The 67,818-nt window shown below is 54.6% G+C and overlaps 4 protein-coding genes across 7 annotated transcripts in view; 3 read left to right on the plus strand and 1 right to left on the minus strand.

Moving 5' to 3' along the window:
* Nucleotides 1-1,111: 1,111 nt before the first annotated feature.
* On the minus strand, nt 1,112-4,646 carry SRSF1 (serine and arginine rich splicing factor 1). Of its 2 annotated transcripts, none has more exons than XR_003571229.1 (4): nt 4,254-4,646; nt 3,955-4,139; nt 2,544-3,702; nt 1,112-1,631 (listed from the first exon to the last, which is right to left on the minus strand). XR_003571229.1 is itself a non-coding variant. In XM_027883809.1 (4 exons), exons 1-4 carry the CDS (start codon nt 4,445-4,447, stop codon nt 3,078-3,080), a joined length of 747 nt encoding a protein of 248 aa, XP_027739610.1. In that variant the 5' UTR covers nt 4,448-4,606; the 3' UTR covers nt 1,112-3,077. The 2 variants fall into 2 exon arrangements, 1 of the variants encoding a protein (XP_027739610.1); XM_027883809.1 differs by having other exon boundaries at nt 1,112-3,272; nt 3,530-3,702; nt 4,254-4,606.
* A 13,950-nt stretch (nt 4,647-18,596) lies between these two features.
* On the plus strand, nt 18,597-25,533 carry DYNLL2 (dynein light chain LC8-type 2). Of its 2 annotated transcripts, XM_027883766.1 has the most exons (3): nt 18,597-18,736; nt 21,905-22,043; nt 23,673-25,533. In XM_027883766.1, exons 2-3 carry the CDS (start codon nt 21,912-21,914, stop codon nt 23,808-23,810), a joined length of 270 nt encoding a protein of 89 aa, XP_027739567.1. In that variant the 5' UTR covers nt 18,597-18,736; nt 21,905-21,911; the 3' UTR covers nt 23,811-25,533. The 2 variants fall into 2 exon arrangements, with proteins under 2 accessions (XP_027739567.1, XP_027739566.1); XM_027883765.1 differs by lacking the exon at nt 18,597-18,736 and having other exon boundaries at nt 21,891-22,043.
* Nucleotides 25,534-34,241: 8,708 nt separating this feature from the next.
* Nucleotides 34,242-48,727, plus strand: HEATR6 (HEAT repeat containing 6). The gene is made up of 20 exons (XM_027883764.1): nt 34,242-34,354; nt 34,938-35,045; nt 35,452-35,592; nt 36,709-36,824; nt 37,223-37,337; nt 37,571-37,672; nt 38,078-38,215; nt 39,133-39,419; nt 39,707-39,884; nt 40,174-40,380; nt 40,973-41,072; nt 41,291-41,649; nt 42,414-42,536; nt 43,052-43,138; nt 43,537-43,671; nt 44,765-44,887; nt 45,887-46,011; nt 46,654-46,750; nt 47,122-47,326; nt 47,701-48,727. The coding sequence occupies exons 3-20, from the start codon at nt 35,455-35,457 to the stop codon at nt 48,249-48,251; spliced, it is 3,186 nt and encodes a 1,061-aa protein (XP_027739565.1). The 5' UTR covers nt 34,242-34,354; nt 34,938-35,045; nt 35,452-35,454; the 3' UTR covers nt 48,252-48,727.
* Nucleotides 48,728-58,945: 10,218 nt separating this feature from the next.
* HNF1B (HNF1 homeobox B) overlaps nt 58,946-67,818 on the plus strand; it is a 22,637-nt gene continuing 13,764 nt past the window's right edge. Inside the window, exons 1-4 of one of the 2 annotated variants that reach the window (XM_027883825.1) lie at nt 58,946-59,291; nt 63,750-63,949; nt 65,146-65,410; nt 65,890-66,131. In XM_027883825.1, coding sequence (XP_027739626.1) covers nt 58,954-59,291; nt 63,750-63,949; nt 65,146-65,410; nt 65,890-66,131 — 1,045 coding nt within the window. In that variant the 5' untranslated portion in view covers nt 58,946-58,953. The remainder of the gene's footprint in view (nt 59,292-63,749; nt 63,950-65,145; nt 65,411-65,889; nt 66,132-67,818) is intronic. The other variant, XM_027883826.1, reaches the window with a different exon arrangement.

A 67,818-nucleotide genomic window follows, 5' to 3' on the forward strand; every position in this document is an offset into this window, starting at 1 on the left:
CCACGGCAGCCTTCCTGCACCTCCAGCACACCCCTTGCACAGGGAATTCCGTGTTACAGCCTTCCTGCACCTCCAGCACACCCCTTGCACAGGGAATTCCGTGTCTCAAAATCAGTTGAACCACTCCTGAAGTTGGTGCTCCACGTGTGAACAAGCTCCTGCTGAATCTGCTTGGGGGCACAAGCTCTGCTTGGACTTCCTGGGTCAGCCCTGACCCTTGTTATTTCAAAGCAGGGACCGTGACCCTGTTGTCCGTCAGGGTCCTTCACTCCTCCTAACCCAGGGGTCACTTTCTTCCCAAGCTGGAGCAATCTTCCCAAAATCCAGTCCTGGCAAACCGAACTCTTCAGGTTTTCTCTTGTGAAACAAAAGGTTTTTCTTCCTTGAGCACACCCCGAAACTTGGGTTTAAAACCATTTCACTTTTCTTCAACACAGGTGATGGATCAGAGCAATTCTGTTCCCAGAGTTTGGGGGCTTTAGGGCCAAACTTGCTCGTTTCCCCAGCACACACCCCTGCAGCCCACACTGCCCTCTCTACTCCCTGGTTTCCTACATCCTAAGAAACTTCTCTGACAAGTCACCCACCTTCCCACAAAGCCACAGCCTCCTTTGGGCATCCACCTTCCACCTGGGGATGGTGCCATGTCCAGCCTGGCCACATACACCACAGGGGTGCAGTTCCCTGTGCCCACAGCTCCACGATTACACCACTATCCTAGCTCCTACATAACCATCCTTCCTCAGCTCCTGCTCCCTGCCGCATCCATCCACACCAGGAAGGGCCATACAGACCAGTCCTATCCCAATTTATCCTCGGGAGCACAGTGGGAGCAGTGCCAAGCCCACCAATCTCCCATCCTTATTAACATTCACATTAACACCTCCTCCTTAAAGCAGTGGGAATTCCTCCCTTTGCCCTCCCCACACACTGAATTCCACCCATTTCCCAGGGAACTGATCCTTCGCTGAGGAGCAGCTCAAACATGGGCGCTTCCTGTGGAACACTCCGGCTCTGTTGCACACAAAAGCCCTTTGTCTGGGACCTCTGGATTCCCGAAGTGAGGGCGGCAGGCGGGACGAGACTCCGTGACCAACGATGACACCGGGCGTGTTTTTGTAAAAATTTTATTTGTCAAAGAAAAAAAAAAAGCAATGGCCAATTGAAACCTACGTCATCTTTAAACTCCAATTTTGGTCTTTAAATTTAGAGAAATGACTTATTTACGTTTTTTTTTTTTTTTTTTTTAAACAAACCCCCCTTTTTCCCCTTTAAGGTTTACCATCTACTCGTGCTGAATCCTTCCAAGGAGATTGCTCCAGCGTACCTCTCCAGGTCCTCGCTTTGCTCCTTTTACCAAAAAAATGCAAAACTCCATCGTGCATCTTAAGGGCTCCAATCGTCAAAAATAGGAAAAAAAAATATCTTTGGAATAGCCAATTGAGTTGAATAAAAAAAATCCACACGAATGCGGTTTGGTTGGGGCAGGAATCCACTCCTATGTTCCTGGTAATTTGATCCCGCTCCATGAATCCTTGTAATTCAGCCTCCCTATCCTATCCACATTATGATTTGAATCCAATGATCCAGCTCCAAGGATTGGGATCCAGTGAGCCCTCTCCAATCCAAACCTTTATAACCAGCAAAACCAAAAAAGAGGAGGCAAAAAGTTAGATACTGTAATGAAAAAATAGGATTCTGGGGAATGATCAGTTATGTTTGCCATCAATTAATTCAGATGTACAGTAATAACTATCAATTCCCCAAAACAAACTTTCCAATGGTGATGCTCAGATAATTCTTTCAGAAATGTTAATTACTATTTGGAGGAAACATTGTAAATATTTACAATATGTCAACTGGAAATGCCAACATACTCAGCGCATTGGTGGGCTAGGAGGTTTTGTGGTTGTAAAAAATGGTTTTATTAAACTGGAAAAGCTTTAACTGCTCGGTCTATCCACCTACTACAGAATGGCTGGACTACAGCTGCACTCCCAGCTGGAGGGAACGTTAACAATCGGTGTTTTCACACGGATCGTGAGTCAATCGTGAATTAGTCTGAGGGGGCAGGGCTGAGACTTAAATTATTCCCCACTAGGTTTGCTTTTTTTTTTTTTTGCTTTCATTCTGGTACTTATAAAAATGCAACAGCCACGCTGTATCAGTCACACAGAGGACATGCAGATTTTAGCAGTATTGATATTATACTCTGATTGCAAGTTCTACTACAAGTGTACGGATACTACGGACATGGACACTTGTAACCAAACGCTGCGGGACAAATGAACCAATACTCCCCCCCGGCCCCGGTTACTCCTTTAAAAAACTAGAATGGAATAGAGAATTACAAAAGCAGGGATCTGGCCACAATTGCCCCCCCGAGGAGTTTTAAAGGAGAAGAGCAATCGCAGCCTGCGGTCACGGAACATGCCTGAAGCGACACGTGGGGACACGTATGTGCTCGGCCTCAATTCCCCTGTCTCTCAGTATAAGGTCAATACTGCCAAGTTCATCTGTGACAATAGCACTTGGAGTCATACCATTGCCTCCATTATTGATCTGATCCTCCTCAATCCTCCTTTTGACAATCCTAAAATGATTGACATGTGCTCCACAATCCTTTAATCCAAAGCATTCTTAATCCATCTCTTCAGATATGTCTACAGAAAGACACACGAAAAGGCAAGATAAAATGTAAGATCCCCCAGAAGAGACAAGTTAGCCACAAACATCCCAACATCCCCAGCTCGTCTCGACCACAGCGGAACACTGAGACATTTACACAGCAATACCACGGCTCCAAGAATGTTGGTATTGAACTAGAACTAAACCGGAACAATCCTGACTGACAGCAATTAAAATACAATTTACCAAAGACGGGAGGGGAATGTTGGTGTCGAGGAGCAAATACTCACTAGGGATTTTACACAAGAATGCAATTCAACACTTCAGCCAATTCGAGTAAAACAGTTGGAATTTTTAAAAAAAAAAAAAAATAATAATGAAAGACTGTACTAAGTAAAGAAAACTGTGTACAACATGGGGTTCTACAAAAAGATCAGAGCTAGTGATGTTTATGTACGAGATCGGGATCTGCTGTGGCGGGGAGAGTAGCGTGGAGATCCTCTGCTTCTTCTTGGGGAATAACTGCGGCTTCTGCTGTTGCTGCGACTACGGCTCCTGCTACGACTACGGCTGCGGGACCGAGATCTTCCATAGCTTGGGCTTCTTGGGCCATCAACTTTAACACGGATGTAGGCAGTTTCTCCCTATTGGACAGACAGAACTTTCCATTGAAACGTCGAGGCTTCAAGGGCCATGTTTTCAGGCATGCTGACAGACTGCAGACAGTGCTACTACGGCCGGCACAGACAGCACAGCTGACACGTCTGTCTCCAGCCTCACCACACACTTATTTAGCTGCTCTGCCACCAAACAGTGAACACCACGCGTTCCTTACCTTCCAGTCCTACTGTTAAGCCCCTTGTATCCAATTCTGGCCAAAGAAAGTAAGTGTGATACCTACCTCGTGCGATCTAAATTTAGTGTTATCCAGCTTTCGCACAGCGTAGGTCATGTCTTCCTTCCGCACAAACTCCACGACACCAGTGCCATCTCGGAAAACATCAGCATAACATACATCACCTGCTTCACGCATGTGATCCTTTAAATCCTGCCAACTTCCACTTGGAGGCAGCCCTAGGGAGAAAGCACAAAATGACTTTAAAACCAAATCATAGGCCTCAACTCTGGTAGGTACAGCAGGAGCAAGGGGCAGGAAAGGGGAGAGACTGTTCCGGAGGAGCACCATGGGGACACCATTCCCGCCTTCCCAAACTGCACGCGGCGATGCTGTTTAAGGAACAGCTCCCACCAGCATCGCCACGCCTGCAGGACCCCGGGGGAGAGCACTTGGGCTGAGAGAGAGAAAAACAGAGAGCAATGACTCACCCGAGACGATCACTCTGTACTCCGAGCGCCGGGACGGGGGGCCGTACCTGCCCCGGGGGGCTCCTCCCCCTCCTCCTCCGCCGCCGCCTCTGCCGGTGCCGCGGCCGCTCCGGGGGAACTCCACGCGGAGGCGATACCCATCGTAGTCGTAGCCGTCCCGCCCGTAGACGGCGTCCTCCGCGTCCCTGCGGGCGGCACGGGCGGTGAGCGCGGCCAGCGCACCCCGCCTTTGTTCACGCTGCCCGCCCGCCCCTCCCCGCCCGGCCGCGGCCCCGGGACAGCGCCCGCCGCGCCCTCACCTGGGGTCCTCAAACTCCACGAAGGCGAAGGGCGGGCCCCCGCGGCGGTTCTTGAGGTCGATGTCGCGGATAGCGCCGTACTTGTAGAACACGTCCTCGATGTCCTTGGTGCGGATGTCGGGGGGCAGGTTCCCCACATAGATGCGGCAGTCGTTGTTGCCGGCCGGGCCGCGGATGACGCCGCCGCCGGACATGGCGAGGTCGGCAATGTTTGCGGCGGCGCGGGGCGGCGCGGGCGGCGCGGGGCGGCGGTGGCGGGGCCGGGCCGGGCTGTCGGAGCTATCGCCGCCTCCGCGACCGCCGCTCCAAAATGGCGCCCGCGACTCCGCTCGCGCTGCCTCTGCGCGCACCGATCCCAGCCCGGGACGCACCACCGGCCGCAGCACCGCCCGCGCTCACGGCGAGACAGCGGCGGCACGCGTCTTCCGCCGCGCCCTCACCTCCTCTGCACTGCGCATGCGCGGCGCCGTCTCAAAATAGTCCCTCCCGGTTTTTGCCGCTCCTAAGAAGCCCGAGCCCGTGCGGGCGGCGCGGCTCCTGGGCGAGAGGGCGCGGAGAGCTCGGTTCTGCCTCGGGGAGCCTCCGCTGTTGGCGGCGGGGGGAGAGTTCGTCCCTCGGCCTCTGCTTTTGCGGCCGCGGGCCTCGTGACGTCACGTCCGGTGCGGCGCTCGCGCCATCGAGGCCCGGCCAGGCAGGGCGCGTCCCACAATGCCCCGCGCGGGTGGCGGGGGCGCTTGGCGCCAAGCGCGGGGCGTGTCCCATGATGCCGCGCGCGCCGTGGTGCCGTGCGCAGCGCTGAGGGGCGGCGCTCACTGCTTTCCCGCCGTGTTCTCGTTGTGTTCCCGTTCCATTCCCGCTCCATTCCCACTCCATTCCCGTTGTGTTCCCTCTGTGTGCCCGCTGTGGCTGAAGGGCGGCCGTCTGGGCTCTGTCCTGCCGTGCCGTGCCCGGGCACAGCGGGTTAAAAAGCTCTGCTCGCCCCTCGGGGGTAGGAAGGAAGCTGAGGCAAAATGGCCGCCCTGAGGGCACAGGGAGCGGGACTGGCCCCGCTTACACATCTCCTTCAGCGAACTGTTGTTAAAGACCAGTTTTAAATCTACTCGGTTTGGTTCTTCCCCCCTCACGTGGTGCTTTGTCATTGCTGAACCCATATGTTGGTTCTTGGAGGCTCTTGCATCAGGCCAACCTCGTGGTCGACGTGTTTCCTTTGCACCTGAGCAAAATGACTTTGGACAAAACAAACTTTAAGATAGGACTCTGTGCTTACGTAAATCAATAAAAGTGGAGTAACAACACTAGGAATTGAGGCAAAGTCACATGAGTTCATCTTTGAGAGAACATCACCCATGCAGGGCTGTGTCCTTGCACTGTGTCGTGCATCTGCAGAGGTTTAATGAGAACACACGCAGGATCACTCTCGAGGAGAAAAGACAACGCAGAAAGAATCGCGTCTTGTCGATATCACCTGGGGAGTCTTTCTGCTGTACGTTCTGCAACTGGACTTGTCTATCTCGCATTGGCCTTTTCAGCCATCAGCGCGCTTGTAGCAAGTGTGGGTAGAGCCCCTCTCAAATCTTCGTTCGCGAAGCCCAGCCATGAATGTAGAGTTACATGAAAAATACACACAAAAGAGGGCAGAAAAGATTTTCCTGCAGAAGAAGCAAGAAAATAATGTACAACTGTGTTACAGTTACAAGATTATAAATCAAGGCACTTCAAATCACATTGGAGTAGCCTGGGTTGTCACAAAGCCCTCACAGATGCTTTAAAGCAGCAAATGCAGCCTTAGAGTGCAAAAACACTTCTGTGTGCCTCAGTCCACAAGATAAAACAGATGTGGGAGAGATAGTGCTGAAGATTAGAGAAGTAGTTGTCCCTGTGCAGTCCGGGCGTCTCTCCCTGATCCCTGGGTGTCGTTTGTACCGGCACAAGTGACTCCATGTGGTGCTGGAGAGGTTCGGGCACCGAAAACACCACGATGGTGTTAAAGCAGTGTTGCAGTGAGGAGAAAAACCCTTTAGGCTCCTGCATTAATTAAGGGATTGTGAAAAATGCCTCCTACCTCTTCCTTGGAGCCTGTCACCCTGCCCTCATTTTTCATGTGTTAATGTAAAATGCATATTCCTCTGGAAAAACAGCGATCCGGTGGCTGACAGATAGGGAAATATTTGCAGTGTAACGTCATGGCATGTGTGACTGTTACAAATGCTGCTCGTTTTTCTCTCCTTGAGGTTAAAGGGCAGTGATGTGCTGTGCTCCGGGCATTTTTAACTGGGAATGTCAGTGTTGGATTGCTAATGAATTAAATAAAGGCGGCTGCTAATGACAGAGAGGTGGTGTGAGAGAGCCCATCTTCAGGAGTAGTGGTTGGCAAAGGGTAAAGTCCCAACTGCCTGGGGATTTTCTACATCTTTAACAGAGTTTAATGGTTTCACAATCCACTTGGTAGCAGACCACGATGTGTTGAGCCGTGACTGTGGTTCCAGTGCTGATCTAGATGACTTAAGTGGGAGCTTTTGGGTAAATAATGCATTTTTACCATTATTTACCAAGCTATTCACAGTTTAACAAGCTGTTCAGTTATTTGCCAGCTCAGTAGAAGTGCTTGTTGGAGTCCCCCCCCCGGAGGTGTCCAAGGACTGACTGCCCGTGGCACTCGGTGCTCTGGGCTGGGTGACAAGGTGGGGATCGGCACAGGCTGGACCAACCTCAGTGGTTCTGTGATCCCTGGAAGTGTTCAAAGCCAGGTTGGATGAGGCTTAGAGCCACCTGGTCCAGTGGAAGATGTCCCTGACCATGGCAGGGAGTCCCTCCCAAACCAAACCTTTCTGTGACATTAAAAAAACGCAGCAACTCCCCTCCCCACAAGAAACAAACCACAAAGAGCCTGATTATGCTCCTCCCAGGCGTAGGGAAGTTCCATCTTTGCCAAGAAATGAGTTTCATTTTCAAAAAGTTATTAAGCCACTGAAAGTTATTCTTAAAAGCGTCATAAACCAATGGTAACTCTGCCTGGTTGGTGAAAACCCTGTTGCATAATTTCTTTTGTATCTTAATAATCCTCATAGCTGCTTTAAATGACTGTCTTAATTACCTTAATGAAGTGCCTCTTTATAGAAGTATTGGATGTTTCCTTCCTCATTACCTTGCTTAGCTCTGTGTTATCAGTGGAGTGTTTAGCTGGATAAGCTATAGAGTACTTAATTCTCAGAGTAATTTTTGGCTTTCTAGCAAAACATATATGTGGAGAATCATTAAATTATGGAGCAAATAAATTACTGGGAAGGAAAAAGCGAGTAATCTTGCTAAAATGAAAGAAACCAACTGCTGTAAAATGACGAGTTTTTGTTCTCAAAATGGGAGCAATGAAAATCAGGGCTTTCCAAGGGAGAATATTGGTGAATAATGCAAATATTACCCGTGTAACGTCAGTGCTGATTGTAATTCCTGATGAAACATGGGAAGCAGGCGGTTTCCCAAGCAGAGCTGTGGGCTTGGGGCCACGGCCCACGGCCTGTCATCGCCCAGCTCTGGTAGAGAACCTGTTTTTCCTAATCCTTAGTACAGAGTGATCCAGCTGGGATTAGTCCCGACTAATCTTACTTTGTTGCAAAATAACAGTTCATCAAAGCTCAGATTGTTTGGGACAAAAGGGTCGTTTTTAAAGAGGTGTGTGAAGTTGTAACCTTTTTCTGGGAGAACTGAGCTGTGAATTGTCCAAACTTGCCATTTCCCTCCTGTAACAGTAGTTGAGAATCTGCTGCTGAAGGGGTTTCCTTGGCATTTCAGCAACAACAAACCACACAGGCTGTGTCTGAGGAGGTGAAAAAGAAACCTGATTGTGTGTGGAGGGGAGAGTGTTCCATTTTAAATAGTGCCTCAAAGTTATCAAAGTTATTGATTTGCATGTAGGAGAAAGATGCAAGAATACCAGTCTGTGATTTTTTTCAGAGAAACTCTGAGTTTAAGATAAGACAAGGAAGGTATGTGCGAGTTAGGCAGTAATTCCCATAACAGTGGATGGTGACAGAGCTCGTTTTGTTTATGGAGATTTATCTGTAAGCAGAGATTTCCTCTGCACATGCTGGGGCATGTCTGGATGCACAGGAAAGCACAGCACGCTGCCAGTGGGAATTTTTCCTGGAAGCCAGCCCAAAAGGACACACACAGGTGGAGACTTAAAGGAGAAAAGCCTTGCAGATGAGCAGAGGTAACACCAGCAGAATTCAAATCACGCCAGGCAGCCTGGGAAGTGCTCACTGCTAGAAATTCCAAAACACTGCTGTTTTTCCCTGGTGAGAACAGCCCCACCGTGCAGTTGGTCACACGATGTGCTTGGCAGAGCCCTGATCCAGGTCCCTGGAGCAGAGTGCCCAGGTCTTCATGGGCCACCCCGTCACCCCAGGCGGGTGAAGGGGCACAGGGAAGCAGAGAGAGTCTGGTTAAATGGTGTGTGTTAATTCCTCTGGCTGGTACCAATTAAAGGTTGATTTAAAAACAATTTAAAAATAATAAAAATCAGGGGTTTGCTGCGGTTTCTGCTGTCTCATTTTCACACTACTCAGATTTGCAGTGCCCAGTGTCCCCTTCCGTTCCCAGGTGCCAGCACACCACGGCTGGAGGTGGGAGTGGAAGGGGCAGAGGTTGGCACGGACCAGAAAGTTTCAGTGAACGCCCCCAAATCTGTTTTAACAGATTTCTTTCCCTGGGTAAGTATTTCTGTTCACCCAGGGCTCTGCCATTGCTGTCACCGAGTGTTGCAGCAGCCGCTCCCATCGCCCTTCCCTCTCCCTGCCTGCTGGGATGCTCCAAGGCCTGATGTGGAGAGGGAGGGCAATGAATGCAAACTGTTAAAGTAAATAAACCTGCCAAGGTTTGTTCCTGCTAAGGAATAAAGAAGTGGAAAGGGGTGGCTCTCTTTGGGTGGCTCATTCCAGATCTCTGTGGTTCAGCAGGACTGGCCAGCGAGGGTTTCCCCGCGGCCGCTCTGTTTCCTTTTGCTATTTTTATTTCCCTGTGCATTTCCTGGTGTTCTCCTTTCACCTCAGCCCATTCCCACACTCCAGGCTGAGCCATCCAGGCTGGGATCCCCCAAGGAGCCACCGCACTGGCACTGGGAGTTCACCAGCCCCACTTGGCACCTCCTGTCCCACCACCTGTGTTCTGACTTGGACTGAACGGTGCCATCCTGACACAGGGAACTCAAACAGCGCGTGTTTGTCCACGATCTGTTGTGGCTCCTGCCACTGTCCCTGCCAGGACACCACAGGGCCGTGGCACAGCCACGGGCAGCAGGAGCTCTGCCTTTCCACAGCCTGGGGGTGTCTCCGTGGTGGCCGTGCCACCAAGCCGAGCCTTGGGAGCGTGGGTAGAGCTGCATCTCTTTGTTCTCCAAAAATAACCCCGATTTGCCAGGCCTGAGTGGGTTTTAAAAGAGGTTTTCCATTAGCTTTCCGTCTGAGAGCCGCTGGCGGTGCTGCCGACGTCCCCGCTCCCTCCCCGGCCTTTCAGCAGGACGTGGCCCCTGTGGCATCAGTGTGGGTTTGGTGATTTTATTTAGCACAAGGCACTACGAGGAGTCAAAAATGCATTAAAATTGGTTTCGAGCAGAGTATTTCTAAACACAAATAAAGTTTTCAGAACGGTTTCATGTGTAACTTTATGTCAACATTGGAGGGAGGCGAGGGACTGCGACAACCACTTGAAACAAAAAGTCGTGGAGACGAGGGTGGGAGGGACACCAAGCCGTATATTTTTCCTGTCAGAGCTCAATGAAAGGCAAATAAACGAGGAAAAATAAACTCAGCGTTTACAAAAGGCCCAGGGTGGGAGCAGCCGCCGAGGTTCGGAGCAGTTTGCTGATCGCAGTGCCCAGATGCTTCTGAAAGGCTTCTGCTCCCACTGCAAATCCCGTTCCAGGGCATTTTAATTTGCAGATAGTCCTTGTGTAGGAAACCTCAGAGTAATATCCCATTAATGTTTAAGGTGAAGGGTGCAAAATAAATGATTTTAAATGGGCAGATTAAAAGATGTGTCAGAAATTAGGTGTGGAAATGCCCCAGCAGCAGCTTTTCCGCTCTCTGCTCTGTGGGTCCAAAAAAAAGAGAGAAAATTTTATTTTCATATGATATTGGACTTTCTGGTACCACAGTAGCCCAACTAAAATATGAGATACAATGAAGAAACCTAATTTTTTTCCCTTTCCTAATAGGCCTTTTAGGTGCAGTTCCTTGAGGGCAGTAAATAGGATTAACAGGTCGTTGTCATTTAGAGCATGACTGGCGGATAATATTTTGATAATTTCCCTGGAAGCATATTAACATTTTTATCCTCTGAAATACCACATGTGAGAAAGAAAAGATCAAAGGAGCAGGAGCTGCATGGGGTGAGGAGCCTGGGAGGGCTGGGCTGGCGAAGGCAGGGAGCTGCAGCACCAGTAAAAGTCGCAGTTCCTCCATGGGAACCAGTTATCCATAAACCCACAGCTTTGGATAATGTCCTGGGCTGTCAGAGGACTTTCCTGCTTTGTTCACCTCCCCATCACAGGGGGTTTCATGGGACACACACACACATGTGGCATCCCCATGAGGCTTTTTTGCTGTTAACAGCAAACAATCCCTGTGCTGCCGGGCTGGGGGTGAGCACAAAGCACCACTTCTGCTTGCTGTGAGAGCATCGATGCTCTCAGTGAGCATTTTTTTCCCTCTAGGGCTTGTTTTTATTTATTATCCCCTGTTTTATTCCTCTTCATCCTCCCAGACAGAGGGCAGCTTGGCTCCCAAACCAATTGCTCGCCTGCCTGGTGTTCCACACAAGCTAGGTGCTGTGAGGGACTGGGGCTGAAGTGCTCCTGAGCCCTGGTGGGACAGGGATGAACTGGAAATGCCCCCTGCAGACCCCAGCTGGTGGTTTACACTGAGGGCACAGGTTTGGGTACCTCTGGTACCCACTGGATTCTTGGTGCTCCATGGCAAGGCCTGGTGTGTTTGCTCGTGGCTGACCATGGGCTGGCCTGGATCCCAGCGTGGAAGCTCCCCTGGATCCCAGCGTGGAGGTTCCTCTGGATCCCAGCGTGGAGGTTCCTCTGGATCCCAGCGTGGAGGTTCCTCTGGATCCCAGTGTGGAGGCTCCCCTGGATCCCAGCATGGAGATTCCTCTGGATCCCAGCGTGGAGGCAGAGCCATCCGAGGGCAGGGAGGGCTGTTCCTGAGGACACGTGTGTGTGTGTGTGTGTGTGTGTGTGTGTGTGTGTGTGTGTGTGCAGAGCTTTGCTCTCCTCCCACGGATATTTCCATGCCGTGGGACCTCAGCAGCTGGAGCGTTCCCGTAAGAAAGCCACCACCATTTGACAATGTTTGGCTGGAAACCTCTGCTCTTTTCTGGCCATGAAGTGCATTCCTGATGCCTCTCCCCCTGTCACCGTGATAACCATCACCTCAGACGGGGGATGAGGCTGGACCTGCCCGTTAATTCCCATCCAGGGGGTGTTGAGCAGGGGATGGGGTGCGCTTGCAGCTCCAGGTGTAAGTTTTCCTGGCTCGTGCTGGAGGTGCCAGAGGGAGGTGGGCACAGGCTGTGCTCCCCTCTGTGTCCCTGCTCCTGCCCTCGTGCCCTCGCTGAGCCCCTGGGGTTGTGCTGGCTCGGAGCAGCCTCTGCACAAGGACAGCCCTTCCTGCTGTATTTCCGAGGCCGATTAAGCGAGAGGCAGAGTAGCCTTAAGCATTCCTCTAATTAAAACAAAATCCCTCGTGGCCTCTTACATACAGAGAGATATTACAGACTTAAGGCTTGTGTAAAATGTGTATTTATTGATCGGATCAACTGTTGCGGCTCCTTCTGTAGAGTTCAGCGAGAGCATCGACGTGGCCAGGCTGGCGAGCAGGGCAGGGAGGGGGTTCTGGCTGTGGGTGATGCCAGCCCAGAGCGAGCCTGTGAGTATCTGTGTGCTATATACACATTTATGTACATTTATGTACATTTATATCCACAGCTGCCCATCTGGGCATCACCTCCAGCACCCATCCTGAGCCTGCTTTCCCAGGCTGGTCCTGGCTCTGGCACAGGACACGCTGCTCACACTGGGCTCTGGGCTCCCACCACCAGCCCCTTCCCCACCTGTGCTTTGCAGGGTTGCACCACAGTGGGTTGTTTCTGGTTGCTTCTCTTCTGAGCCCACTCAGAGGGCTGGTTTTTTGATTGCAGGAAGGCAGGAACGTTTCTGATAAAGCCTCGGAGTGATCGAAGGATGGGACGTGCTCTCCAGGGAGCAGCAGCCACTGAAATGCTTTCACAGGCTGAGATTTTGTGCTCAGCAAGTTGCTTCAGTTTGAAGCACAATCCCAAGCAATGTGAGTGCGTGGTGGAAATGTCTGTGGGCCTGGATTAAAGCGGCGCTGGCAGATGATGCTGTAGCTTCCACAGTATAAACATTACAGAAAAATAGTGTAAATACGGGGGTTTCTATTTTTTTTTTCCTCGTTTTTTCCCTCACCCGGGCCAGGAACTGCTAAAGCTTAAATAAATTATTGCAGAAGTGAGACTGACCTAAATCACTCTACACAGTGGAGACCTTGTCTCCTGCTTTTGGAGCTTCCCGTGTTTAAGCTGTGCCAGAACAGGGTTGAAGTTGTCTGTACAGCAGTGGCTGCTTCCTACGCCCCGGGGAGCCCGGGGGAAGGTGTGAGATCGGCTGCCATGTGCCAGCGAGGCTGCTGGGGAGGCAAAGCCACCGGCTCACGCTTCCTGGGGGAACCAGCAGGGGGTTTTGGTGCCACAGCATCCCCTGCTCGGTGCTGGCAGGTCTCCCTGCCCTGCGTGGGGCTGGCACTGTGCTGGGCTCTGCCTGTCCCCGGTGAGCACCCAGCTGGGTGCCTGATGCATGCACGAATCTAATCAGGGAATGCACAAGTGCCCGGTTAATGGACACTTGAGCACCCAAGGAGTTAATGCATCAGCATCCAAAGCGATGGTGCAGGAGCACACACAGGTTCACACTTGGTGCTGACACAAGTGCAGGGTTGGTCCTGCAGGAAAGCCGGGTCAGCACATCGGTGGATGCCTCATTGCCGGGCACACGAGCCCCCATCAGCGCATGCATGAGCACCCCCTTATTTTGCATACAAATACCCAATTAGCCTGTGCATGATTGATCAATTATTTCATGCATGAGCTCCAGGTGGTTTACACGTGGTTTCCCAGTTGGTTCAATGGAGAGTGGCCAGTGTGTTCCTGGAGCAGGGACACCCCTGGGGACTGCAGCCCCGGGCTGGAAGGAGCGTGGCAGAGCAGAGGAAGCGCAGAGAGCGGTGCAAGGACCTGGCTGCCGTGGATGTGCTGTGGTGGGGCAGGAGGAACCCCCTCCCTGCAGCCAGACCAGAGCCACCGGCATGTCTTGGCACCTCCCAGCTCCTCTGACGGCAGCACCGTGCTCTGCTTGACCACAGGAACCCAACCCTGGCGAGTGCTGTGGCTCACAGGAGGGTGGAGTAAATGATCACAACAGCCCTTCCAGCCTTAAAAATGTAGGAAGCCTTTGATGTGCAGGCAGGACGCCTTGCAGATAAACCACTGGTGCTCCGGCACAAGCCCAAGTGAGAGGGAGCACAGGAAAGGAAAAATGGAGAAAACTGTCCTTTCTCTGGCCCTGCAAGCACACTGAGTCTTGCCCTGTGGTCAGACTGGGAGCCCTGCAAATCCCACCGTGGGAGCGAAGCCACAAGACATCGTCACACAGCTCGTGGCTTTGACGTGACCTTTCCTTTGGTGTTTATGTTGTCTCCAAACCCATTTTTCGCTCTGGAAGAGATCAGATTAAAGGGAGTTGTCAGCTCTCAGTGCATTCAGCTGGTCCAGGAGCTCGAGCTGGGGTGCTGGGAGCTGCGAGCAGGGGGCTGGGCAGCTCCTCACCCTTCACCACTTCACATGCACAGAAGCAGTCGATGTGCTCACACGACCCCACCAAGATTCCAGAGAGGTGTCTTTATTTATGGATCCTGCATGAACTGCACACCACGAGCCACTCACAAAAACTTGCAGGGAGCAGCTGACCTGAATCCATATTAATAAGGCTCCCAAGTCGTGGAGTGTTTTCTCTCTCATGCCTGTGGGATGGCAGGAACGTGGCACGCAGGCTTTAGACAAAAAGCCTTCTATAGCCTGTCACATTTTTAAGCCCGTTTGCCTTGGAGATAAGCCCAGGCTGCCCTGCCGTGGTGCCACGCTGCAGCTGCCTCTGCTCTGCTCCAGGGCACACCCGGCACACGAGCAGTGATGGAGCCACGGGAGGGCCGGGATGGCTCTGGGGATGGCTCTGGGATTTCAGAGCCCCTGTGTGTGACGCTGATGGGAAGGATGTGACCTAGTCCTGGGTCGTTTTTCCTGGAGAGGAGCGTTTCTCCCCCAACCCCCTGCACCCACCGCCCCACTGCTCCTCTGGCAGCAAAGGGAGGGACCCCTTGCCCAGCTGAGGAACGTGGGGGACGGTCCCAGGGCTGGTATTCCTGCACTCTCTGGTCACACGTTGGGATGAAGGCCTTTGCAGATCAGGCGTGGGGTTCAGGTGCACAGGGAGAACCTGGTTCCCATTCCCTGGGAGAAGTGAGAGTAACCCACGGGAGACAGCACTGCACCCAGGCAGGATCTGTGCAGTGACACGGACGGCAGGCAGTGAAAACACTTTATTGGCCCAAATTTGTGAGCAGCAAACCCCACGGGGGACTTGGGGTCTGCTGTTGCAGTTAAAGGACCACTCGCTGTGCCCAAACCCTCCGTGTCAGCGGTGGCAGCTCCCGCTGGAGGTTTTAGAGCCTTTCCTTTTATAGGGCTTTTTCTTTTTCCCCGGGATTTATCCAGGTTCTATAGCAGGGATTGAGGGAGATAATAACGTACATTAACCAGGGCGCTGGAAACTGCTTCGCAAACAAGATTGATCAAAGCAGCCCAGGACGGAGAGCAAACCCTCCGGAATGTGCTTTGCAAAACACTTGCCAGAACAATTGACTCCTGGTAAAAAATAGCCCGTTGGGCAGCCCCGGGGGGCTGTGCCGGTGAGGGACCCGGCTCCAGCACCCAAAATGCTGCTGGGGGCTGCAGCCATGAGCAAGGGCTTCTGTGGATATGATGAAGTAGCCAAATTGCCCTTGGCACAGAGCAGCAACCCTGCTCCGGGGTGTTGGGGTGTCACTGCTGTGCCCACACCCTTCGTTCTGTTCCAGAGGGGAATTAATAGAAGCTGCTTTACTGCTACTGTTGTTTTTATTGATTATTGGCAAGGAGAGTGACTGGTGGGGGAGAGAAAGGAAGGGAGCACAGGTGCAGGAGACGTGGGAGGAGAGCGGGAAGGAATTCCTGCGAGGCGAGGAGATGAAGGTGACATTTCTGCAGTCATCTGCTATGAATCCGTGCTGTGAGATAAGTCAGTGGGCCACTTCCATGGTGGGGCAGAACAGAAGTAATGGGCTGAGGTGGAGCAAAGTGGGCTTAGGCTGAATTAGAGAAGTTTTCTACGGGGGATGTTCCTGCAGAGGCGCAGGATGGAGGTGGGGGGATGCTGCAGCCACACTCACACTGTCAGCCCCACACTTGGCTCCCAGACCTCCGCATTTCTTGTGGCAAATGCACACAAGTCTGTGGGTTTTGACTTAAAATCGCCTGCAGTTGGAAACATCCTGTGGGGAAGCGTGTGGCCATGGGGCAGGAGGAGCAGAGCCTTAGATGGCAAACTGCTCCTTGAGCCAGGCCCTTTTCTGTGAATCCCTGTGAAGTGCCTTACATAGTGCACTTGGAGGAATTTATAAACAAATGCCTTTTGTCACTCTTCAGGAACGCATCTCCCTCCATGGCACACCAAGCACTTCATTCCATCAAGGCAATGCTCCTTCCCTTGCCAGAAGCAGGACTGAGCCAGGCAGGAGTGGGGCTCCTCCACCTCCTCTTGCTGCAGATGCTCTGGGAGGAGGCAGGATGTAACTGGGATGGGGTTACACTGGCAATGCAGAAGCACTGGAGCCAGCTCTGGGAACTGTAGGCTGTCACCATGTGGGTTCAGGGCCACTGTTTAATACCTTGTCCCTTTGCTCCCTGGGGCGGCTGCCCTCCTACCCTGGGCTGAAGGTGCCCATGGGCATCCCCAGGACAGGCAGGGCAGGAGGGAGGCAAGTGCTGCTTCTGCTACTGGAAAATATGGGGAGGTCTGGAGCATGGAAGTCCTTGTGGGAAAGCTTGGGCCTCCCTGTTGGGACACACGGACAGGATGAGCATCACCCAGCACCTGCCTCTGCCCTCAAAGCCCACTGCACCCCATCCCCTGCCCCGGCCTCAGCTCAGGACTCGCAGCACAGCACAAACCTCACCCCAGTGCAAACAGCAGCTCCGTCCCAGGGCTCTGCACTGCCTGGGCTGGGGTGTTCACAGAGCACATCCACAGGACTCAGGGATGTGCTGCCTCGACAGAGACTCGGCAGAGCTATAAATAGCACAGCCCAGCGTGGTGCAGTGAACCTGAGCGGGCTGGCTGCCCTCGTGGAGGGACACTCTGGGAGCCGTGTCCTGGGGGTCCTGCCTGCTCCAGCGTGCCAGCCTGGACCGTGCCACCTGCCCAGGCACGGCCTTGTCCCTCTGGGCTCCTACAACCTCAGTGCCGGGCCCTGCAGCGTTCCTTCATCTTCACTGGCTTTTCTGCTGCTCTCTGGCTTCTCCTCTCTTAAAGCTGAAGCTCAGGTCTGGACCCGTTAAACAACAGTAAACATTTTATTTGCTGTTGGGAGTTTTGACCAGTACCTCAGAGGCTGCAGAGGTCGCACCAGGAACTATCCACTTCATTAGCGAACGGGATCAGCCCGTTCCTGGGCTGCCCAGCTGGCTCACGTGGAATGAGCCCAGCCTGTCCCCCGGGTGCTGTTACCAGCCCTAGGCTTGTCTTCCTTCAGCAATCAAATCAGGGAGGTTTCAGGACCCAAAGTAGTTTTCCTGGTTCTCAAGGCCACGCAGGCAATTAAAACTGGTCTCATTAAGAGCCAGCTGAGCCCGGGCAGCGCCGTCTCTGTCTCGCTGCTGTGCGGGCACCACGGCGTGGGAATGGGGACAGCACAGGAATCGGGATTTTTTTGTTCTGCTGGGCTTTTCTTCAGGTGTCTTCTGCAAAGGGCTTCTTGGCACTGCAGCTCGAGTGAAATGGAGCAACCAAAACGGGAGCTGGCTGTCGGCCAGCCCGGCAGCCGGGCACGCAGGGGCAGCCGGGGGGGAGGAGTGTGCCCGGAGCACAGTTATCCAGGGCAGGATCCCTGTGCGGGAGAGCCAAGCGTCTGGAGCACCGGTGTCACCCCTGCTGGCCCGGTGCTCCCTCGCTGCCAGACCCCGTGAGAGCTCACAGGCAGGTGTGTGAACAGGAGGGCTTTATTGTCCCCTCTGTCCTCCCTTTGGCTTTCACGTGTACGGGGAACACCCCACATTCTCAGGGTGAACATACGATGCTGCTCCAACAGCCACACGTCACCCCCGAGCTCTGCTGCGGTGCAGGGACAGTTCTAAGCAGTGCAATACCTGGGGTTGGGATTTTATCAGCTTTTCCACATGAAAGAAGACTGGACCTGGCTGGAAAATGACCTGGCAGGACTCCCTGAGGCATCCCAGAGGAAAAGCAGTGGCTTCCACAGGACGTGGGCCTGACGGTCTCGTGAAAGTTGGTCATTCCCCAAACTTTCCGGGGCATTCCCCATGCTTTGCTGTTTGTAGGAAAACCCTAAGAAATGTGAGAACCCTCTTGACGTGTTCGGGAGGGGGAGATCTGTCTGGAGATGCTGAGTCCTGCTGAGGGACACTGAGCACCTGCTGCAGTGACCTGAAAGCATGGACATTTGGGGATGGTGGTGGAGGAAAAGGTTACAGCGAGCTCCAGGAGAACACTCTGGTGTGAGACTCAACCCAAGGGGTCAGGCTCAGGGATCGGGGTCCCTAAGGCAGAGGGGACCCCCGCGGGGAAATCTTGACCCCCTAGGGCAGCAGAGCCCCTTCTGAGGGATCAGCCCACCCAGGGGATCAGGCTCCCCGCAGGGATGGGGGTCCCGAGGCGACGAAGCCCCCGAGGCACCACGGCCCGTCCCCTCACACCGGCCCCGGCCCCTCCCGGCGCCCCCGCCCCCCGGCCCCGCCCCTCCCCGCCGCGCGCCGCCCCGCGGCATTGTGGGATGAAACAGGATGTAGGCAGAACAGCGCGGGCGGACGGGCCGGGCGCGGCGGGCCGCTCCGCGCCGCAGCCAATAGGGGCGCGGCGCGCGGGGCGGCGCAGCCAATGGGGGCGCGGCGGCCCGCGCGCCGCAGCGGGCGGGGCGGTATTTGAGCGCGGCGCGGCGCCGGGGCGCAGAGCGCGCGGGGCGCCGAGCGGAGCGGAGCGGGCTGAGGCAGCGGGGCCGCGCCTCCTCACACCCCATCCTCCTCCTCCTCGGTGCCGTGCCTCGCCCTCCCGGGGTGGCCCTGTCACTGTGAAGGTGAGCGACGCCTCCGCCGGGGCGCCGGGGGTCTTCGAGGCTCGTCCGGCACCGGCCGCTCCGTGTGCGAGGTGGCGGCGGGTCCGCCCCGGGGGAGGGTCGCGGTCGCGGCCGTGGCCAGGCGGGACCGGCCCGTGGATGGCGCTCGGAGCCCGCCCCGCCCCGGGGGTCCGCGCTGGTGCCGTGCCGGCCCTGCTCCGGGCAAGGTCACCGCGGCCTCGGGCGCCCCTGGGGCTCCCCCCGTGAAGGTCACGCAGGGCTCCGGCTCCCGGCAGCGCCTTCCCGAGCCCCCCGCTGCCCTGCGGGGAGAGGGGCTGTGCCGCACCCCCTGCCAGGGCCCTCCTCGGCCGCGGTGGGGGATGCGGTGGGTGCTGGGCTTGGGCCTCGTCCCGATCCGTGGGATCTGTGCTGTCCTGATGGGGAAGTGACGGATGCTGGGCTTGGCTTCTCCTACCCGTCCTCGGGATCCATGCTGTCCTTAAGGGGAAGTGGTGGGTGCTGGGCTTCAGCCCCGTCCCGTTTCTAGGGCTCTGTCCCAACCTGGACAGGGAAGGAATGGTTACCAGGGGTCTTATGTCTCGTGCCATTCCCAAAGCTCCAGCCTGTCCTGGAGCTGCCATTGGGTGCTGGGCTTAGGCCTCACGCTCCTGAGACTTCATTCTACCCTGATGAGGGAAGGGTTGGGTGCTGGCTTAGCCCCAGTCCCCCTCCCAAGGCCTCATCCTGCCCCGCAGTGGCATCTGGGGCTGTGGTCTTCCTCCTTGTAGCCCACATCCTGCCCTGGGATGGGGAAGGGGTGACTGCTGGGGCTGTGCTGTTATCCTTTCCCAGGCCCATCCTGCCCTGAGCTGTGTGCTGGGGCTTTGTGGTTTTCCTCAGATAGGGCCAGATTGGGTGGCAAGACCCCAAGGGCCACCTGCGATCCTGTGGTTTAAAAGGGTTATGATGTGTATGTAGTGGCACTGGCCTGCCTCCTGGGGAGGACCAACCTGTAACTCCCCAGGGAATGAGCCCAGACTGGGGCTTATGACTGCTCTGGTGTTCAGGTGGGTGCAGGGGGTGACACTTGGAGCTGCTCCCTGTCCCATGGCAGGTGCAGGACAGCACAGCCACTGCCAGCCCCTGTGGTGGTTGGCCACGGAGGGTGCAGTGCTGGGCAGGGCAGGGCAGGCTGGCCAGGGATCTCCTGAAAGATAATCATTTCTCCTATGGCGCTGTCGCCCGCGGCAGCACGGGCCTGCACTGGGATGCTCCTTGCCTAAACAATGAGGAAGGGAGATGCCTTGTGCAGGTCACTGGTTATGCAATGGCAGGTGCCCCCTGAACTCTGAGCAGTGGAGGTGTGTGAAGGCCTGGTGTGTGTGAGAGCTTGTTTGCCCTTTTTCCCTAAGGATGCTTTCCTGGAAGAATGACCCGCAGGTGGATTTCTGCTGCTTCCCTCTTCCAGCAGACTGGACCCCTGGAAGACTTTTCCCAATCTACAGGCGCTTTGGGCTGTTCTGAGCTGTGTCTTTTTCCTGCAGGGTTTCTGGGCTGCAGGCAAACCCCCACTGGCTTAAACCACAGTATGGAGAGGAACAAACTGCCTGGAAGTGGCTTTTCCAGGGCTGTGGCAGGGGCACGTGCTCTCTGTTGGCATTGGAGCTCAGTTCCTGTCATCCCTCCCGATGCTGTTAGTGTATGTTAATAGCAGTGCTCTATTAAAGACTGTATCTAAATTGTATAAATTAAGGTGGCAATAGAAGTCTTCAAGTGCAGGCAGAGGGAAGAATTGAAGTATTGTAATCAGAGGGCTGCAATTATGTAACTGGATTCTCTTTCTCTCTGGGTAGCAAGCTCGTTTAATTGCTGTAACAAAGCTACTCCTTCAGTTTTCTGGGACTCTTCCAGGAAGTGATCATTGCAGCAGATTTTTTTTTTTCCCTCCACAGCAGAGCTAAAAATGTGTAGTTTCACTATTTCAAAACACGCCTGGTAGTATCACCTCAAGACTCACAGCGCTGTAAAAGGATTTAGGAAACTTAATGGTGCTCTGCAGGCTTAATGGGAGGCACTCCTTGCCATTAAGAAGCTTATTCCCACAAAGTTTGAATATGCTGTGGTAAGAGGCGCTGCAAGGTGAGCAGCTGTGGTCCTTCTTGGAGGAGTTATCTGGTCCTCCAGGTGACATGTGACCCCTGACCAGGCCTTGTGAGGGGTGTGGGGGCAAGGTCTGGTGTCTGGAGGAGAACTGCATGGGGCTCCTCCTCCAGGGCTTGAAGAAAGGCTGCAGGGCTGGGATTGTAATCCCAGTTTTCTAGGATAATATGAACTGTGCTGGAAACTTCCTGGCGCTGAGCAGGTCTCTAGAGAGGTCACAGCAGATCTAATGGCTGCAGTGGCTGGTACAAAGCACCTGAACTAACTTAGAGAGCGAAGGGGGCTGCACACCCGGCTCCAGTACAGCATTTCCCTGTTTCCTGAAGGTCCTGGACAGCACTACCATGCTGGTTTTGGCACGTGTGTTGTGGCTCCCGGGTGGGAAGGGCTGGCTCTGTGGTGGGACTTGCTTCCCCTGCCCTGTTTTCAGGCTGCAGTATGGTGTTAACCTGCTTCTGGCTCGTCAGACCAGCTCTGTCCCGTGGGAACAGCTGAGGGCTGGGTTTCGTGGCAGAGCAGCAGGGAGCGGAGGGGGTGATGATGGCTGAATGTGGAACAGCACTCCTTCCAGGCTGAACTCGCAGCAGGAGCTGTGACACCTGGGATGGGGTGGAATGAAAGCACTGCTGCTCTTAGTGTGCTTCCTGGGATCTGTTGCTTGCAGGGCTCTGAGCAGAAGATGTGCCAAACCACTGGTGCACCTGGAAGGGAAACTTGGCTGTGTCCTGTTGTTCAGGAGGGCTGTGGCTCTCTGCAGATCCTGTCTCCTCCCACACAGGTTTTTCTGCGTGTGTTTAACGCAGGTGGTGATGTTTGACTGTCTCTGATCTAACCTCCAGCCAGCGCTTTGGCTATGAGGGGCACCTTGGCCTGGGACTGCTGTTCACAACCCCAATAAACTCACCCAGGCCATACAGGGGTTTGTAGTGTCGGCTTGTGACGCAGCCTGCCCAGAAAGGACAACCTCCGATGCACAGGAAGCGTCTCCTGCCTGGGGAAGGGATTAAAGGAATCTATGTTCTGCCTTAGGTTCACCATGTCTGACAGAAAGGCTGTGATCAAGAATGCGGACATGTCTGAGGACATGCAGCAGGATGCTGTAGACTGTGCTACACAGGCCATGGAGAAGTACAACATAGAAAAGGACATTGCAGCATATATCAAGAAGGTAACTCGGGGCCGAGGGGGCTGTGCTGGCTGAGACTTCCCAAAGCTCCCGAGTCTGTTCCTGTCGGGAGCTGAGCGGCCGAGGCTTCATGCTTGCGTGTTGGGAGGGAGAAGATGCTTGGCTTCTTGTCTGCTTTACTGCTGTTTGCAAGAGGATGGAGTGACTTCTCCAAGGTCAGGGAAGGGCTATGGCAGAGCTCTGGCAAGCTCTGAGCAAACTACGAGTGCTGTCCCTCAGGATTTGCCAGCCTGGAAAGGACTGGCTGCAGCCTCTGCTTAGGACCTGCTCCACAGATGCTGCTGCTTGACTTGCAGCACCAGTGCAGGTGGGATGACTCTGATGTTTCACTTGGTGGGCAGCAGTGCACGTGTGTTCCTGGCTCTGGGGTGGAAGCTGAGGAGGAGAATGGGCCTTGTGGTGGCTGCTGGGGTTGTGGAATGTACTGCGTTAGAAACAGTGTGAGCAGCTGCCCTGGCTGGTGGAGAGGTGTTTCGCCACTTGCAAGAGCCTGTTAATTGTCTCATGCTTGATGGCGTCTGGGGAGCTGTTGGTTCCCTCTGTAGCAGCTTCTCAGAATGGTCAGGCAAAGTGCTTTTGGAGGAGGGAAGTGTGACTTCAGAGGCAGTGCAGTCCTGGCACTTGGGCTGGCATTTGGGCCTTGCTTGTAATCTAAGCTTGAAGGTAAAGGATTCAAAGGTGTCTCCTGACTTCTCAGATCACTTTGAGGCATGACTTACCTCAAAGTGCTCGGGGCAGTGCAGCCTGTAAAGTGAGCGAGTGCAACAGAAGGCATCCAGAAAGAAGTTGGCCTTTACATCCTGAGAGTGTGTTGGGAGGAGGGAAGCAATTTGATGCACCTTCATGCCCTGGCAAGAAAGGCTTTTCCTTACTTCAAAGGTTCCCTGCAAAGAACTCGAACTCTTGCTGCTGTCTGAGACTAGCACTTGCTTTAATCTTGGATGTTGAGTCTGTTCTTCTGGCTCTGTCTCAGGGGAGGGAAGGGTGTTATGTGCTAATTAGAGGGAGGAAAATGGTCTTTAACCCTATCCTACCTGTTAAGTAGGAGAAGACCATTGAACCAGCATTCATCTTGCTCACCTCTGACCTCTTGTTCCCCATGTGCTCTCTGGGCTGTGGATCTGCCTGCTCATTTTCAGTGCGGGTTCTTGCCCCTTTACGTGTAGAAAAGTCCCCAACAGCAGAAGCCAGGCTTCTTCCTTTTTTCTAGGTGACCTTTCAGCTCAGATGCCTTGCTGGAGCAGACATGCCAAAACCTTTATTTTTTGTGAGTGGGTTTGGAATGGGAGAGGAGAACTATTCCCCTGAGTAGCCTACACACAGGGCCTGGATAGCGCTGTTCCAAGGAGAGCTCTCTCCTCTGCCCTCCCTGCCCAGGGCTGATGGGTGCTCCAAGGCTCAGGAGATGTTTTGCTCGTGCTGGATCCTTCAATCAATCCAGTGCAGAGGGCTGGTTGCTTAATAGAACGGTGTCTTCCAGTGGGGAATCTCAAGATGCTGCAGGTGGGAGGAGAGGCGATAGTGTGTGAACAGAACCAGCTCAGAATTTGTGCTCAGAACTATTTTCATGTGGGCTTTCTTGGCCTTAATGCCTCTCTTCTCTTTCTTCAGGAATTTGACAAGAAATACAACCCAACTTGGCACTGCATTGTTGGCAGAAACTTTGGCAGCTATGTAACACACGAGACAAAGCACTTCATCTATTTTTACTTGGGTCAGGTTGCAATTCTTCTCTTCAAGTCTGGATAGGAAGTAGGAGCGAGTGAGATTTGGACTGTAATGCACTGATGGCTGAAGCCACGACTCCCTCTAACATGGCTATGCCGCTGCATGGACTGTATACTATATTTAATGTGTATATGTTGCAGTAAAAATCTACTTCTGTTTAGTTGCCTGGGAAGAAGGCGGCATTTTTTTGTTACTGCTTTTTTTGGTTGTATTGCACTAGGAAACCTGTAAATGCTTAAACAATGGCCTTTACGTGGGAAGAAATAAAACTATTCCACAACAGCTCCCTCAGTGGTAACTCCTTCTTTGAGGCTGGGAAAACTTCTTTGGGCAGGCCAAAAGCCCCTGACTTCCCTACTGAGTCCTGTTAGACTGTTAACCTTGTAAAGAGGAGCAAAGCCAGTGTGAGCCTCTGTCCCACCCTGCAGACTGTAGAGAGCTGGCTCTCCCAGTACCCTCGGGGCGGGTCTTAGACCTTCCCTGAAAGCTGGTGGGGTGGCTCTTGGTGCCGTGGCTTCCACACCCAAGTTGAACTCCACCTCGGACTGTGATCCAGGCCCGCAGCTGGCACCCTCCGTGTTCGCGCTCAGTGCCCATCGCTGTATCTTTGGCTCTGCTGAAATGTTGACCTAGACTTGTGTAAGCAACTCAGCCTGGTCTAGAAGGCTTCCAAACCACCCCCCGAGCTGCTGCTTGCTGCAGAAAGCAGCATCCTGTGGCTGAAGTCTTTAGACCTTGCTATTGAGCTCTAAAGCCACGTGGCCCAGCCCCGCAATGGAGTAGGATATCAAATTGGTGACTACTGACAACAGCTCTATTTGGCATGTTTGTAGCCAGTTGTCTCAACACTGCCTTAACTTGATGCTCTCCTTAAAGCAAGCTAAGTCGTGTGGAAGACTTGTAAGTGGCCACTGTCTTTTTCTTATTTTATTTTATTTTTATTTTCTGTAGCTGATAAGCTATTTCTGGAGGACTGTCCTCCATGTTCTGATATCTGCTTTTGTTCTTAAAGCACAGTACCAAGAAGTTAAATTTACATGTGATGTTTGTGTGAAGGAAACTCATGTGACATCTGCTTCAAAGGCAGACAAATGTCTTGGTCTCCAATAGGTTCAGCAGTGATGTTGTCTTAGTACGTACTGACTTGGGATTACACTGCAGGAAGTTCTGATCTGGGTGCGGAGAAATACTCTGTGATGGCAAGTCAGACCCTGGTGCTTGTCATGAGCTCTGTTTATTGGTTTGCTGACTAATGCATTGGCAATATCGCTGAGCTGCCGAGCCCACCTTGTGTCTCTGAGATGAATTTGGTGTTGGGAATAAATCACTGCTGGGTGGGGAAGGGCTTTGTGAAATGACTCGGTGGCCCAGGTTCACGACTTCCTGAAGTAAAAGTCCTTCTTGTCTCTGTGCAAAATCCAAAGTATGCCTAATTTTGTATTATGGATAGAACAATGTTGTAACTAGAAAGAATGTAGCTGTCATAATTTCATGTTGATGGAAATGTCTGCACTGGGGTAACGTGCCTTGGACCGTCCAGGGCGCTCGTGTGGTCTTGTCTCTTCAGAACTCCGCTCTGGGTCTGAAAGGAGAATGTTTTGGGTTTGTTTTTTTCCAAGCATGAGTCTAATGTGAATCTGTTCACGGTCTCTCGTGGAGCAAGATCTGTTCCCTTCATAACTGCAATGGCTCAAATACCATTTATTTTTTTTTCAAACATTAAAGGTGAATTGACACATTTAAACAGCCTCTGGTTTCTTCTTCTTCCTTACCAGCTGTCCTGAGCAAAACCTGTGAGTTCTCTGCCCTGGAAAGTGCTGATGACCCAAAGGAGGGAGGTCTGTGAGGAATGGCCTGAGGACCTTGTGTGGCCCCTCTGTGCTGGTGCTGAATTCCAGCCTGGCTCAGGCTGAATGAGAGGGAGGGATCAAGGGAATTGTGTCCTGCTGCACCCTGATGGGATGTTCTGTGCCAAGTAACCTGGATCTGAAGGTGCTGGGACTGACCTCTTAATGGCTTCAGACAGCTGGGGGCTGCTACAGCAGCTGGGATCCTGGCTCCTGCACACAAAGGTGTCTCCCTGCTTCCCAGGAAAGCAGGTTTTCCCTTCAGGCCTCCTCCCTGTGTTGGAGAGAAAGCTGAGAGCTGAACTGATGTGTTTAATACTTCTCTCACCATGGGGGCTGTGGGCTTGCCCTCAAACAACCCCCTCAGCTTGCTATCTTGCTCCTGCTGCAGCCTACATTTGCGGTTGTGGCCTGTGTGATATTTTGGAAAGGCTGTGGGCTCTCCCCGGCTCCAGCAGTGTAGCAGCTCTGCTGTGGCACAGTGACACCAGCGTGACTCACGGGGAGCAGCTCCCCGGGCTGCACCACCCCGGCTGTTACACACGGCCCATCTGCTCCCCCCGTGCCTGCCAGGGCCCGAAAGCAGGGGTGGTTTCTACTTTGGGGGAGCTGGGAGTGATGTTCTTTTCTTGGTAGCCCCAGCCTTTTAGCTGGAAGCGGAGTTGCTGTGCTGAAGCACCAGGCAGGCTGTGCTGGGGCTGTGCATTCCAGGCCTGGCACTGTGGCTCCGAGGGAATGTGCAACCATCTGGGGCTGAGCTAACTGAGCAAATGGCAGAGGAACTGGCTCCTGAGTGCCTGCTGCAGCACGGGAGGCTGCTGATCCAAACCCCAGGTGAAACACTTTCCCAGCCTGAGTTCCATCTGGGAAACCCCCCTCTTTCCAGCCGTGTATCCACGGGCTGTGGTGCTGCTGGACACTGATCCCTGGTGGGGAGGGGAGGCCCTGCCAGGGCTGGAGGGATGGTGTGCCCCGGAGCTGACACGTGCAAGTAGAAAGTGGGCTTGGTGCTTCCTTGGATGTGTCACTGCAGCGGGAGTCCTGCTTCAGGCTAAGGAAAAGGAACTGTAGCTCTCATCTTCAGGAATTTGGCAGTAAAACGTAGCCCTCTTTCCCCTGAATCATCTTCCTTGTAGCACTGGCGCCCTGGACACAAATTGCCTGAATTTGAGCAGCGCTTCCCTCTACACAGCCAAGAGCAGGGGGAGGTCTGAACATGGAGCTTTGTGTCCTGCTGCCCTCCCCTCCCGCTCCCCAGCAGCTGCCTGACAGCTTTTGGCTTTGACTTTTTCCACTGCTGGGCTCCACTTTGTCTCCAGTTTCCACCAGGCACAGGTGTCCTGGATGAAGCCTCGGAGCGTTAACTGTTTCCACGCTGGAGAGCCCAACAGCATCCACTCGGTTCTGAGCTATTCGGAAACATCTGGATCTGGGACACTGAGGGGAAGGTATGTATTGGGGGGGGGGAACATCTGGAGAAAGAAACTGCTTCCAGATGTGTTTGGGCAGAACCGCCATTGAAATGTAAGCTCAGTGTGTGTTGCCCTGCCTGGAGGCGCTCAGGAAGTGCAGGGTTGCAGGGGAGTCTGAGGCTGCTGCTGGGGGCGAGCTGTGGGTGCAGATGTTTCTCCAGATGTGTGTTTGCTGCGGGGGATGGCGTGGTTGGTGAGAGTGTCACATTGTTTTCTCTCCTACGAGCCAGCTTACGCAGTTTCTTATGCTGAGCATTTCTTCCAGATGGGGAAGAGCCCTACAAAGCAGAGCTTTGTGGCACTGAGAGCAGGCAGGCTGGGGTTTGGGAGCTGTGCTCTGTGGGTGTTGCTCCTAGACATTACCTGGGATTCATTCTCCTACAGAGTGAGTATGGTGGAAAGCCATGGGAGAAGGTATGTGACTCCATCAGCAGGCAGCCTTGCTCCCTGCCTGCCTGGCACAGTGTTCTTCCCCTTCTCTGTGAGCACCTGGGACTCCAGGAAGGGACAAAGTGACAGCACAGGGACCTGGGAGTTGGACCTTCCTCCTCTGGGAACAGCCATGCTGCAGGTCAGTGCTCTCCTTCCCTCCCAGCCAGCCTGCAGCGCTGCCATTGCAGTGCTAACCTTCCCCAGGCACGTGGGAGCAGAGCCTGTCGCTGGAAAACCCAGTACCCAGTGGAGCTGTTCCTTCTCCCAACCCTTTTTGCAGGAGGTTTGAGATGAAGGGAGAAAACACAGAAATAATTTTTATCTGGCTTTCAGCAGCCTCTGTTGGGTAAACCCTGAGGAGGCTGGTGGCACACGGTGAGGGAAGCAGGGCTGTGCCATCCCTGCCCACCCGAGGTTTCCCTCCTTTGTTCTATTTACTGAGCAGGGATCCTGACACCCTTTCCCAGACGGTGACTCACAGCAGCTCTGTCTGCCATGCGTCTCAGAGCACGTTATAGATACAGGAGCTGCAGGAGCCTCGCAGGAGCCAACTGTGTTTATTAAAAGATGATCAGATGTTTCCTTCCTTAAGGCAGTGTCTAGCTGAGGCTGAGTAATAACTCATTACCAACGAGACAAATAACTGCTCCTCATCAGGTCACTGCCTCTGCCAGCCCTTCTCGTGGTGGTGGCAGGTGCTCCGAGCACTGGTGGGCTCAGCACCCAGCATGGGGTAAGGAAACCCCGCTCCAGTCCCTGTGCCTGAGCAGGGGCAGCCCCGAGTTAAGCTCAAGGAACAGTTTTATCAGGCCCTGGTGCAGCGTTTTCCCTCCTGTCTGTGGAATCAGGCTGCTCTAGTGGCCTCGCAGGCCACGGCACTCCGTCCTGGTGCTGGGGACTCAGAGCCAACGTGCCAGAGCTCATTGTGGCCCGGTGGGCCAGGGCAGTGCCAGGGAGGTGTCCTGGGAGCGCTGCCGGCCGTGGGGGAGGCAGGAGGTCACGCTCTGCCACATCCCCTGTCCCCACATGCCCCGTGCTGATGGGCCTCTCGAGGGCTGCACTGGAGAGAGGCAGGAGAGCGGGGCCAGTGCTGGTCCCCTGGCAGGACATGGGGCCAGACCCTTGGCCAGCTCACAGGTTTCCCTCCAAGGCCGTTCTCGGCACGGCTCTTCCCTGCCAGGTGCCGTGGCATCCCTCCATGTCCTTTGTTCCCTCCCTTGCTTACTCCTCTCCCTTGATTTATGGCTGTTGTGGAGCAGCCCGGCTACAGCTCAGCTGCTTGTCCAGACCCCGTGCCCTCGACCCCAGCCTGTGGGCAGGGAGGCTCCTGTGGGCAGGGAGGCTCCTGTGGGCAGGGAGGCTCCTGTGGGCAGGGAGGCTCCTGTGGGCAGGGAGGCTCTCAGGGAGCGCTCCGAGCCCCCCCCTGCATTCAGGGCCCCCCTACATTTAACCATGTGCCTGGCCTTTCCTTTCACCTCCTTCCAGCCCGGGTGTGAATGAAGTGCTTTCAGGGGGAGGAGATTGCTGGGATCCCTGCTCTCCCTCTGCATTGGTTGCAGCCCGTAGAAGCATCCCAGGAATTCGCCTCTGCCGTCCCTGTGCGGGGTGAGCCACTGAAAGCTGCTCTTTGTTCCCACAGCCCCGGCCACCGAGTCCCACACATGGACGGGGCTGGAATCTGCAGAGCTGGACGTGTGCTCCCACAGAGTGCCACGCTGCAGCCAGACCCTCGGGAAAGGCTTTTCCCATGTCTCCCCTGGCCGGGATGAGCAGATCCAACCCTGCAGAAAGGCTTTCCCGGGGTGTGCCGGTGGGCCAGGCCGGGCGCGTGGCACGCGGCGTGAGCCCGGCTGTGGCTTAGCCCTTCGCTGCCTGAGCTGAGTCAGGGACGGAAATCCCTGCTTACAGCGCTCCTTCCCCACGCAGGCTCTGGGGTGTGATGCCGTGCCCACCGTGCGCTGTTTCCACTGCCGGGGCCGCTCCAGCCGGGAAGGGAAGGGAAGGGCAGGGCAGGCCGGGGGGCTGGTGGGGGCCAGGCCGAGCCTCCACCACAGCCCGCACACAGCCCGCTGGCTCCCGGCCCAGAACGGGGCTCTGGGAAAAAACAAACGTCTTTGTTGTTGCTGAGGAAAGCCCGGAACGCTCCGACAAGGACACAACCTCTTCCCGAGGCTGCGTTTCAAAGCCCTGGTTTCTCCAAGGGTTCAAAATGACCCGGCCAAAAGCATCTGCTCCTCCGCGGGTCAGCCCCGGGGGAGTAAATCCTGACACCCCACCCCTTGCAAGGGGTCCCTCTGAAACCACGGCCTGCAGGGGGACCGAGGGATGGCACCCATGTGGCCCCTTCCAGCAGGGTCCCCACCCAGGGGTGCTGGCAGGGGCTCCCTGGAGCTGTTTCCTTTTATCGATAGCAGAAGGAAAAGTGTTGGGTGACTCAGCAAACGTTGGGTGCCAGGCCAGGGCTCAGTCGCTGCCTCTGATTGATAAATGCAGTTCAGGCAGAGCCTGGGCTGGCTAAAGATACTGTGGTGCTTAAATATTTTATAGAAAATCATTAAGCAATTAAATCTGGCGGATCTCACACCGTAGAAAAAGCAGCTTGAAGTCTGTGCAGTAAACAGGGCAACGCTTCCTGCTCGTTTGGGATGTCTTCTTGGAGTCTTAACTACAATCCTTGCTTCAGAATAACTATAATTATCTCTTAATTGCCGTTATTGTTTAACATTTTTAGCATTTGCAAGTGCAAACTGTTACAGTTTTCTGTGCAGATACAATCAGTAGCCAGGGCTCACAATGAAAGCAATTAAAAAATCCTGTGATTATCACAAGGCTGCGTGTCTATCCACCAGCTTCAATCTGCATCACTTGCCAAGATGTAGGCTAGAAACTCAGACAAATTTAGCATTTATTTAGTAACCCAGCAAAGCTACTACCTCTTGCTGCCTCCAATGATTTGCATCTACGGCACTTTTTGGAAGGACGGGAGCGGGGAGGGGAAAGAAAGCAGTTTCTAGAATACATCCCGGGAGAACATACAGCAAAGACAAAATTATGCACATGAATTATGCATCTGAATTATGATTTCACTCCTATTTTTGTCCGGATTAGCTCATGTTTGGTGTGCATCCCTGGCAGGGTGCTGGCAGAGCACACTCCAGCTCCCAGCAGGTCGCTGCAGTTTCGGGTCCCACGGTCCCTGCTCCGCTGGCAGCAGCTTCCCAAGGGCTCACAGAGCTTCCTGAGGATGCAGCCCCCAGGTAAGGATGGCAGCCCCTGCTCCTGCACTGCTCTTGGGCTGGGCAAGTTGTTTTTCTGTGTTAATCGAATGCATCTCTTCTGTAAACACGCAGTGGATGAAAACACATTTAGGTATAGACTAAAAAAGCAGGTCTGTGCTATTTTGTACAGGCAGGGAGGTGTCTGCAGGCTCTGCTGCCACCAGCCAGGCTTTTCTGGTGTCCCCCGGGTCCCCACCATCTCCTGGGGGAGGCAGGCATGGAAACATCCCAGCCTCTGCCAGCTCAGGGGAGATAAAGCCCAGGAGAGGAGCACAAAGGGAGGGCAGGAGGAGGGTTTCCAAAATCTGCTCAGCACATCCAGCTGCAATCCCAGCACACAGCCCAATAAAGCCAGCACTCCTTCCAGGAGAAACAGCTTGGGAATCCCCAGCCCCCTTCCCAGGAGGGCTGGTGACCCCAGCCCGTGGTGTTTCCGTGGAATGTCAATGGCCCTCCTTGCAGGGGGAGAATTATCCTCACTGGCCGAACCACCAGGGCACCTGCACCCAGGTGGGGCTCCAGGTTGGGGTGGGTGTGAGCAAGGCACCTTCCTGTGATGGGAGCACAGGGAGAGGCTCAGGGGGCTGTGGATGCTCCCTGGCTGGGTCCCTCCCATCTCTGCTGCTGCCTTGGATTAACATCCCTCACATCCCTGCAGTTGTTTGCATGAGAAAATGAGATTAGGAAAGTATTTCAAGCATTTGTGTCTGTTGTTCAGTGGCAAACAAGGCCGGAGCCAGTGTTGTTTGTCCAGTCAGCTGGCCCAGAGCTTGGAAAAACAGCTGGGAAAGCAGTGGGAGACACCCAGCCAAGTACCAAGGGCTGAATTTGCACGTGCTTTGGAGAGTGGGAAATGTGGAGCGTGGTGCAGGCAGGGGCACAGGCTGAATCCCCTCCCACACCTGTGTGTGCACCTTTGCAGGTACCCCTGGGGCTCCCTGGCACAACCCCTGCCCCTTCACCCATCTCTCAAGGCAGGACTGATGGAAACAGCCATCCTGGAAAACCTGGGACCGAAACCCCCGAAATTCCCCTCAGTGTTTCGGACCAGTTGTGTTCCCAGAGTGATCAGGTTAAGATGAACTCTCTCCATTTTGCCTTTTGCAGGAAGAGACACAGCTGATGGATGTGAGAGGGGAGGAGGAGGCCAGGAGAGCCACAGCAGCTCCAGGTCACCACTTCTTGAGGCTCAGCAGCACCTGCCGTGCCCGGGAGCTCTCCTGTGGCTCCTGTCCAGTTTGGCTTCCCCATGGCACTGTCCATGTGTTATTAACCACCTGCCTGAATTTCAAGGGAGTCATCCATATATTCAACAGGAATATCAATTTCCAGGAGCTCCTGGGGGACCCTGAGATCAGAGCAGCTAACACAGGGATTCTGCTGAGCTGTGCTCACCCCGCTGGAGCTGGAATTCCTCTTGGACAGGGTGTCTGCTGGGGGCTGCAGGGAGGCTGGGGGTTGTTCCACCTTCCCCTGGTCTGTCTGAGCCCCCATCCTGGCAGGATCACGGCTGGTGGGACCCAGCCCAAGTGATGCAGCCCAGAGAGGGCACTTTCTCCATGTTTTTAAGCCAGAAGTGGCTCCTGAAATCAATACTGAAGGAGATTCCTCTGCAGCCTGGGGAACCACCCTGTCCACATTCTTCCCTGAGGCCTTCAAAGGAGCTGAGGAATCCAATTCCCACTAATTTGCTTCGAAAACACCAACCTGAAATTGTAATTACAGCATGGTGTCCTACGGGGGAGGGAAGACCCCAGCAGACTGCAGCTTCCTGGCTTCCCTAAGACATCAGTTTTGATGATTTATTAAGACTTACATTTTTAACAATATGATGTTGGTTAATGTTGGAAGATGTTCCTACAATTAATGAAATTTTCATAGACTGACAGGGGAAGAAAGAGACCATTTTATGTCCCCTACCAGATGGCCTAGACCAGCTGCTCACTTTTTTCTTTGAACTGTGATTCTAATGACTTCTCTGTCCTTTGAAGTCTGCTCGGAGCTGCTGAACCAGATGGATTTGCATGATAGTAGCAGAGCACGTTTAACAGTGGAGGACTTGTGCTATTTTCCCTCATGGCCACTGCTGGAAGCTGCAGTTTGGGGATTTGGAGGGGTGAGTAAACCTGGAGTATTGCCAGGTGCCGGTAAAGTGTGTCTTAGTGCAACATCAGTGGCTTCAGTGGAGTTATTCCCAAACCCACAGCATCCTTACCCGTCCCCAGCAGCTGCTCCCCTCGGAGCAATGTCCGGGCTGGGCTGGCACAGAGCTCTCTCAAATCATCCCGTCCCCAGCAATAATAACATGCTTGGGGCTGTCTCTGTGCTGTGTTTCCCTGTGCCTGCCTGCAGAAAAGTTAGGGACTTCTGAGGATCCATTGTAAGGGATAAATGGGATGATAAAGGGAAGGAGCAGAGCAATTAGCCATAACCAGCCAGCCCGGGGCACTGGTGGCACAGCATGTACTCTTCTTACTGGAGGTGGTCACTGTGATAAGGAAATGCAAGGAAGGTAAAGCAGAGGTAAGGCTTTGCCTGGCTGTGACACGGAAGGAGAGGACACTGTGTCCTGAGCCCTCCTGTTCTCTTCCAGGTGATGCAGATCCAGTGCTGGCACAGGTCCCCGTGCAGGGAGCAGGAACACTTGGCTCAGCCCTGTCCAAGTGAATGTCCCCATCAACCAGGGCCTTGCAGTCCTTGGCTGCTCTCCCCGGATCCTGCTCACAGGGGATGGCGGGAGACCGGCAGCTGATTGATGTTACCCATCAGTGAGAAATTAATTCCAGTGAGGTGCAGATCCTATCTGGATCGATGTCCTTAAGGTGAGGGGGTTCCTGTTCCCAAGCACTGGTGCCGGTGTCCCTGTGCTGTAGGGCTGTAGGTCCTGTGTCAGTGCCTAACACAGGCACGGACAGACCCATGTTCGGGACAGACAGACGAGGTTGTTGGGCAGGAGCAGCCTGCCCCACATTTTGGGTTAATGCCATCACATCCTCCAGGTTGGATAGTGGGAACAATCCTTCACGGAAAGCGTGTCCAGCCTTGGCACAGGCGGGGGTGGAGTCCCCATTCCTGGGGTGCCACTGGAGGACACGGTTCAGCGATGGACTTGGCCGTGCTGGGGGAACGGGCGAACTCGACAGCCCTGGAGTCTCTTCCCAAGGCGAGTGACTCTGTGCTCGCACAGTTTCCAAGGCCAGCCCCGGGCAGGTGTCCCACAGGCGGGTGTCCCACAGGCGGGCGGGCACCGCCACCTGCCGCGGGCCCGTCCCTGTCCTGTCCTGTCCCCTCCCGGCCGCCGTCCCCGCCGTGCCCGGAAGCCGCGGTTGCCATGGCGACGCGGGCGGGGCGGCGGGATGGCCATGGCGGCCATGGCGGCGCCGGCAGAGCCGGGCCCGGGCGGGGCGCTCCGGCGCTGCTTGGCCAGGTTCGGGGCCCCGCGGCCGCGGCCCGACCGCACCGAGCTGCACCTGCTCTTCGACCAGCTCATCTCCGAGAGCTGCGGGCCCGAGCCCGCCCCCGCGCCCCCGCCCCAGGTACCGCGGGGGGACGGGGCTGGCACACGGCGGGGGCCGGCGGCTCCGGGGCTCCGGCCACTCGCGGGGAGGAGGAGGAGGGAGAGGAGGAGGAAGAGATGTCGGTCGCACGTGTCGCGGGGTGTGCGCGCCCAGCATGCCCGCGTGGTGCGCTGTGCGGGACACGCGTGGGTGTGCGGGACTCGCATCCCGAGGGCGGTGGTCAGGGGGTGTTTTCCCCGCCGTGCCCGCCCGTGGGGGTGTGAGGGTGGCCTGGGGACCGCGCAGGGTCCCGTCTGTGCCCCCAGGCGGGAGCCCGGAGGGTCCCACCCCGCTGCAGGCAGGGATGGTCTTGTACTCCTTCCACGCCCCGTGTTCTCCCCTCCGCCTTTCTCCTGCCTCCACCCTTCCCCCCCTTCGTGGGACGCACAGCTGCCCGTGCCCGAGCCCGCGGGTGGAGCTGGTTGGTGGGTGACACCGGCAGGTCTGGTGTCAGGGGTGCCCTCACACAGACCTGGCTCTGTGATCAAAGCCTCAGCTGGCGATGCGGTTTCCACCCTGGCTTTGTAGTCCCTAAATAATGAACCGAGGCTTTCTTTTCCAGGATGTTTGTGCTCTGCTTGTCCAAGCCTGTCAGCTGGTTCCCCTTGATCAGGAACATCTTGTCAGCAAAGTCTGTCAGCTCATCCATCACTTGCTTAACAGATATCAGGTAGGAAAAGTTTGGTCTTGTCCCTCTGTTCTCTCGTGCTGGTTCCTGGTCCCCCACTAAGCCAGGGGGTCCTCAGTCTTTTTCCAGGGCTGTGGAGCCAACCTTCAGGCAAGTTTCTTGGATTTTCACTGTGTTAGTTATTTTTGGCTGAGGTTCTGATCTGGCTCTAGGATGACTCCTTATGTAAAACCAGCTCTCAGTCAGAAGTGATTCACCATCGGAAATGCTCTTGGTTTTAGGACACTTGTCCTGATTTATCCATTCCATAAGTGTCAGCTGATTCTGTGCTTGTGTGTGATTTCAGCAGCCAGATTGCCCCAGTCTATGACCAATAACTCTGGGTTTTTTGACTCCAGCAGTACATGATGATGTTAATCTTGATCACAGTCCTTTTGTTTTACCACAGGTGATGGTTGATGAGCAGAACTTGAATTTCCTTCTCTCCTACTGCATCTCTGCTCTGAAACAGTGCAGCTCCTGGACACATGTTGAAATTCTGCAAGCCTTAGCTGCTCTTTTTTACAACAATGGGCCTAAATGTCAGAAGGTGAGTTTACAAACTAAGAGAAAGTAACAGCAAAAACATTTGCAGCATTTTGCTGTTTCTACTTTATTTTATTACCGAAAGAAAGAATAAAAAAAAATTCTCAAATTGTGTTACCTTTCATGCTATAATTAGTTCCCATTTAAATAGGGGTGGATATTTATGAGAAAGTTGAATTTCAGGTGTGCATACTAATAATAAGAGAGAACAAGATTCTTCTCATGTGGGATACCTCTGTACCTGCAGCTGCAGGGTCACCTGGCCTGAGCCCTGAAGGAAGGGCACTGGGCTTAGTCTGCAGACCAACCACCCTGTTGTATCAGGCAGGCAGAACACAGAGCTTCAAATTGCACATCACTCCACAGGCTCCCCTGAGGATCCTGAAATTCATCCTGTAACCAGACCAGGTGTTTATTGTGCAGTGGGCTCGGAGCCGTTTCAGGTGGAGACTCTCAGGTATCAATCCTGTGTGAAGCTCCCTGTGGCTGCAGCATGACAGTGCTTGAAATGCTGAATCCTCCTGCTGTCACCAGCTTGTGGCAGCTTGCAGAGCAGTCTCTGGGCTGAGCATGGGGTGGTGATGCTCACAGTTTTGGAGCTGCCAGCTTGTGTGGGTTTGTAGCCCATGTAACAGCAGCAGTTTGGTGCAGCAGTTGTTCCTAGCTCAGCTGCATGTCTGAGAAGAGAGCATAAACTGGGACTCAGCTGAACTGAGCTCACACTCCATCCCTTCTTAATACAAAATAAGAGAACTTGGGGAATTGAGATTTTCGTGCCATTTTTTATGAACATAATCTGCCTCTGGAATCTGGAATTGCAGCTGACAATTTTTAGGATTTGTTTTACTTTTCATTATCCTGCTCTGCTTTTGATTGGTAATAAATTCAACGAATTTTCCTTAAGTCGAGTCTGCTTTGCCCGTGAGGTTAACCAGTGAGTGACCTCTCACTGTCCTTAACTTTCCTTCTATTTTCTCTGCCCTGTCTAGTTCAGGAGTGATGGAGCAGCTTTGGTGGGCCCCTGGTGCCCAGCCAGGGACATGTTTAGCTGGCAGCCACAAGGAGCAGGAGGCTGAGGGAAGGGCACTGCCCCCTAATGACTGGTGGTGCTTTGTTTCAGCATCTCCCGGAATTGCTGGGCAGGCCTGGGCTCCTGCTGCAGTTCAGCGACCCCGCTCAGCCAGACGTGGAGCTCAGGAGGGCAGCGGTTCGCAGCATGGCCAACCTGTGTCTCAGGTGTGTACGAGCCTTTTTGGGTGCTCTGGGAGATGTGCATCTGCCAGCACGGGGCCAGCAAGGTGTTATATGTTCATGCATGTGAAATGTAAAGCTTTAGTGCTCCAAGGTATTGTGTCATAGAACAACAAGCTCTCAGTCTTTCAGAAATAGTGTCATGGGGATTAGTTTAGGGAAGAAAAGAAAAGAAAAGGTGTTGTACTGTCTGCTCCCTGCAGTGATTCTTTGTGCAGCAGGTTTCCTTTTGTTCTCTACATGGTAGAGCTGGTCCCTTTCCAAGGGACCCATCCAGCTGGGGCTCTGCAGGCTAACAGAGGGCTTGGATATGAGTTTGTGTAACTTTATGAGCCTGTGGACAGACTAAACCAACCTTTTGTCTACTCCTGCTCTAATTTTAGTGTGCCTGGACAGCCATACTTGGATGAGCCCTACAGAAGTGTCTGTTTTCAAACTTTCCTAAGTGTTCTGCAGTCTTCAAAAACCTCTGATGTAGATGACATCACTTTTTGCATGGTAAGTGTGAGTCTAATTGTCTAAAATACTGTGATTAGGAGATTGGGCTGCTGGAATACATGAAATCTGGAATGTTGTCAACTGAGATTTTGCTTAAGTAGTCTATAATTTTTTTATTATGTTGCTGTCTCAGTAATTACGCTGAGCAAAACTGTAATTTCCTATAAAGTTACTTGAAAGATGTGAACCTTCAGTGATTTGGGAAGGAAAAGTAAGTAATTCTGTGTTTTCAGTTACTCCAAAATGCGCTGAAAGGCATCCAGTCGCTCCTCAATGGAGGGAAGATGAAACTAATGCAGACTGACCAAATTGGAGCTCTTCTTGCAGTATTAAAGGTAAAGACTTAAATCCACCTTGGGAAAGAGGCAGACACTGGAAGGTTCCAGATATTAAGTGGGAAACAGAAGATGAGCAAGAGGGAGCAGAGAAGCCTGAGCACGGGGGGAAATGGAGTGTGAGATATAAAGAATAAGACACTGAGTTTCTCTCACAGCATCTTAACTGCACAAAAATGTGAGACAATAATGGGAAGCTTGGTTTTTCTGGACCTACTTAAAATCCTTCTGGATATAGCTGAATGTCAGATGCAGCAGGGCAGTTCCATGTGGGGAGAGGCAAGACCTGGGGGGGAAGGAGGAGCACAAGCCCAACTGAAAGCTGGTGAACACCTGAGTAAACACTGGGTAAATCTTTGTGCATCAGGGAGGGTCAGAACACTGATGTTTGTGCTCCTGCTGCAGAAGTGCATGTTCCACGGGCTGCCAGGACTGAGCATCGAGGTGCCCCCAGCCCTGTACCCTGCTCCGTTACCTCAGTACGATGGAAGGTCACCTGTCAAACAGGAGCAGGCAGAACCAGCCACCTCGAAGCAGGCAGGGGTAAGCTGGGATGGTCCTGATTCTGCAGCCTGTTTGTTGTGCTTGTGTGTTCATGTTCCGAGCGTGTGATAAACCCAATTCTTTGCTTTAAAGGTATTGATTAGAACTTCTGCACTGAGTAAAATGGCTTTGTGTGAACTCAGCTCTGCACAGATTGGCTTTCCTGGGTTAAGCTGTGTTTAACAGTTACTCATCCATAGCCAGGAATTCCTGGCCTGCAGGCACGGGATGGATGGGTGCAGACTACCCAAAGCTTTTGATTTTATAAGTTACGTTTTCTCTCCTAAGGCTTGCACAATTGTTTGACTCTTCTTAGGGAAGTCAAGTTCATCTAAAGACTGATTTCTTGCCCCATCTGCTCTGCTTAATTGTTCTACAGCTTATTTTTTAACCCTGTAAACATTTGGGATTACTGATTATCTGAAAGACAATAGGGAAAATAAAGTTATATACTCATGTTGATTTGTTTCTTTTTAGGTGTTAAATACCTACTGTAAATCTAAAAGAATTACAGAAGTATTTAATGTTCTTTAATCACTTCTGTGTGAAATGTGGTTTTTAACTAACATTTTTCTTGGAAACACTTTGCTTTACTAATAAAGAATCCAAAGCTTAATTTTTGTGGCTCTTCAATTAGAAATGCCTACTTACACTAAGGTATTACTGAACTAAGGTGTGACTGTTGCTACTAATAAGCAGAGTTTATAAGCTCAGATACTAAAGACTGACTGTTTCTGTATGTAATATACTATACAGAGGGCATGATTTATTATATTAAACTCTGCTTTTATTCTGGTTTAGCAGTTACTTTTGTTTTCAGATGAGACCTTTTTCCTTAGCTTTACAACTATAAAACCTTTGCACATCTTTCTAGGTATTAAAAAAAAAAAATCCATTTTTTTTCTTTCTTTAAGCAGAACCGAAGAAAAAAGTCTAAAGGGAAACAAAAGAAGGGAGAGGAAGAGGGAAGAGAAGATTCAGGGGATGCAGGGAATGAGTCAGTCCTTGGAGCAGACATGCTGAAGTTGCAGCTGGGGGATGTGCAGAGCAGCCCCTGCCCAGATCCTCGGCCTCGTGCCTCGGGTGCTGCGTCTGTGCCTGCTGGGAAGGACCCCCTGTCCTCACAGTGCACCGGCTGGAAGAGGATCAGCAGCAGTGAGTCGGAATATTCTGATGCCGAAGGTGGAATACAGAGCAAAGTGAGGTGATTGCTGTGCACACAAACATAAAACCTGAGACACTTCCACAGGATCCTCGCACTTTGTTCTCATCGAAGGTGCTGAGGAAATCGCTTTCCCTTTTGACTTATGAGATGATACAAGAAAATTGGGGAGCAGTAATTTGTATTGGTTTGAAAGTAAATTTGTTCTTCCTCTTCCTATTCTGGGTCTAAAAAATTCCCTCTCACAGCCAGCCACTAACATGAGTAAAAGAGGTGAAGTCCATGAGTTTTTCTTGCTGTTTTCATTAACCTTTTTGTTTGTTTTTAAGATCTTACCAAGCCAATGTTCGTCAAGGGGCCCTGGCCTGTTTCCTCTCTGCTATAAAATCAATAGAGAAGAGAGTTCTTTATGGCTACTGGTCAGCATTTGTCCCTGATGCCCCTGGTATTGGCAGCCCCCAGTCAGTGTCCCTGATGACTATTGCTCTGAAGGACCCTTCTCCAAAGGTGAGTCCCTTCTGAGTACAAAAATTATTGTGTCTTTCCCCATATTAATCTTAGGAGTTGTCTTCTCTTGCCTTCAGTAAATATTTGGCTACTGTATCAGTGTACCACAGGAAATAAATAGGATGTATTGGTTAAGGACATAAAGGTTTAGTTCTATACTGCTTAAAGTTACTAGAAAAGATAGTTGGAGTTGAATTTTCTCTTGCTGGAGAAAGATTTTCATGCAGTTAAAAATTCTCCTTCCACCCAAAGGAGATGTTAAGAGGTAACAAATGTTTTATCATTTCAGACCCGTGCCTGTGCTCTTCAAGTCCTCTCAGCCATCCTGGAAGGTTCTAAGCAGTTTCTCTCAGTTGCTGAAGATGCCAACGATCACAAGAGAGCTTTTACTCCCTTCTCTGTCACTATTGCTTCCAGCATCCGGGAGCTGCACCGCTGCCTGCTGCTGGCCCTGGTGGCAGAGTCCTCTGCTCAGACACTGACACAGATAGTCAAGGTAACTGCACTGGAAGTGTGTCAGCTGCTGCCCAAGAGATGATGTTGGTCTGCAGGTTAAGTCCTTAAACTGTTGTCATCTCACGAGGCTTCGTTGACCGAGTCATAGAATCCCAGAATTGTTTGGGTTGGAAGGGACCTTAAAGATCCTATAGTTCCAATTTCCCTGCTGTGGACAGGGGTACCTTCCACAAGACCAGGTTGCTCAGAGCTCCATCCAGAGTCCCAGGGATTTTTTTCAGCACAGTTCTCTTGTTTCTGCTTTTCCTTAGCCTTTTTGGAGCTGAGTGAACCTATAAAAGGTTCATTCTGAAGACTCACATTGACTTTAAAACTGGAATCCAAATTGATAAAAATATCCTTCCTTTGGCTACTGAGGTTCCTTGATCTTTATGCCACAGTGTTAATAACTCCTTGTTCTTCAAAGCCAGGTTTGTAAACAGTTTTCACTTGGCAGATAAAACGGAGAGTTTGTTTTCAGGTGCCCTCACATAATGAGCTGAGTGACCTAAATTACAAATGTAAAAACAAACCTGTGGGAGGCCAGGCTGACAGTGTACCCATCACCCCACGTGTTCTTTTGTGTGTTCCAGTGCCTTGCAAACTTGGTTTCCAATGCACCCTACAACCGATTAAAGCCTGGGCTGCTGACCAGAGTGTGGAACCAGATAAAGCCCTACATCTGTCACAAAGGTTTGCATTCTCTCTGTATGTGTTCTGTCTTCATTCAGCATTGGTTATTACCAGCTCTCTAGATCCCCCCCCTCCTCTGTGCTGCATAAATACAGAATTCAATAGCAATAGATAAACGTTTATATGTTATAATCTGTCTCGTCTGAAAGCTGCTGAAGGAGCATACTAATGGACTGGTTTTTTCGCCCTTTCTTTCCCCACCCTGTTCTCTCCTGCAGATGTTAATGTTCGAGTTTCCAGCCTGACATTATTAGGGGCAATAGTGTCAGTCCAGGCACCATTGCCAGAGGTGCAGTTACTTTTGCAGCAGCCCAGCTCCTCAGGGCTGAACAGCAGCGGCAGCACAACCCCTCGGCGCTTTGGTTCCTCTGAGCAGTGGAGGAAAGCTCTCCTCTCAGAAGGGGAGCCTCTGGAAAATCCAGCAGGATGTGCATCTGCAGAACCCTGCTGGCTGCTCCATCTCTGTGTTTCCCTCATCGTTCTGCCCAGAGAGGATTCCTGCTCTGACAGCGACGTGAACTTCCCGTCTTTGTCCAGCGTGTACGAGCCGTGTCCCCTCCGACTGGAATCGCTGCAGGTGGGATGGACAGCAGCTTGCTGCAGTATCAACCTGCCTCCTGGCAGCCAGACCTCGCTCTGGGTTCCCTTTGCTCCACACTCTCTATGGGAGATTTTTATCTTGGTTATTTTTAAATATTCTTTGGTTGTGAGTGCTGGCTCCTGGTGAAGGCTGTGAGTCTGCCCCGTGCAAACTCCTCCCCAGAGAATCTAAATGAAAGCTTTGCTGGGAAACAGTGGGGAAGAGCCCTGCAGTCAAAGGACAGGGAACTGTGGAGTGATGCTCCCGTGCCTCAAGGAGTACCTGTGAATGTGGAGCCTTGGCCTTGTTTCCCTCATGTAACCACAGAAAAGAGTAAGATTTTGTAAAATGCATCCCGAGAAGTCTCACTCTTTTCTCAATCTTCTCTCACTCTTTTCCTAGAACAATAAATAATTGTTAAATCCAGCTTCACAGAAAGCAGCAGCAGCAGTATTACAGGAGGTACAGAATGTCTTGCTCTTACACTCCTGTTTGGTTTTTTTTAGCTACAGGAGTCCTCACTCACAGTAAATAATTCATGGTGTTGCTACCTGATAGTGCTTCTATAGCTCTTTTTTTGAGCAAGATAATGGAGCAGGGAGGTTTTTAATTAGCTCTAGTATTCTGGAAGTTGTGCTGCAAGGTGTATCTGTTACATCAGTGGTCTCAGGGCTGACTAGCCCATTAACAGCCTCTCAGTGTGTATTTGGGGTTAACAGAAGGGAGAAACACTGAGTGGAATCTCTTTTGTCCGCCTCTAGGTGTTGGCTCTTCTTGTGAAAGGCTATTTCCCTATGGCTCAGAGCTATTTCCTAGAACTTGGAGAAGTGGCTTGCAGATGCATGGAAGAAATGGATCCCTCCATTCAGCTTCATGGAGCCAAAGTAAGAGCAGGAGTCACATCAACTTTGTTTTATCAAGTGAATTTTATCTTAGTGTGGTTTGCAAATGCAGATGAGTAGTGATGAATATTGAGAGCATCTGTGTGTGTGATGTAGAAATGCAGTACCCTGACACTTTGAGAAATGCACCTTCAGCTTCCAATCTTGAAGTCTCAGCAGAATTTGGTTGCTCTGCTGAGTCACCAGGAAGCTTGGGAAGTGCAAGGACCGGTCCTTCCCTGATTTAGCATCAGCTGGTGCAGGGACTGTAGTCTGTCACCCAGAGGAAAGCTCAGAGAGGTTTGTCTTTGTGCAGCAATTTTTCTAGCTGAAGGCCTTATGTAAGAAAGGCTTTTCTCAAATTTCTTCACTAGCAGGGACAGAACAGAGTCCGAAACAATACTGAATCTTTTATTTTTGTTCCCTGGCTAAGGGTAGTCCTAGATGAAGGTTGCTGTAGTTCCTTGGTTCTTGAGTCATCCCTGATGAAGACCTCCTTGGTTTTTCTTCCTCTGCAGCTTCTGGAGGAGCTGGGCACAGGTGTCCTGCAGCAGTACAAACCCGACTCAGCCACTGCCCCTGCCCAGAGAGTGCCAGTCAGCCTGGTAAGTGAGAGATTCCACTGCACTGGCTCTGCAGAGTCACTGGCACGGATACAGATAAATCCTGCAGGGAAGCAGGGAGGGACTCAGTACTCTGTGGCTTTACAGATGCTGATATGAACAATTTTTGTAGACTCCCCCTAATGCAGTTTAATCTGAGTACATGTGGCCTTGAGAGGGAAACAAACAGAACAACTACTTGATAGCGATACTAACATGTCTTTAAATGTTTCTGAATGCCAAATATTTTGGGCTCCAAACAACTGTAATCCCTTCCACATGTGATTATGCTCGCTGCTGTTAAGTATTTCTTTAAAACAATCATCTTTGAGATAATCTGTTGTAGAACTTGGATGTAATTGCTGAGTTCAAATGGGTAAACCTGGCTGCTTCTCCTGTAGGTTGTGACCTTCTGGAAGATGATGTTGAATGGCCCTTTACCTGGCACTCTCCAGAACTCCCCATATGCCACTCTCCAGACAAGTGCCTGTGATGCCCTGTCCTCTATCTTGCCAGAAGCTTTCAGCCTTCTGCAGGTAAGAGAACACACCTTTAAATGTGGTGTTTTTACCTTTGAGGTTTTTTCCTTGACCACCAGATCACAGTAGTGTAAAGCCTTTTAAAACTTAATAGGAGGAGAGGGTGAAGAAACCTTCCAGAATTATTATTTTTTTTACATTCTGAACATTGTGACTGTTGAGGGCTGGAAACAGCGATGTGTAAACAATTAAACTGTGGGTCACAGCAGCTGTTTGGCCCTGCCATAAATACTCAGCCTTGGAGATGTTGCACAGGAGATGGAGGACAAGGATTTCATGGCATGAGGGAGGGGTGAGGGATTGTTCTTGTGCTGGTTAATTCTTTGAAGAGCCAGCTGAGCCAACAGCCATGGCCTGACGTTGTGCACCCGTTTCCGTGAGTGTTTTTTAGTTTTGGCTGGCTTTGAAAACACCAACCTGTGGTGACTGCCCTGGCAGAAGCAAACAAATGTGTTGGCCTCGCTCTGCCTTTGCAACATGAAATGCCCTTTAAAACATGAAAGCCTTGGCAGTGGGTCCCCACTGCATTGTGCAGCTCCTGCTGTGTCACCGTGCCCTTGCTGGGGAGAGCTCTGCCAGGTCTCATTTGCCCAGGAATTGCTAGTCCAGCAGTATCTCTGGAATTCTCCATCCAGCTTCTCCAAGTACAGGGTGTACTTCATCCCCCTGTACTTTGATCCCATGCACTCTCTTGTCCCTGTGGCCAAGTGGGGACAAGTCAGTGCCCACTGTGACCCTTTGTCATGGGCTGGTGAACTGACAACCTGCCCAGGATGAACTTACCCTGCCTGGCTGTCCTGGTTAATGAAGGGGAAAAGAGGGAAGTAAGGGAAAGGCAACCCATCCACTCTGCTTTACCTCTGATGGATGTTAGTTAATATTTTGGTTTCCTTTGTGGTCTTATCTAACACCAATGAGCTCCTGTTTGCTGGAAACGTTCCCGTTCCCCGTGTGGGATCCTGGAACACCAGTGAATTTACTTTGGACTACACTCTGAGTGGAAGCTCCTATAGGTCCCACATTTTAGGGTCTTCCAGAGTGTTTGTGTGTGTCTGTGGGGCAGAGATCTCTTCAGTCCCTCCCGTTGCAGGATGACCAGCAGATCCTGTGTGTGACGCTGCTGCTTGGCCTGAACCACAGCGAGAACCCCCTGGTCAAAGCCGCTGCCGCGCGCGCCCTGGGAGTCTACATCCTCTTCCCTTGCCTCAGGCAGGTCAGAGCCGGCCTGCTTGCCTTCTTCTGAGCCACTTCAGAAAGGGTTTGATGAACCATAAGTCGTGGAACGTGGATTCTTTTGAAATTAATTGGTTTTGCCTTTGGTCTGTCGTGTATTTTTAGCTTTTCCTTACTGGCTCCAGACCGGCTCTTGCCTTTTGTGTGAGAGCAGAACCAGTGCAGCTTTAAGTGGATGAAGCAGAAGCCAGAGTGCCTTGTGAGTGAGAGGTGAAGGAGGGAGGTCAGGATCTTCCCTGAGCTCTCAGGGGTGGAAGTTGGAGTGGTTAGGTTGGCAGAGAGGAGCTGTAAGAGGCGAGATAGAGCTGGGCTGAGGGGAGCAGCTCTCAAGGGCTCTGTGGAGTTTAATGGTTGGACTCCTTCTTACAGGTCTTCTCCAACCTTAAGGATCCTATGTTTTAACAACTCTTTAATGTGAAGGCTTCAGTTTTGCTGCAAACTAAGAAATAAGAGTTTATTTAGAGAAAAATGCTGGTTTGTTTCCTCAAATTATGCAGTAGCTGACACTGGGGTTGGATTCCAAAATATTTCGAAAGAAAATCCTTTACCATAGGCACATGTAATGTGCCATAGAAGAGAAGATCAGACAGGCAGCTCAACAGGGAGTTTGGAGAAGCAATTACTTTAAGAGTGGGATTTGATGAGTATAAGATTGGCAGTCCAGGTAATTATGTTAAAATCCAAAGTAACTAAAGCACCAGTGAAATTAAATAGTAAATTGAAGCCTTTCAGCAACAGCTACCCAAGGGTGGTGAACTTGGTCAGCATTCAGGCTTGGCATGTTAATTAAAGTCAGACAAAGCTGTACAGAGCTTTGTTAAGCTTAAAAGGTGTCACCTAAAAAGGGAGAGCATATGGATAGAGCTGGTCTCTCCACAGGTCCCATTTTCCCTAGAAAATGCAGAATGTATGTGTTACTTAAGGAAATCACCTGAGTTTTGAAAACCTTCTCACTCTGCAGCAGTTTTTGCTTTGACAGGATGTGATGTTCGTGGCAGACACAGCAAATGCCATCCTGAACTCCCTCCACGACAAGTCTCCCAACGTCCGTGCCAAGGCAGCCTGGTCCCTGGGCAACCTGACAGACACTCTGATCATCAACATGTACGTAAGGACGCCGTGGCTGTGTGGGAAACCTCGGCCGTGTCCCCAGAGTGTCAGATGCAGGGCCAGAGCCTCCCCACCCTCACAGGGAAGAGTTTTTTTCTAATATCTAAACCTTCTCAGTTTGAAGCCATTCTTCCCTGTCCTACACATGCTCTTGTAAAAAGTCTCTCTAAAGAGAGGCTCTCTCTATATTCCAAGTTTACTTCCTGGGTTTCTATTTCTTGTGTGTTTCTTGGTGTAATGACGTGGTTCCTTTACTTACAACATAACAAAGAAGTAAAATTAATAAATATTTAACCCTTCCTCGAGCCAAACACTGAGGAAAGCCCAACCTGCTGTTACATTTTTAACAGGAGAAATAGTTATCATATATTCCTGCCACAGAATTGCCCCTGAGCAATTCCTTGCCCTCTGTTTTTTATTACAGACTTAACCATTGCTAACCAGCTTTCTTGCATTGATAGTTTGGTTTTAAATTAATAAACATAGTGGTCACATGCAGAAAGGTCTGCCTTACATATTAGCCCTCTAAAGAGTGAAGGTTGGTTGTTTGTGGGCCTTTATAAGGGGTTGTAGCACATCTCTGGGGATGGGTCAGCTGAGCTGGGTGTTCATGGGGTGATTTGATTCTCCTGCCAGGCAAACCATGGGACAAAGCTTTCAGGAGGAACTTTCTGATCTCCTGCTGCTGAAATTGTTACGGTCTGCGACAGAAGCATCCAAGGACAGAGACAAGGTAGAGCTGAGGGGAAGGAGGGTGGAGTTGGTGTAGTTAACTCCTGCATTTTTATTTTAAAAGGGAAAAGGCGACAGTTTCTTTGTGTCTCTTTGCCCCAACAGATGGGGGGAGCTGTAGCTCAGCACCCTCCCTTTGTGTGGAGGTTTCCTGCATTGTTTGACTGGAGGGCCATTTGATTGTGCTTTTCCACCATTGTGCAGGGAGTTTTGGTTTGGTCTGTGGCCATTTGCAGGGAATGGTCTTTCTGGTGGCATTTAGGAAGTTGCCATGTGGTGAGACCCCGGTGTGGTTCCAGCTGTGCCCCGTGTTGGCTCTGGGCGTGGTTTCATGGCACAAACCGGGCTGGTGTTTGTGTCCGTGTGTTCCAGGTGAAGAGCAACGCCGTCCGTGTGCTTGGCAATGTGCTCCATTTCCTGCAGCCCTGCCACATCTGCAACCCCAGGTTCAGGGAGGCCATCGAGGAGGCTCTGCAGGCCCTGATCGGCACTGTGCAGAGCGAGGCCACCATGAAGGTGCGCTGGAACGCGTGCTACGCGCTGGGGAACGTGTTCAGGAACCCTGCCCTGCCTCTCGGTGAGTCCTGCTCCCCTCACAGCAGGGAGGGGGTTTGGTAAGCCAGTGCCAGCACAGGTGTGGCTGTTGTGTTCAGCTGCATCCATCACGTTAGAAAGGAGTGTGAGGATGGGGTTGTAGCTGTGAAGAGATGCCAAACCTCACTTTTCCTCTTGGGAAACTTCAGAAGATTAGCTTTTTAAACTGATTTTTCATAACACCTGTTTCTCTCACTTAAACCACAATAAATACAATAAAATATAAGCCCATTAAATGTTTAGGAGATATATGTACAGTTTTGTAAGTTAGTTTTGTATATTTTAAAATACGAAATATTAAAAAGGGGCTGATTAAAAAGGAGGCTTTGGGGCTTTTTTTTTTTTTTTTTTTGGTAGGAGAGGCTCCTTGGACCACACAGGCATACAGTGCACTCTCCTCAGTGGTCAAGTCCTGCAAGAACTTTAAAGTCCGAATCAAGTCGGCCATGGCCCTGTCCATCCCGAGCAAGAGGGAATGCTATGGCTCCACGGAGCAGTTCTGCCAAATCTGGAGTGCCTTGGTGGTGGCCTTGCAGAGGAGCGAGGACACCGAGGACTTCCTGGAGTTCAAGTACAGCTCCAGCCTCAGGACGCAGATCTGCCGGGCTCTGCTGCACCTGCTGCGGCTGGTGAGGAGCACCGACCTGCCCGGCATCTGGGGCACCCTCAGGGACCACGGGGAGGCCATCAGACCCTACATCCTGCAGTACCTGAGCTCTGGGGGGGAGGACGGCGACACGGGGACGCACACGGACGTGGGAGAGAGGGAGAGAGGGTTGCAAGGGGCCATCGACCATCTCAGCGGGATAGAGGAACAGCTGGGGGGCAAGGCGAGGGTGAGAGTGTCCCTGTTCCTGGAGGATGTCCTGACAAACCACGCCAATGCCACGGAACTAACGGAGGCTTAGAAGGAAGCGCCCATTTCAGTGACCAAAACCTCCCCAGGAGGCACTGAACTGTGTTCCCTTGCGCAGGGCATCCAGAGGAAACGTTTCCAGCTGCTGATACTAAATATTTTATTTCGAACTTATTCATAATGCCTGATGAAAAAAATCTCCAGAACTTCATTTTTATATTATTATTATTATTATTATTTTTTATTGTTGTGCTTGGTGAACGCTGAAGTTGCCCTCCCCGGGGCTGGTTTGTGCACTTCGCTGTTACAGTGTCACCACTTGGAAAACAAATGCCTTTTCCTTCTTTGTTTTACAAAGCAGCCTGTTCCCTCAAAGCTTATCTCAAGCATTTTGTTCCTATTGCTGCAGGATCCAAAATCATGTTTGTAAAGGAGGGGGCTGGAAGAATTTTGTTTTTCAGAGCACTGCAAATGTTGTCACTCTTGTGTTCCTGCAATAAACCCAAATATGCTAATATTTGAAGAATAGCTCAGAGCAAACACCCTTTGCCTTTACCTGTCTGTGTTCTCAGTGTCAGACAGCAGGCCTGCGCCTCCCTGCTGCCTCCACTCCTCCTGTCTTCCAGAAACTCACAATTCCCTGTTTACAGGTGGATGGTGCTGTGCTGCGTGAGCCAGAAAATTCCTAGTGGGTTCTCCAGGGGCTGGAATTTTGGCTCTTCAAGCTCAGGTGTGGGAGGTGCAGTGATGTTCTAAAGAGCCTGTGGGTTCGTTTCTGATTCTGGAGTTCTGTCCCATTCCCCTTCCCATTCCTTCCTGCTGGTGTTACTTGCTCTGTGTTTGCTCTGTGCTTACTCTGCTGATACCGAGGGAGCACTGAGCTCTCTGATGTTGCTGGGGACAAATCAGTGCCTCCAGGAATGAGCAGGGCTGTGGGGCACTCAGAGTTAAGTGCCTGCTGTCCTAACCTCGGGCTGGATGTTTGAACAGAGCTCAGGGCAAGCCCTGCCTACCATAAAACCTCTTTGGGATACAAAATTCATCTGCTTTGTTCTTCCATCCTCACCAGTGGTTTCGACAGCCCTCAAGTGCTGCAGGGATCCGAAACCCTCTGGGGTAGTGGAGTCTTTTTTCCCTGGATGGATGGGGCCAGCTCTCTGCCAGGGGTGACTTCTCCTGCCACCCCAGCCTGCAGCAGGAGCTCTGCCAGCAGCTGGTGTGTGGTCAGGCTTGTCCAAGTGCTGGGAAATGCTGGGATGGAGACTGAGGAAGGGGGGGACAGAGCTGAGCATCCCTGCTGGTCCCTACTGGGACAAGGGCCCTATCCTGGCTCAGGAGCACCCTGATGGCTTCAAGTTTTGCACTTCAGCTGCCCCTTGCTCCTTTCCTCTCTGGCTGCTGCAGTTGTACCTGTACCTGAACCCATCTCTGAGCTCCCACACCTGAACCAAGCCTGTGTTTCACAGCTGTTTTCTGCCTCGGGGAGAAATCTGCCCCATTACCACTGAGGCAGGAGCTGGTTTTCGCTCCGGCTGGTGGAACTAACTCCATGCAGCATCTTTTGAAGATGAGATAAAATCTCACCACCTGCCTTCCATCAGGGCCCAGCAGCCACGTGTGTGTGTGTGTGTGGCACAGGGGCATTGCTGGGGAGACACACATGGAGGGGGCAGGTGGGGAGAGGGAGGCCTGATTTCTGTGGGCAGCAATGGAAAAGCCACTGGGTGGGGACCTGGGTCAGTTATGGGGTTCAGCTGTGCCTGGCCCTGACCCCACCAGCTGCTCCTGCTGCTGGTGGCTGCACCTGGACACAGAGCTGAGGGAGCTGGAGCAGCGCTGGGATGGGCTCTCCTGCCTGATATCGAGGTCAGTGATGATTTTACCTGTCTCTTCAGTGTCATGCTTGTTTTTGGAGCCTGGCAGAGCAGTGTGGGCTGTGTGTGTCCTGTGCCACCTGCTTGCTGCCAACAAGAGCCCCAGGGTTGGACGCAGCCTCTGTCCTCGCTGGGGCCTGGTGGGGCATGAGGTGCTCAGGGCCAGGGAAAGGCAGCACCTTCCCCACCCCGGCCAAGGTTTTATTGTGCTGCCTCTTTATTGTTGTGTTTACAAGCCAGGCACTTTATAGGTTTTCCTATGAATAGTTCCAAGGAGAAGGTAATTACCTTATCACATGCAGGATGATTTATAGCCAAGGTGGCAAGGGACATTCAAGCTCCACATCGGCTCCGTTTGAAAGACAATCCGCCTGTTCCTCCGCGGGGTCACTGGGCGGGGGAAAACAAAAGGGCTTTAGTGCCTGATCCCAGCCCAGGGATGTCTCCTGCGGCTGAGCAGCCCCGGAGGGAGCGTCTCCATGGGCTTGTTGCCCACCTGCAGCCCTGTGAGAGCCCCTGGGGCTGCCCACGGTGGTGAGCTCTGCCCTGGGCATCCCCGGGGGTTCAGAGCTGGGGTGGCAGCTCGGGTTGTATTATATACACCCTTTGTATTCAGCTTCAGTACCCTGGTGACCACGCGGGGACCGTCCTGGTGGCCGTGTGGCCTCGCAGGCACCAGCGTGGCTCTCGGTGGGACGGGGCTGGCACATGCCGTGGTGAGCTGAAGCGCTTGGTTTTGTCGGCAAAACTCCTCACCGGTGCCTGCAGACCCCCTGGCAGTAACTGTGGGGGCCGTTAAACAGCCCCTCATCTGCGCCGAGACATTCTGAGTGCTATTTTAACCTTTAATTGTTTTCCTCTCCCCCCCAGTAACTGTGTCTGTGACCTGGGAGCAAAGGCAGTGATTTACCGGGTACCCTGTGGGTTTTTTTGCGACCTCAGCATCCCGGTGCAGCCGCCGCCGGGTCCGGGAGCGGCCCCGGTGCCGGTGCCACGAGGTGGCACCATGTCCCCATGTCCCCATGTCCCCATGTCCCCATGTCCCCATGTCCCCGGGCACGGCGGGCGCGGCCCCGGCGGCTCCTCCTGCGCGGGGACCCCCGGGGGGGTCCTGGGATCCCCTCTCAGAGTGCTCGGGTGTCCCCCGGCAGAACATCTGTTCGCCCCCCGGGGCCGGGGCACCCCCAGTGGGGTCAGAGCTGGTGCCCACACGAGTTCCCCGCGTGACCAAGCGAACCTTTCTCCATCCCGATGGTTTGGGGGCACTGGGAGGGCCTTGCGGCCCCTCGGGACGTGGGTGCTCCCTCCGTGCAGCCCCCGGTGTCGGTGACATCGAACATGAGCAATGGGGTGGCGAAGGCAGGGGTGACTTCCAGTGGCGGGGTCAAAGGGAAGAGGCTGATGCTCGGTTCATGCCTGCTGTCTCTCCCCTAAAAAATGGCTCCGTGCTATCTCACAGGCCGTCCCTCCCTGGGACCCGCTAATTCGGTGATTTTTATCCTGTCTGGTTTTTCCTTCTCTCCTCCTGCCCCGCTGTAACCTCCCTGGGGCGGCCTGGGGGTGGTGGCTGATGGATGGCTCCCGGCAGCACCCACACCGAGGGGCTGCTGAGGGGATTTCGGCACAGCCCGACCTTCGGTGGGTCTGACCTGGCTGTGGCACCAACGGGAAGAGCGCGGGCAATGAGGGAAGGAGTGTGGAAGAAAACCACGAGCCCCAGGGCTGAGCGGGCAAGGGGATGGAGATGATAAAGGGGCTTGGAGAGCCCCGGGGGAGCAGCACTGTCCCTGGGGTCATACTTCCCCGTGCCACCCCCGGGAAAGGGAGCCCACGCTTCCCCAGGGGGGGTCCTCTGGCTCCCTGGGAGCCCAGACTGGTATTTCAGTCTAGACGTGCTGGTATTTTTTCAGTCCAGCAGATTTCCTTGATGGCCCAGCGGTGGAGCGCGGGCACGCTCGGCACGCCGGCACCGGCGGCGGGGGGTTCCCGTGGGGGCACGGGGGGCACAGCCTGGGCAGGAGCCCTGCCGAGGCGACGTGCCCAGTCCCTGCTCCTGGGGACGTTTGCATCGGAATGGGAGGGAAAACTATGTGGAACTTGAAATTTGCTCATAAACCCGGGCTCGCCGGGTGGGAAACTTGCCGCGTCTTGCTCGAGCGCTGGCCCACGTGCACGGGGCTGTGATGGGCTGGGTGAGGGCTCGATCCAACAGCCACCCCGACCTGCCCTGTCCCTGTGCCCACCTGCTCCTGGACCCGCAAGGCCGGGCTGGGTAAATACTCTGGGGGGCAACAGGGGCTTGGCAGTGCTGGCAGTGTCGCGGTGACTCCGGTCAGTCCTGTCCCCTCGATGTTGTTGGCACCGGGCCGACGCTTTGACCAGCCTGCCCGCCCTGGCACCGCACCTCAGCGTGCCACCCATCCCGAGGGACCCCCGACGCCTGCCCGGGGACTGCCGGGGGGACAAAGGCGGCTTTCAGGGCCCCGGCCGTGCTTGGGCGGCCTCGCAGATGTGTGAAATTCGGCTTTCGCCCAGCTCCTTCCTGGAGCGGAACTGTTCTCAGCGAAACTGTCCCCACCACCCGCCCTTAATGGCTTTTCTCTGTGCGCCCGCATTAATGAACGCGAGGCCCAGCCTAATCGGGGGGAAGCCATGCAAGTAATTGCTTGAATTTTTAATTCGGGGTTATGATAGGGGAATCAAAGTCACACGGCGGCCGCTGAGGCTGCCCGTGGCTCCGCGCCATTGACTCCCGCAATTTGCTTTTGATTTTTGCCCTCCCGGCTCCCCCCACGGCCCGGCGGGGACCCTGCTGGGGGCCAGGGCTGGACTTTCCCAGGGAGGGCACCCAGTGCAGAGAATTGCACTTGGGGTGGGGGTCCCACCTGTGGCAGGGCTGGGGTGAGCTCGGCCGTGCCCACGGGGGGCTCTTGCCACAGGTGGGAGGTTGTTGCCAACCTCCAGTAGCATTTCCTTGCTCCAAAATCCCTCTTCCATCTGCGCCTCCCTGCGCTGCCTGTAGTGAGCTGGGCTTTACTTGGAACTTTTTGAACTTTTCTGGTTCCATTACGGCAGTTCTCGCCCTCAGCCCAGGGAGCTGCCAGTGGGGATCCCTGGCCCGGGGCATGGACATGGCACTGTCCTCACACAAAGGGGCAAAGACAGAAACAGGCACCGGTAACCATGGGGTGACACACGGGGCTGGACAGGGTTTGGATTGGGGTACCTGGGATGGGGGCTCCCTGCAGTACAACCAGGACTCACACCACAGCTCACTGCCCCCAGTTTGAGACCCCCTTCGTCAGGGAGCTCCTCCAGCCCCTGAGCATCTCCCGGGCCTTGGCACTGGCCACGCTGCTTTTGTTTTCCCAGAAAACAACTCCACCTCCGCGCTGGTTCCAGCTCGCTTCCCTCCTCTTTGTCTTAAATTAATAAGAAGTCAGAGGACTCGAGCGGTGTGGCAAAGCAGAATGGCATCCATGCAATTCCTGCCCCCGTGGGGACACGGCGAGGCCGCCCCTGCCCGGCACTGGGGTCGGGGAGCCCCGGGAGGAGCTGCCTGTGCCAGGCGTGGGACAGCCCCCCGTGCTCGGGGCAGCCCTGCTCTGCTCGGGGATCCTCTGCCCGCCCGGCTCTGCCCCGTGACCCCGTGTTTGGGGTTCGGGCCGCTGTTGTGGTGTTCCTTGTGCCGCGATCCCTGCGCAGATAGCATTGTTTGCCCTGACAGGCGAGCCAGTGACAACCTGCAAGGGCTCTGCCATGGATTCCGGCCCAACTCCCAGCCTGCCCCGCTTCCACCTGTGCCTTTTTATAGCCCAGCAGAACTTGTTTTGCTGTGGCAGTGAAGCAGAACCCGAGTGGGGCTGGAGCTGCGGGGGGACGTGTGTGTGGCTCGTGGTGGGTGCTGGGTCACGTCCGCACCCCTCCACCCCCAAACACCCCCGTGGTGGGTCCCTGCTCCCCCACAGTCACCCAGCTCCAGTGCTCACCTCCAGTTCAACACCTGGGGCGGTTGAGGGAGGCCCCCAGGCTCTGAAAATGAGGGGTGCAGGGGTTTGAGGGGTCCCAGAGTGGGCTGGGAGCCTGCTGCGGGGGAGGAGGGGATGTGATGGTCAGGCCACCAGCACAGAAGGACACACTGTCATGTCCATGGGCAGGGGATAAGCTGAGGTGATCCTGAGCTTCACCATCTGCCCCCCTGACAGAGTAAGGGGGACACCAAGCAGCCCCAGAGGGGTCCCACCTGCAGGTGAGGGGCCACCAGCACCCCTGTGCCCCCAAGAGCAAGAGAGCCTCAGCCCAGGGTGAAGACGGATTATGAAAGTGTTTCTTTGCTTTGCTTTTGAGAAAGGAGAACTTCAAAGGGGCCATTTATCACCAGACAAAGAGAGTGGCGAGTTATTTGCAAAGTGTAAGGGAGAAACATTAATTATGGGTGTGACAGACAAACGCTGCTGCCGGGTGTCCTCCTGCCCACCCTGTGCCCCATCCCAGGGGCTCCTGTCCCTCCTGGGCTCCAGCCCCAGCTCCAAACTCATCTCCCTCTGCCTGGGGGGAGCTGTGCCGGGGGAACCTGCGGGGCTGTGGGTGAGGGATGCACCCTCCTGTGGGTGAACCCACATGGCTGTCATGGCTCGAGGGGCAACATGTGGGGCTCTCAGCTGTGCCCCCAGTGACAGGCTGGGGGGCTGTGAGTGAAGCCCACCTGGTGCCAGCCCTGCCCGAGTGCTTCTGCCGGGTGAGACCAGACCATGGTAGGCACCAGGTGGGGAGAAATCCATCCCCTTCAAGGCGGAGCAGCCCTGGAGCATCTCTTCCCAGATGATGCCCAGGTTCACCCAGGGTTCCCTGTGCTTGGAGTGGGGGGCACGTGGGTGGAACCAGGGTTGTTTCCCCAGCAAAGCTGGAGCTCTGCAGCTCCATGGCACCTTGGGCCCATCCCTTCCCTGGGAGCCAAGTAGGTTGTGCAGCACAGCCAGTGATGGGGTCTGTAGGGCGTCAGTGGGGTCTCTGTACTGGGAACCGGTGACAGCTGATGGCTGGAATGGGGGACAGGAACAGTAGGGTTGAGCCTGCAATTGGGCCACCCCACCCCTGGAACTGAGTCCCTGTCCCCAAATCTCTGCAGGGGGAGAGGCACAGCTCCATCCATCATCTCGGAGAGGGGAGGAGCAAGAGCATTCATATCCCAAACCAAAATGCCAACAGATCCAACTGCCCTTGGAGGGTGAAAGTGGCACCCACGCCACCGTCCCACCCCATCTGCAGTGCTGGAGGCTGCAGGTACTGGGGTGCTGGGTGTGAGGGCTCCCCACGGCCCTGCTGAGCGAGGCCTGCCCGGGGCGGGCAGCTCTGCCTTTCATGTCTGATCCCTCACAAAACCACAGCTTCCCTTCGCCCCGCGCGGGGATCAACCGCGGGTCATATTTAATAAAGGTGGGGATGGGAGAAGACTTCAAAACATTACGTCACCTCGGTGTGGGGGAGGCGCGGGCAGGCAGGGAATGCGAAAATCTCAGCGCAAGTGGGGGCAGAGGAGAAAAAATCTCGGCAAGGGGGTTTAATGGCCCTGTTTTGGTGGGAACTCTCTTGCCCACTGCCCGCGAGGTCAGAGGCGGTGTCTGCACGCGCTCAGGCGTTAAATGAAACAGTAAGAAAAAAAATGAGGGGCAGATCCGAAATGCATAAGCGCGTCGGTGGCAGAAATCCCCCGGCGCGGTGTGAGTCACGGCGCTGCGCCCGCCGCGCTGGCTCACGGGGAAAATCCCTGCTGGTCCTGCGGCTGCCCGTGTGAGGGTGGGCACGAGGCTGCCCCAGCCAGGACGTGGGGGTGCCCTGGCACCCGGTTGCTCTGCCTGAGGTGCAAGCCGTGCGGTGCCAGGAGCAAAGTCCCCCGTGCCAGCGCTGCGCCCGGGGCTGACCCCGTGCTGGGCCCCTGGTGACGGTGATGGTTTGACTGTGGGTGATGGGTGGCTTGGCCGAGTCAGTTGTTCTAGAATGGCCGATGGGATGGAATGGGCTGCTGGTTTGGTATTTGAAGCCCCTCAGGTGCTGGGAGTGATGGGGAGCAGGAGGTGAGGCCGCTCCAGCCCTGGGAGCTGATGGCCAGCGTGGGCTGGATGCAAACCGGTGGCACTGGAGCTTTGAGGGGCAGAGCAGAGCATGCTCGGCTTAAGAAACCCACCCTGTACACTGCCCTGTGTTCCCAGCCACAGTCACCTCCCGCTGGAAGCTCAGGCTGATGCTCCAGCCAGGCGGGTGCTGGGAAACTATGTGCTCCCAGCCCCCGGGGCACCCACGGCCCCCGAGCCGTAATGACCGAGCTCTTCTGCTGAGAGGAGTTAATGAGCTGTGCCGGACAACGATGGGAAAGGGCCGGTTGCAGAGAGGCTCCTGACATCACTCGGAGGAGCGGGGCGTGGAGGAAGGGGGAAGAGCAACGGGGTGAGAGAGATGGACCAGAAAACAATATCCACTTCATTAGCCAGGTGGCTCTAAATGTGTGGAAACAGGACAAGGTCCAGGTCACCCACTGTGACAGAACATGATTATCATGCGATGCCATGAAGCCTGTGCAAAGACCAAGTCAAAGCTCACCAGCCCACTTGAAAGGGAAAGGAGACCTTCTCAGAAGAGGAGCCAGGCTGTTCCCAGGCCAGTGCAGGGTGGGGGTGTCACAGCCTGTGCCGGGGGGTCTGGGCACTCAGCCCAGCCCTGGCCTTCCCCCGGCACCTGTGGAGCCTCCCACAGAGCCAGCCCCGGGCAGGAGCCTGTCCGTGGAGGGGCAGCAGCCTGGGGGGCACGGCGGGTGTGAGCCCATGTCCTGGGGACAGTCGGTGACTGCTCAGGGACAGTGTTGGCTCTGCACGATCCCTCAGCCCCAAGGGTGGGAGAGGGCTTTGGTGTCTCCCCCATCCCCTTGAGATCAGGGGAGCTTTGGGGTGACCAGGGACCTGCTGTGGTGTGAAGGATGAGGGACCTGGTGGGCATGAACCACTCACCCTCACAGGTGAGTAGGGCACAGGGGGGTCACTCACCCAGCAGCCTGGTCCCTGCACCCTGCATACCCTTGGGTGCCAGGCACAGCAGCGCTGGGGAGCCCCTCACCCTCACTGCAAGGCAGCAGAGCAAGGGTTCATGTGGTCCAAAAGCTGGTGAGAGGGAGCTGCTGCTGCCTCCTCGACTGAGCAGCCTCAGCATGTGGGAGCAGAGCTGGGAACTTGCTCAGCTGGGCTAAGGGCTCTGGGCTGGGAGCCAGGAAGGGGCTTTTTGGGATTTTTCAGTCCTGTCTTCTCGAGGTTGTGCTCAGGCTGCCATGTGCCCATTGGGTGATCACCCACAAACTCCCAACACACAGAGAGGTTTGGGATATCCCTTTAGGATACCCCTGAGCCCAGCCTCCTGTCCCTGGAGTGGGGGGGGGCTCTGAGGGTGCTGCTCTGCCATCCTGGCCCCGGGCTGCTCCTGTTCCACAGAGCAGGGATGGTTCCATGGACTGCAGCAGCCTGTTCAGTCCGTGCAGCTCCCAACACACTCCTGCTGGCAGGCGCAGGCTGTTCCCAGCTGAGCCCCGAGGCTTTTCCCTTCCCTCTGCCTGGCTCTGCTGGAAGCCAAAACTGCCACCAGCTCCCTGGGTGCTTTGCTGGGAGGGGACCCACGGCCAGCAGTGTCAGGAACCAGCAGTTGGGCTCCCGTGGGGCTCTGGGGCCAGACTCGGGTTTTGCAGTGGGTGCTGGTGGCTGGCAGGATTTTTTGTGGGTTTTGAGATGCTCAGGTGACCTGAGTGCGCTGAAAAAGTCTGAATCTGGGCTGGAAATGTTGGGTTTAAAGCTCTCGGCCTTTGCCAGGGCTGATGTCCATGTGTCAGCCAAGAGAAGCAGGAACTGGGATACCAAACTGAAAGTTTTTTGGGAGACTGAGTGGTCGTGAATAGAGACTTCAGCCCTGCCTTCCCCTGCAGGGTCCCAGAACCCTCCACACCGTGCTGTGGGTGTGGTGCTGCCTCTTGTCCTGTGCCTGCTCTGATTTAAATGAGTTTGTTGTTCTTTGGGACTGGGTGCATTCACAGCATTAGGGAAAGCGGGTTTTGTTCAGATCCTAGAGCTCAGCTTAGATCTCTTCCTCTGCCCATTCCCAAACCTGTTCCCTGCTCCCACCCCTGACTGCTGCCAAGGGTCAGTGGGGGTTTAGTGTCCTCTGCAACCCCTGCTCCTGCAGTGTCCCTTTGCCAGCTGAGTGTCCTTCCATGCCCTGCACAGCTGAGTGGCAGTGAGCCTGTCCCCAGAGCTGTCCCACAGCAGTGGCCATGACCCCCCTTGGAAACCTCCGGCTTGGGGGTGCTCTGCTGGACCCTCACAGCCTGTGCCCACTCTGTGCCAGGGCTTGGGCAGAGTGGGGGGCACGGGGGGAGAAATCTCCCTGTGAGGGGTGGGGGGGAAATGTCTCAGCGTGGGCTCCTTCCAGCGCAGGGCACAGCGCCCGAGGGAGCTGAGCCCACCAGCCCCGGGGGTGTGGGCAGAGGAACGTGTCCCCTTCCTGGGGAGCGCCCGGCACCGGGACCCCCGACGGCAGCCGGGGCTGGGGAGCTCAGGGCCACCTTCGCGTCTGCCCCGTCCCGTCCCGTCCCGTCCCGCCCGGCGCTGCCCCCGCCGCTCCCCCGGGGCCTCCCGGTGGCGGCGAGGCAAAGTCCGCCCCGGCGGGCGCTAAGGGCCGGGCCGGGCCGGGCCGGGGCGGGGGCCGGGGCCGGAGGAGAGGCCTCGGCTGATTTGCATAGGGTATATTGCCTAATGGTGGCGGTCATGGCTTGGTAGAGGGCGGCCCGCGGCCCGCAGCAGCCGGGGCGGAGCGGGGAGGCGGGAGGCGAGCGGCGGGGCCGGGAGGATGGTGTCCCAGCTGAGCGCCCTGCAACGGGAGCTGCTGGGCGCCCTGCTCAGCTCCGGGGCCACCAAGGAGGGGCTGATCCGCGCCCTGGAGGACATGGTGCCCGCCGCCGGCTTCGGCGTCAAGCTGGAGAACTTGCCGCTGTCTCCCGGCGGGCCCCCCGACGGCCGGGCCGCCCTCCCGCCGCTGGCCAACGGGCACGGCAAGGGCAAGCTCTCGGGCGACGAGGGCTCCGAGGACGGCGACGACTTCGACACGCCGCCGATCCTCCGCGAGCTGCAGTCGCTCAACACGGAGGAGGCCGTGGAGCTGCGCTCGGAGGTGGACAGGATGATCAGGTACCGGCACCGGGCGCACCCGCGGCGCGCAGGGGTCCGTCCGCAGGCACTCGCTCCGACGGCCCCGGCCCCGAGCGTCCTGCGCTCGGGGGGTCGTTCGCGGTGTGTGGGTCCCTGCCCGGTGCTCCCCACCCGGTGGCGGGTCCCGGTGCTCCCCGCCCGCCCCGCCGTCAGTCCCGGCGCTCCCTGCTCGGTGTGTCCCACCCGGTGGCGGGTCCCGGTGCTCCCTGCCCGCCGGTGTTGGGGAGCCAGGAGGGGACCCCGCGGCCGAGGGGATCGGGCAGGGGAGGTCAGAGCCCGGTCCCCCCGGTCCCCGTCGGGGGCTGTCCGCCCGCCCGTCTCGGTGGGGCCCGGATTGCCGCGGCGTGGGGGCTCGGACCGGCCGCCGGCTGCGTCCCTCCGCGCCGGCAGCTCAAACATAAACCTCACCACGTGGAGCCCGGGGCGTTATTAATTTATTTCTATAAATCATCAACTGAAAGATACACAAAGGGCCGCGATCGGGGCGATCGGGGCGGCGGGTTATTCATTGTCGGGGTTGTAAAGCGGCCCGGGAGGGGGGAAGGAGGAGGGAACCCCCGACGGCGGCGGGCAGGACTCCGCGCCGAGCCAAGCCGGGCCGGGCCGAGCGGGGCAGCCCCGGGCTCGGGCGGCACCGACCCCTCTCCGGACCCCCAGGGCAGCGGCAGCCGCCGCTTCTCCCACGGACGCGGGGCGACCGTGGCTCACCCGGCGGTGGCCCGGGGAGGTGTGAGCGGGTGGGAGTCCCACGGGACATCCCTGTATGAGCCCCTCGGGATCCGTCCGTGTGTCCTCCTGCCTTGCACTGCAGTTCGAGTGCCTGTCGCGATGCCCAGCGCACCCGGCCCCGGTGTGTGCCCCTGCCCTCTGCCAGCCCGCAGAGCTTGGGGTCAGCCCCGGTTTATCCTCTCTGACACTCCGGGGCTTCACCAGCAGGGCAGACGGTGCCTTTGGGGACGGGGCAGCACCACCTGTACCTGCCCAGGGGCTCGGCTGGGACCCTCGCGGTGCCAAAGGGGCTCCATGTGAGGGAGAATCCACCGCAGGCCTTTCCTGGTGTGTTCCCACCCGTCCTGTGTAGCACCGTGCCCTGCACCCCTGGGTGCTCCCACCTGTCCCCAGTCCCCCCTTGCTGGCTCTGTCCCTCCCGGGGGTGCCCGGGTGGCCGTGGAGGGCCCGAGCAGGCAGATCCCCGGGGTCGCTGCTCTCCCCCAGGTGTTTCTGTGCAAAGTTTGCCTTTGGTGCAAACAAGAGCGGGCACATGTCCCTGAGGAGCCTTTGCAAAGAGCTCGTGTTTGCTCTAAGAGAGGCCTTTGTACTTGGAGAGGGAGCGGGTAGGGGAGTTGGGAGACACTGATTGCAGCCACTCTCTGGGGCTGAACCCCCTCTTCTCCCGCTCTCCCGGTGTCCCAGCCCCAGGGCTGGCTCTCTCTCAGGCTATTCCCACATCCCTGGGGGTGCTCAGCCCTGCAGCTCTCTGGGACCATGGTCAGGGCTTTGGTGTCCCCCCCAGCACGGAGGGTGCTGTGGTCCCACTCAGTTCACCCTGGCAGGCAGCACACAGAGCCCACTCTGGGGTGAGACACCCCACGGCTCCCTCCCTGCCCCGTCCCACCTGCCAGGGCTCGCCCAGACCCCACTCAGGCAAATAACATATCCCAGGAGCACCCAGATCCCATCCACGGGCTGGGGACTGTGGGGAAACCACCCCTCCTGGGGACCCAGCAAAGCCACCCCCAAAGGTGTGTGGAGCGGCGGGCGCAGCCGATTCCTGGTGCGCGGGGAGATGCCGATCAGGGAGATGGTTTCTGTCGGGAGCCGTGTTTATAATCCATCTCTATAAATTCTTGGCATATTTCTCCAAGGATGTGGAGTGTATTTACCTGGTTTCCAGGCTGAAAAAGGGGTGAGTGGGTCTGGGAATCCCTGGGGAGAGGGATTTGCTTCCTGCCTGTGCATGAGGCTGGGCAGGGAAACGACTCTTTCTTGGGCAGTACTGGTAGCCAGGCTTGATTGGAGATAATTTTGTGCAAGAAAAACCCACCTTTCCATGATTTTGTTGGAGAAGGATCGTGGAGTCTGGGCTATAAACTGGTTTGTCAGTATTAGAAAGCACTCCTGGGTTGGGTCAGGATTTTGGATTTTTTTTGCATGTAAAGTGCTGGTGAAGATTGGACGATTAATGTTTGTTTTATTTCATTTTGGTGACAGAATAAAAGAAAAAGAGTTGGTGTTGACTCAAAAGGTTTTCCTCTCTGGTTTTTTAGGTTAACCAAAAAAGAAAGAAAAAAAAAAGAGGCCAAACAAACACTCAAACTTTCATTTTGGGTCAAGTCCAAACATTTTGTTTAACATGAAACAAAATGTTTGGGTTTGGTTTCAGGTTGTTTAACCCTTTTGAATACGGTCAAGTTGATTTGTAAAGGAAAAATCGCTGCTCGGAAATTAAGGGCTGAATAATTGTTTTGAAAGTGTAAGTGTGAAACACGCTGGAAATGTCAAGGTGAAGCCTTTCTTAAAATAATGAAATTGTGGGACTTTTACCCTAATTCTCACTTTTTTTTTTTTTTCAGCCAAAATGCCCCCAAATTTTATTTGAGTTCCGAAATCCCACCCGTAACCCCTGAGTCGCTCATTTGACATTTTCCAAGCGTGCTCTGCTGCACCGGCTCAGGGTTTCACTCTGGGAAAACGCCTCCCTGGGCTCCACTGTGAACCAAACTGCTCTTAGAAATGATAATGACCTCTGTTTCATTAACTTATTATTAATCAGTAATTAGTGGGATCAGTTAGGTGACATGAACTGCTTGTGACAAAGGTCCGTGCGAGCCCCTCGACTTGGGCACGGCGGACGGCGGCTTTGCCCGGCGTCACTGGAAAGGACACTTTCTCCACATCCTTCTCCTCATTTCCCACCTTCTCCTGGGTACCATCACCACGTAGAGGACCCCCATATGCAGCAGGGCTCCTGTCCCAGGAGGATGCAGGGTTGGGCACAGGCTCAGCGTCTCCAGGAAGGCTCCGTGCCTCCTTCCCGGGGTGTGACACAGCCCCGGCTGGCTCTGCTCCGGTACTTTTGCTGTGGATCCAACCAGCTTTGTTTTCACGCTGCATTCAGGACAAAAAGTAAGAAATCTACTTGTTGGTGGTTTTCTTTTTTTGCACTTGACAAGCTGAAGGATCCAAAATAAGTAATGAATTGGGAAAGCAGTGGGACGGTCGTTCCAAGCGCGGCATTGGGGTGTCGCATTATTTGAGTGCACGACTGTGACCAGGTTCGGGCTCACACCGATTTTTCAGCATTAAAATGCTTCCTGTTGGGCCAGAATAAACCTGGGGGTCTTGGATACAGCACAGATGCGTTGACCTGTTCCTCTGCCATTGCGTGGGGCTTTGGACAGAGCTAAAGACCGAGGGCAGCACCTGGATTTTGGGCTGTAATTGTATTTGTTCCCTGAATCGGTGTCAGCTACCCCAAGGACACCAAAGTAATGTGATTTAGTGAAGAGTAATTTACATCTGGATCCTACAGGAGCCAAGTTAAGGTGTTTAATAATATTCAGGAATGACTTCAAGTTATTGGGGTGTTTGGTTTTGGTTTTGCATTCGGGGACCCGCTGGGGTTTGTGTGCCTGCTTTGACCTTGGCTCCTCAGCCTTTCAAACATGGCCGGTCCGTGCGCCGCGCTGCCGTGGGAGCGACGAAATTGGGTCTTTTAAGGGAATATTGGGATTTTTCGATCATTGTCCCAGTGGGAATGAAAGGGAGAAACTACAGGTGGGATCCAGTGGCCATACAGGGGTCCCTGCCCGCCGGTGGCAGTCCCAGGGGCACGGGGCACAGTGCGGGTACCACACCGGTGAACAGGAGCAGGAAAAACAACCCCAGCACCTCCAGGTGAGGGGTTTCTCTTTTTTCAGAGAGACACCAGGATAGGTTTCCCGTGTCCCTACGTGTGTGTATCCCACTGTGTGTGCGTGTCCTCAAAGGGAGAAGTCGTGGTGAATGTAATGGCAGCACCTCATGGACAGGTTGTGTTCTTGGAGGATATGGAGGTGCTTTACTGCAGCAAGGAGACCTTGATGTGTCCCATCAGAACACTGGGGTCCTCTTTGCTTCTCCCTCCCCGGGTGAACAGCCTGGCTGGCATCCCTGGGGTGGCCGTGACCTCCATGAGCCCCCACCCCACCAGCCCTGGGGCGGGACGGGGCTGTTTGTGGGGTTGGGGAAAAACATACGCTCAAGGGATCTTGTGTCCTTCTGAGACACTTCTAATAATAATAATAGTAATAATAATAATAGTAATAATAATAATAATAATAATAATAATAATAATAATAATAATAATAACAATAGGTTTCCATCATGGGAAGAAGCAAATAGCGGGTGCTTTCCCCCTCTCCAGCAGAGATTAACCCTTGGTTTCCCTCCCCGCAGCGAGGACCCGTGGCGGGCGGCCAAGATGATCAAGGGGTACATGCAGCAGCACAACATCCCGCAGCGGGAGGTGGTGGATGTCACCGGCCTCAACCAGTCCCACCTCTCCCAGCACCTCAACAAGGGCACCCCCATGAAGACTCAGAAGAGAGCCGCCCTGTACACGTGGTACGTCCGCAAGCAGCGGGAGATCCTCCGGCGTAAGTACCCGTCGGGGCTGGCGGGAGGGTGAGGGCTCCCTGTGTCCCGGTCCTGCCCGTAGGTCCCAGCCCGTGTGGCATCCCCCCAAAAAACAGCTTGACAAGGAAAATGAGTTTAAGGTGCAATGAATTTCGGGGGTTCCATCCGCACAGCTGAGTTTCTGGGTATTTATATTTGCTAGAGCCGGGAGAGCAATTAATGGCGACTCACAATTAAGTGCCTTTCCCACCTCTGCCCCCTTTTCCTTGCTCTTTCTCAGACTGCTCATTTTCTGCAGCTAAGTGCAAAAAATGTAAAAAGACAGGAAAGAAAAAAGCACCCTAAATTGCTCCTGTCTGTAGCAGGTTTTGGGGCAGCCTGTGCTGTTTAAAATGCAGATGATTTTGACAAAGCACACAGACTATTCCTCTGTGCTCCTCTCCTGCCCTGGGGTCTGTCCCATACCACTTAAAACAGCCCCATTTTGGAGCAGTTTGGGGCACTGAGAACCCTTGGAGAGGGCTTCACCTCCCTCCTCCATAAGGATGCAAGATCCAGCAGATGGCAAGTGCAGGAAGGTGCTTAGCACCGAATACCATTGCTCTGAAAACACACCTTGAGACATCAGAGCCAACATGGCCTGCTCCAGCCTTGCCCTGCATTTCCCCCCCATCGCAGGGGGAAAAGCCATTATAAAAAGTGGGAGAATTCTCCTGCAAAACTGGGAATAATAAAACCCTCCCATTAATCTCCCTTTACTGCCGTGGTGACAAGCGCCGGGGCTGAGGCGGCCGCCAAAGGTCACCTCTGGTGCCGCCCGCCCCGGGCACGGGGCCGGGGCCCGCTGGGCTGGGATGGGAGGGGAGCTGGAGCTCTGGGTGAGCAGAGAGGGGCACCCTCTCAAGGGGCTTTGCAGTCGTCCTGCCCAGCTCCTCGCTTGCAAAAATCCTCCCGAAACCAAGTGTGGGTCGACAGGGCCCCTGCCCATGAATATGCATGGCCGTACACATGCCCTGCACATGCCTCCCCATTAAACAGGGATGGCAATGGGCTGGCCCCTTCCCGGGGTGGGTGGCAGGGAGCACCTGACTCGCTCCAAAACCTGCCGTGGGCTCGGGGTGCCGCGGGAGGGGACACGGGGGGGCCCCCTCCGCGCGGGACGGTGACTCCGAGCGGCAGCTACAGGCCAGCTCACCTCTGCTCCTTTCTCTTTCAGAGTTCAACCAGGCAGTCCAGGGTTGTGGAAATATGACAGACAAAGGCAGTCAGGATCAGCTGCTGTTTCTCTTTCCAGAGTTCAATCAGCAGAACCAGGGGGCTGCCCAGCTCGACGACGCCTGCTCCGAAACCCCCAGCAAGAAGATGCGCCGCAATCGGTTCAAGTGGGGGCCAGCCTCCCAGCAAATCTTGTACCAAGCCTACGAGCGCCAAAAGAACCCCAGCAAGGAGGAGCGGGAGACTCTGGTGGAGGAGTGCAACAGGTACCAGCTGCCCCACGGCACCTCCTCACCTGCCCACAGCCTTCCTTCCAAAAACTGAGCGTGACGCCGGGCTCCTGGGTCACCACCCCGGCCGCTGGCCCGTGGCACAGCTTTGCTGAGCTGTCTGGCCCCTTCTTGCCTTGTTTTCCCCGTCTGGGTGATGTTTGGGGCTGAGTGAGCTCCCTGCTGGGGCAGGGATGTGATGGGGATGCCGCAGGGATGCAATAGGGGTACTGCAAGGATGATGCAGGGATGTGACAGGGATGCAGTGGGGATGACTGCAGGGATGCCCCAGGGATGCTGTAGCATTCCAGCGATGTCAGAGGGAGCGGGGATGGCATTTAGAGCATGGATGCAGTTGGAAAGAGCAGCGAGGCTTGTAGGAAGGTCTCAAACAGCCCCAGATTTGCCTGTCCTCCCAAGGCTCCTGCTTCCCCCCAGCAGCACCCTTGTTCCAACGTGTCCCCTTGCATGTGCAGGGCCGAGTGTCTGCAGCGAGGAGTGTCCCCCTCCAAGGCTCACGGGCTGGGCTCCAACCTGGTGACGGAGGTCCGTGTCTACAACTGGTTTGCCAACCGGCGGAAGGAGGAGGCTTTCCGCCAGAAGCTGGCCATGGACGCCTACAGCTCGGGCCAGCCCCCCCACAGCATGAACCTGCTGCTGTCCCACGGCTCCCCCCACCACAACCAGCCCAGCGCTTCCCCTCCCAGCAAAATGCCAGGTAAGCCCTCGCTGAGGGTGCTCGGGCGGTGGTGACAGAGCTGGCTCTTGTTTTGGGTGGGGACAGAGGTGCTGTGCATGGGTAACCCTGAGGAGGGGGAGGATGGTGACCCTGGTCCCTGCTGCAGCCTCGATGAGGGGTGGTGATGGGAGAGGAGCTCATGCTGTCACTGCAGTGTTATGGCCAGGCAAGGCACGTGGGGAGGGCTGGAGTTCCGTCGGGCTCAGGATAAATCAGTGTTTGCTTGTTTGATTTAAGTTGTCAGAGTCCCCGTGTGGGCTCGGCTGGGCAGGAGGAGCTGCTCTGTGCCCGGTGTACCAATGCTGATGCCACGGGGAGCACTGGTTTTGGGGGTGCACAGGCAGTGCTGCAAAGCCCATAGGAAGATGTGGCAGCGCGTCCTGGCCCAGGCTGGATGCACAGTTGTGTCCCATCCCTGTGCCAGAGCACAGGGAAGTGGTTAAAGGAGCTGCTGGGGGGTGCAGGGCTCACCCCAAGCTCCATCTCTCCACACCACGGTCCAGCCCCGCTGAACACAGCGAGGAACCGTCTGCAGAGGAGCTGAAAACTGCGGGGGGATTTAAACAGGAGATAACGACACGGTGAGGGTGCTGCTCGCCCAGGGAGGCTCATCAGGGCAGGAGGCATTGTTGGGAGAACAATGCCCATTGTCCCTTACCTGCCCTCCGCAGCCAGCCGCCAGCCCCCGGCGGGCGGGACAGGGGGCTCAGGGCTGGGGGGTCAGCTCGGGGACGTGTCCCAACCACCCCGCGTCCCCCTCGGACACAGCACCGGCGCTGGCACAGCCCGGCCGGGGAGGCTGGAACCAGCCACCCCCTGGCAGTGACCCTGCCTGGCTTGTTACACACACCCAGCTCGTTACAAAGGCAAATCAAAAGGAACCCGTGTGGCGGAGAGTCCCCGCGGGAAGGGCAAGGTGGCTGCGGAGAGGAGGAGCGGAGAGGAGGAGCGGGGCTGGGGACGCTGCCAGTGCGCGGTTGGGCATCAGTCCTGGGGCACTGCAGGCGAGGGCAGCCCCCCGAGCGGTACCCGGGGATGTGGCAGCCCCGGGTGGGTGGGCAGCCCCCCGAGCGGTACCCAGGGATGTGGCAGCCCCCTCCCCTGCTCCCAGCCGCAGCAGGGACAGGCAGCATCCCGTGCCTGACATCTGTAACCCGCTCCCGGGTACCAATCTCCCCGCAGGGCCGGCCAGCGGTGACCAAAATGTGACCCTGCCCCAGGAATGCCCCGCACAATGGCGGGGACAGGGAGGACGTTTGCCCTCCTGTCAGCGGCTGATTGCTTACAAGGTGCCCTACAAGCACATTGTCAGCAGAATCAGCTGTTTTCGGTGTCGCGGCGGGCTGTACAATGCCCCACCAGCATGCAGCCCCGCATTGTCACGGCGTTGTCCCCCGTGCATGCTTAATTGACAATTAAGCCGGGGCTTTGAACGAACCCCGTTGCCTTTGATGTGCCCCCGGGCTGCCAGCGCACATGGGGCACCCCCCGAGAGCCTTTGTTTTCTTCTATTAGGGGACAGCAATTACTGTAACCGCGGGCATTTATCTCGGGGCTGGAGGGCCGTTAAGCCCCAACCTTTATTTTCCCGTCGGAGTGGTGCCAGCAGGGGCCGGTCCCGGCTATAGGGCCGATGACAGCCCATTCGGAGGGGCTTTTGAGCAGG

This window comes from Empidonax traillii, unplaced genomic scaffold, assembly GCF_003031625.1.
Source record: "Empidonax traillii isolate 1590-97213 ecotype Southwest subspecies unplaced genomic scaffold, ASM303162v1 scaffold135:size1941959, whole genome shotgun sequence".
Taxonomy (NCBI): domain Eukaryota; kingdom Metazoa; phylum Chordata; class Aves; order Passeriformes; family Tyrannidae; genus Empidonax; species Empidonax traillii.

Bases quoted from the DNA above. Each gene is read 5' to 3' on its own strand.
- DYNLL2 (XM_027883765.1), top strand. From the start codon at position 21,891: ATGTTCTGCCTTAGGTTCACCATGTCTGACAGAAAGGCTGTGATCAAG. The intron at 22,044-23,672 runs GTAACTCGGGGC...CTCTTTCTTCAG, and splicing joins TTGCAGCATATATCAAGAAG to GAATTTGACAAGAAATACAA.
- HEATR6 (XM_027883764.1), top strand. From the start codon at position 35,455: ATGGTTGATGAGCAGAACTTGAATTTCCTTCTCTCCTACTGCATCTCT. The intron at 36,825-37,222 runs GTGTGTACGAGC...CTCTAATTTTAG, and splicing joins ATGGCCAACCTGTGTCTCAG to TGTGCCTGGACAGCCATACT. The intron at 37,673-38,077 runs GTAAAGACTTAA...CTCCTGCTGCAG, and splicing joins CTCTTCTTGCAGTATTAAAG to AAGTGCATGTTCCACGGGCT.
- SRSF1 (XM_027883809.1), bottom strand. From the start codon at position 4,447: ATGTCCGGCGGCGGCGTCATCCGCGGCCCGGCCGGCAACAACGACTGC. The intron at 3,703-3,954 runs GTGAGTCATTGC...CTTTCTCCCTAG, and splicing joins GTACAGAGTGATCGTCTCGG to GGCTGCCTCCAAGTGGAAGT. The intron at 3,273-3,529 runs GTAGGTATCACA...TCTGTCCAATAG, and splicing joins CTAAATTTAGATCGCACGAG to GGAGAAACTGCCTACATCCG.